Source organism: Castanea sativa, chromosome 6 (assembly GCF_040712315.1).
Source record: "Castanea sativa cultivar Marrone di Chiusa Pesio chromosome 6, ASM4071231v1".
Taxonomy (NCBI): domain Eukaryota; kingdom Viridiplantae; phylum Streptophyta; class Magnoliopsida; order Fagales; family Fagaceae; genus Castanea; species Castanea sativa.
The window spans coordinates 44,726,786-44,798,580 of NC_134018.1; the positions used below are offsets into that span (position 1 = coordinate 44,726,786).

Consider the following 71,795-nt stretch of genomic DNA (forward strand, 5'->3'; position numbering starts at 1 on the left):
ACCAGCAGTGTATAACTCTATCAAGCATAATATTTTTCAACCATCAGATCACTGTCAAGTTTCTCCACTAAGTGATGTGAACAAGTCAAACCTTGTGAATGATGAGCCAAAGCCTGTTTTAAGGACGACGGTTTCAATGCGAGATATGCTAAGCAGGAAGCAAGTTCTGCCTGAAGACTATGTAGCAGAAAATCAAATAGAGAACCACACTGAAAGACAGAAGGTAGCTTTGAGTCAAATGCTTCATGCACTGAGGGAGGACCTAGCATTTCCTTCTAAAGCAGAGAAAGATGGAAATGATCATAAACAGTTCATATCACAGAGGAAGAAATTTGGGCTCATCCATATATCATTCCCTTTGACGAGGCCAAGTAAGAAAAAAACTCAAGCTTTGAACACTATGTGACAAAGTAGATTGATAAATTATGAACATTCTCATTTACTAACAGTTCCTTGATTGATGCTCCAGATTGGTCATGTGTGGTGTTTGTTTAGCCTAGGAAAAAGAAAAAAAGATTGTGCTTGTTTGTTTTTATATCTTCCATTTTTTGTAAAGGTGCTCGGTAATTTAATGATCTGTATTTGAGTGTGGACTAGAGCTGGAGAAGGTGTATTGAGATGATGATGATGAAGCTTTTACTCTTTTGATGCGTGATATTGTGATGGTTGGTGAAACAGCGTTTCTTAGCAAAACTGGTGATATATATGTAAACTTGCATATATTACACGCTTGTAATATATAATCTCTGTTGTGCCTTACGTGAATCTGTAAAAGCATGTCTTCATGATAAAAGTATATTATGATTTTTTTCTATGTGGTTCCTAGTCACTTTTGAAATATCTCTATCCACATTCCACTTTATTTATATGTAATTTATTCTAGACAGGAGCGCCTTTTTAATTTGTGCTTAATAGGATTAACTTTATAAACAAAACAAAGGGAAGATACAAATCAAGAGGGCAGGATGATTCTGAACCTTCTCCTTCTTCTAGATTGAAAACCCAGAGAGGAAGAAAAGAGATGGTTAAAGGACCCTCTGCCTTTTCCATCCTTTTGACAAAGAGCCTTTAATTGACAGAATGTTATTCTTTTTTAAGTTTCATTGACAGCTAAATGATGAAACGTCAACCGTTTTAAGTTGTCACACTTAGAATAGAGTAAGTCTAGTGAGACAAAATTTTCACAAGATAAAATGCATTGGTGTGTAATATAGGTGATTTTCATGTGAAAATGATTTTGCACAATTCATAACTTACCACCTTAGCGAGTTGTGAAACAATTGCTTTTTTTTTTTTTTAGTATTTGAAAAAAAGAAAAAAAAAATAGAGAGGTTCCTATGTTTGTTCAATATCCTTTCTCAACTAACCAATTTGTTGCAAGTCTTTACTTTTATGCAGATAGAGTCTGAGCTTGGAGCAGACTTTTGCACAAAAAGATTCTTGGGTCTTTATTAGCACTAGAGTGCCCTCACAAACAATTAACATGCCAGCTATGATTAATCCAAACCAGAAAGGGAAAGAAAATTATGATTATTGATCAATAGGCTGTAGACACCAATGGGATGCTTCATGCTTCAGGCTTTACATACAAGAACAAGAGGGTGACTAGATTTCACCTAATTAACATCATAAATTCACTATTTGACATCATCCTCCATATCATAGTTATTATTGTTATATATTAGTGTTAATATTTACACTTTTAAATACTAGTAGAATGGAAGCCATGGTACTACCGAGGAAGTTTCACGCACATTTACACTTAAATTAGGCTAGAGTAAAATTCTATCTTGTATAAAAAAAAATAAATAAAAGAATGGAAGCCATGGTAAAGTGCACTACAATGCTATATCCACTTACCACTTTAGTAGGATTAATTAGTATATGAGTTAATTTATGATTAGGAAAGTGGATTTAAAACTTTTTTTTTTATATAGATAAACTTGAATCTGTGTTAACTTCATGATGATTACCTAAAGATCAATTCCCTTTTATCTTTAGGGTAAGACTCTAAGCTACCTTAGAAAGTATCTTAGGATACCATTGCATGGAGTGCTCTTCTCTCATTTGGTGGCTCCACGTGCCCATGGAACCAACTTATTTATAAGAGGGAATGCTCTTGGAAACAGTCTCTTAAGATAATCTTTTGCTAATTGAGGGGTTAGAACTTAGAAGTTAGAATACTCTTTCTAGAGTCTATTTGAACTTACATCTTTAAAATATTCATCTAGTTGAAACTAAAAACTTTTTGTTAAAAGTACTATAAATAAAGCTAAAAGGTAGTTAAAATAGTATAATGAGATCCATGAATAATCTCAAAAAGTACAATGAGACCTATGAATAATAGAAAAATAAGCTGAATAGTAGTAAAAATAAGCTAAAGATCTGTTTGGGATTCACTTATATTGCTAAAACAAAAAACTTTTTGCTGAAAGTACTGTAAATAAAGTTAAGAGTTAGCTGAAATAGTATAGTACCAAAAAATGCAGTAGGACTCATGAATAATAATAATAAAAAAGCTAAATAGTAAAATAAATAGACAAAAATAATTTTTGTCAAAAGGACACTAATAAATAGTTAAAAAAAACTAACTTTTTAAGCTAATTTCCAATTGCAATCTCAGCAAAAAAATTTGATGTACAAAAATATTAATTTTCCTTGAAAATTTTAGTAAACACTCATGATCCCATGCTTGTGAATCTGAACAATTAATATCCTTCCTAGTTCCTACTACAGTCTTCAAATACCACCTTTAACCTCTATGATTATAGCTTAAAATAAGGGTTATAGAAGTGTTATCATATAGAATTTTTTAGTCCCCAATGTTATGTGGAATCTAATCTGTACCTCAACCTCCTTACATTATTTCTCCGTTTGGCACAAACCCAAGTTAGCATCAATCCGAATCACTACTTTGAATCCCAAAAACACCCTTAATTACAAAGAGAAAGTACCAATAATCAAGGGTGTTTTAGACATTTCGGATGATCCACATCTCATGGTCTCACAGCCCAAGCAATACGACGCAACTATCAAATACACAGTACAGACTAGTACACACACTGATCTAGGAAGGGATGTCTTTCTCCTACTGTTGACGTGTTTGCTAGTGCACTTTTAAGCCAGAAATTTTTCGACACGTGTCCCGCATTTTCCAAATTTTCTTTTGCGTGTCAACGCTTGGTTGGTTCAGAATTTTTTTATATTAAATCTGATCAATGTGCGCCATTAGCTTTTGCCTAATTTTGGGATTTACCGCGGAAAAATAAATAAAACATTTCCCGCGCAAAAAACTGCTTAGCCTTGTGATAACATGCGCCGGGTGCCCAAATTAGTTTTGTAATTTGCAAGGGTTAAAATAAGAGATTTAAGATTTAATCTCCGCCTGCACTGAAAATCAATTAGTGTCTTAATCATGATAAAGAGTTAAGAATGAACTTCATAAATTAAAACTCTCTAAAAAAAGTTTTGTAATTTTTCAAAGAGTATGGCTTGGGTCTTACAGAGTAATGACTTGTTAAGATGTGGATGCATAGTTCATTTTAGGTGTTAAAGTCATTTACATGAATCTCAATTATTCAAATATGTTACTTATTTAAGTTGATGTGAAATTTACTTATACCTTTAGATAAGAAATCATTAAAATGTAAACATAAAGAACGATAAAATCATGTATTTTTACCCATAAACAAACATTTTTTTTATAATAATTATTACTGGCTTATATAATTTATAGTTTATTTCTCTTATGCTTTCTAGTTGAAAGTTCTAAGTTATTCCCATTGAGCAAGTTAGATTTAGCTCATCTTATCATCCCAACAAGGCTACGCCTAGTACTCTGCCTATCAAATTGAAATTTTTTGAAAACATCCTTCCTTAAAACAATCAACATAAATGAGTTTGGAGCCAAAAATTTATATGCACAAAACTTAGATACTCTTATGTGACTAATTGATCAACTCACTTCCTTATGTATAATTATTAACTTCAAGATAGAATAATAAAATTTCAACCAACAAAAAGTAAAGAAAATTGTAATTACTCATTTTATATTGGAAATGGTTTTGCTCTGTACAAGACTTGTATATAGCAATTGTCACTTAATGATTTATGTGTCAACAAATAGAAAGCAATATGTATCCAAGGGTCATGTACAACAATGCACATGATTAGGTAGATACTTAGGTTTTTTTTTTTTTTTTTTGTTACTATATAACCCATTATGCAGCAATTACTGCATACAAATCATGATTTTTTAGTAGAGTTATAGTGTGCATTTATGTTAGAATTTCTTTCTCTTTCTTGTGTGTGTGATTGTTTCTAGAAAAAAGTATGCAGCAAAATTTTTCCTTCTATATTTGGCAACAATATATATATTTTAAAGAAGCGTGCAAGATACTAATAGACTAGTGGTAAGATATTTATGGCAGGCTTAAAATTGGGCGCAAGTTAGCAAGACCGAATTAAAAAAAAAAAAAAAATTTGGAAAAAGAAGAAGAGAGAGGTTAAATGGGAGCCCCATTGAAAAAGAAAAGAAAAAAAAAAAGAAGCTAAAAGGTTGAAGCTAGAAGCTGTAGTGGCATAAAGCAGAAATTTAAACTCAAATGGTGTATCCAACAGCTAGAACTCGGAAAAGGGTTCACGCAGTTCTCCGTGCCCCTGATGGAAGCGCCTTTCAGAAATGGTAATCCGATTACACCATGCACATGCACACACACACACACACAAACGTGCATACACATACAATGTTTCTTTTGTGTTATTGGGTTTCCTTTAGTTTTTGTTACTATGTTTTAAGATGAATTTGTGGCAGTGAAAGTTGTGGAGTTTCGATAGCAATCGCTTTGGCTGACATGCACGAGTGTGAAACTGAGAAGGAGTTGGCGGTGAAGAGGTTTAGAGGTGTATGTGGGAGGCAAAGCGTTGTGACGGAGTCGCAGTCACAGTCACACACCATTGGGGAGCAACCCAGGTCGCCTTTTCGGCTTTTCATGTAAATTCTCTTCTTTGATTTGCTCCTAATGTAGTTTCATTATTTGTATTCCAGGGTAGATTTTATTTTTATAGAGGTGCAACGAATTAATTTTATAACTTCAAAAGGAAATACCTTGGGGATTTTGGATTTAAACAGTACTAAATTAAACGCCATAGTTTCAAAAGTAGTAAATCAAATCATGAGGCTTTACCACCACACACACTTAGTGCGACTTGGAGTGTGGGGGTAAGGGCTGGTTTCAAGTCTTCAGAAGGGAAACTCTAACACTTAGATTATTCTAGAATAGAATTCTATCTTGTATAAAAAAAAAAAAAAAATCATGAGACTTTAAAAAGTAACGAATTAAATCCCGAGTTTAAAAAGTATTTTGAAGTGTCCATTATAGGTTGATATTTTAGGTAGAGTTGTGTTTATGCCATGTGGAATGTGTTTGAATGTTGAAGAACACCTTTCGGTTGCTGGGCAATTAGGATAAAAGAAAGAAAAATATTTGGAGTTTGATGCTTTAAATGGCATTTATTTTACAAGTTGGAAATGCAGATTGCAGCTCATCAAAATCAAATAATTGCATTGTGAATTGTTTGGAATTTCTGTGAAAGATTGGAGTGTATTTGTTTTGGGAGTAGATTATGAATTTTTTTCTGGTGGGTTTGACAGGGAAAACTTTCTGAAGACCTGCAAGGGTAGAAATTTGATTAGCATTGATCAAGCTGGGTTTGACATTTGGAAGAACATGTCCAAGGAGGTGAAGTTCTTTAAGTTTCTGACGTAGACTAATCTAATTGCTATATATTCATTTTTTGGATGAATAATTTAATCATACGTGTGTTTCAGGAGAGGGAACCGTACATCATTGAAGCTAAAAGGGTCAACTCTTCTTACATGAAAGCTTTGCTTGGAGAAGTTAACAATATGCAAGAGGTAATTCAGTAATAATGGACCTCAATGTTGGGAATTGATAAACTCCATGCTTGTTGGATGGAAATAGTTTATTCGAATTGTACAACCAGTTCAGAACTTCAGATTCAAGGCTTATAAGTCTAGTTCAAGTTTTACGTGACTTGGGTCCTAGTATAAAACTTGAGAATAGAGCTACAAATGTATATTGGGCATGGCATTGCTTTTTTTTTATCATTCTTTCTAGGCATTTTTCTCTCTTTCTTAATTTTTATTGCTGTTGGGATGTTATGTGTTATTTGTAATAAGCAATGTTCTTTGGTGCATTGGTTTTCGTAGGGACTGTGTTTAGTTTATTACTTCAGTATGTTTAAGCAGGAGATTATGATACATTTGTTCGATTTTACTCAAACTTTTCTTGATGGCCAGAACTAGAAGGTGATACCCAGTTATGTATGATGATACTGTTCATGAATAGCTAAGAGATGTGCTTCGGAAAACCCTGACCTGTCAAGCTTCATTCTCACAATGTTGTGTTATTCATAATATCTTAAACATCATTTTAATACATGATTCTCTAGTTTCAACAATTACAAATCAGTAATTACATAATAGCCTCTTTTTCTATATTGAGCCTAATTCCTCCTATTTCCTATGCCCTAATCTAGTAATTTTTGTATCCCCTATTATCTTCAATAAGAAAAGACTGGCTTCTTTCTTCCAATATGAGGCTTCCAGGGTCTGAATGATGACAGATTGATTGCAGGTCAATGATGAGGCAGATTCAGCAATGGTTGGGAAGTTTGATCAGGTTTGTCTACTTCAAAACGTTAAGAGTTAGATTGTTTTCTTTATCTCTGTAATTTCTTTATATTAGTTTGCACAATTGTGCATATTTATTATTTGAGACTATCACAATTGATGCAGGAGCATAAAGACAAATATATTTCAATTAGTAGTCTATATAAACGCCCTTGTACTCTTACAGAGATAAATTTACAACGTGTAAAATTTCATTTAGAATATTTCCAATGCATTGTCTTGACTCTGGCCAGCCTAGGTGCAGAATCCTAGGTTTATTTTATTGTTCTGTTCTTGCTGATTTTTTTCTATGTCAACAGTTCTATGAAGGCTATGAAGACTATGAGAACTGTTATAGCTCTGAAAGTTTTCCATCTTGGGAAACTGAGATCTTTGACCCCTACGGTGGTACTTCTCTTTCTCTCTTTTTCTGCATTATGGTCTTTACCTCTATCTACTAATATTGCTACCTTCTTTCTTCTGCAGTGCCCTACTAATTTCCTGAACTTCATGAAGCAAATGGTGGAATCATGGGTCATTGAGAAATCTGACTTAAGTTCAAGTTTGCACGTGAAGGTCCCCTTGTCAAAACTTTGGGTTAAGGGGGCCAATCAATTGGCAATGGTGAAAATATAGATGCTAACAGAATTTTTACCATTACCTATGTTCTCAAGGCAAGTCATTTGGCTATTGTATAGTTCACTAGGGGTTTTGGATTCTAACCAGTATGTAGATATTTTCCTTAGTAGTGTTTGGAAGGTTTCGTATCTAGGTATTTTTGCTCTAATTATATTACTTGAGATAGTGACGGAGCTTGATACCTCATAGAAAGCATTTTGTCCAGGTTTATGTTTTGAAATGTTCCCTTAGATGCAAGGTGATGCATTGAAGCTATTCTGTTTTGAACTCGTAATTCCTTTTAATTGAAGTGCTTGTCCCACACGATTAGATTATGGAAAGCATGGCTTCTTGGATCCTGCTATGCCATGCACAGCTTGTGGAGTATGGAGTAGTAAGATATTGGACAATAAAGGGTTGTGCTAGAATGAACCGAACATGTAACCTTTTTCAAAGACTTTCTTTTCTTTTGCATTTTAAGAGATTCTTTAAGAGTTTGAGATACAATCATGGAAATTTCTGTACATCAAATACCATCGATTCACAAAACCAAGAGAAATCCCAACTCCCTAGTTTATTGGTCATTGGTGTCATCAGGTCCGGTAAGGCAGGTGGCTCAACAGGTTGAGAAGATAAGGGAACAAATGATGTGATCGGTCAAGGCTCATAAGGATCATCAGCATAACCTTGAAAGATCCGAAAAACTTGTGACATCGTTGACTTTTAATATTCCAATCGATTGGTCAGCCTGTTAATCTTTGACTCCAAATGTTCCAATCGATTGGTGAGCCTGATAATCTCTGACTCATAATGTTCTAATTGATTGGTCAACCTGTTAATCTTCGACTCGTAATGTTCCAATCGATTGGTCAGTCTGTTAATCTTCGACTCATAATGTTCCAATTGATTGGTCAGTCTGCTGTTCTCCATCATCAATGGTTGTAAACTTGTAATTGATCTAGCAGTCTCTCCTCAATCTGTTGAGGTGTGCACCCTTGAGTGAGCAGGTCATGCGGCCTGCTGATTTCCCGCTCTCTTACCTAGCAACCTGGACCTTGGGGTTGAAATGAAGTCATCATCATCATCCTTGTCCCCCTTAGCCACCACCACATTCAACCAAGGCTGCACAGGTTGGGGAACAAGAAGCGGATTGGATGAGAAGTTTGAAATAGGTATAGGCACTTCCCCACACACAGGGTGACTCCCATCTCCAAAGCCAAAAACCTATACAAAGGTAAAAAGTTCAATCACAAGTAAATATAAACCAAATATCAGGAAAGGAACACTCCAAAGCATAATTTGTAGAGCCATAATCTAATAAGGCATCCACTGAATTAGTTGAAGTATTGTTAAATCTCAAGACACTATACAAAGTAGTGGCATGGTATGTTAAATCCAATTCCTCATTCACATTTTTTGTAGGTCTCCCCAAGGGTCTTAAAACTACGATGCTAATGACACGTTTTCCTTTGTCTTCGACAACATATTGATAATTAGATTCCTCTGGATGTGGGGACATGCCAGACAATACAAAACAAAAGAATCCATTCCCTAAGTGAAGCAAGCTTGACGAGGACATCACCTGTGGAGGAAAATTACAAGTAGCATCCATATCCATACTCATCTCGTTTGCGTAATTTGCAGCCATCTTGCTCTCCCTCTCCATTCTTTTCTCTCTCTTTTCTTTTTCTTTGTCTTCTCCTCCCTGATTCTCAGCTAATGGGAATTTTAATGCACACACGTGGGTCATCCTCCCGTCAGAACATCCATAAAGAAAACTGTCTACATAGTCAATCCTGCCAGAGAAAAGAGGATGAGGAAAAGGGAAGGGATGGAGGGTTAAGTATTTAATCCATTGATGTGTATCTGTTGGGGGATTTCACCAAGTCAAGGAGTAATAATGAAAGAACAAGATGAACACATCAAGCAAATAGAAATTAGTGATTGACTTGGAGTCATAATTGAATGTTATCCTTAGACAATATTTGTCCCTGATGATGCCGAAAAAATCACCAGTGAATTGCAAGCACTCCTCAAACCAAAGCAATACCTGCGAAAAGAAAATAGAGAACCTAAAAGAGAGCACCGGTGTGGTGCCGGCCAAAAACCCTCCGAATGTCAAGTTAGAATCTTGTTTCTTCAACCCTAGAATGCCAGAGTTAAGAATATTGTGCGTACCTTAGAATCTAGGGTTTTTGGGGTATTTATATTGGGTAGAATTGCCTTTCCCTTTGGGATACAACTTCCTTATCAAGTTCCTTTCCATATAGGAGTTTTCTCAATCGTGTGCCGCAAGAAGTCCAAGTATACACGCTTGCGTGAAGATAAAGCAAAATTCGATTTAAACATATCAAATGACTGGCAAACTGGGATCTGCAATTAATTCATCTATGACGGATACTCAGCAAAATCGAACCGCCATATTCGCATCGTCTACGGTGTTGATCCGTCTACATATTATCCGTCCCTTCAAGTTCAACGGAAAGACTCGTCTCCTATTTTTATCCCCTTCAGTTGCCCCCTTCAGTCCTTGGATCCGTCTTTGAAATCTGACGGATTCGTGGACTGACTCAAAGCAATGTATTGAGATAGGACGATCTTCATGTACCATGACGGATTGACACGTGGACTGCATTTCTGGCGTAGGACACGTGGTCTTTATGGATTGGCTGTTCCCCCAAAACAAGGCGTCGCTTCGTATTCCGTGCCCTTCATTCTATAAAAGCCAGCCATTTCTCCCTTCATTTTCTCTTCCTATCAAAAATTTGTGAGCAAAACGCAATCGTCATAGCTATCGTGTCTTCTTGTCGTTCAGCAGATCTATCCGTCGTTCCTCGTTAGAAGCCATCTCGATCCGGTATGTACTCCAAACCTTTCTCCGTCTTTCTTTTTATTTCATTATTTTACATATATGCGCTTTCTTTAGATCCGTTGGTGTCTTAGGTTATACCGTCATAAATGTAGGTAATGTCTAGTGCGTCAAGTAACCAGTCGTTTGTCCGCGAGGGGGCGGGCTACGATGAAAGGTTCCCGTCAGGTCCAAGAGATCCTGACACTTCAAGTGAAGAGAGGAATCCGTCCAGTACCTCTTCTTCCCTTGATGGTGGTCTGGAGACGGAGAGTTCAGAGTCGTCCAGTAGTAGCTTAGACGGTGTGGATCCCCCCGTCCAATCAGTGATTGGCCCAGATGGCCTTAGAGAGTTCGTCATGCTGCCTCTTTGGACAGTAAATGACTTTAGGTCATCTATGACCGAATCTCATCTCAACACTGTTAGGACCAAGTATCAAATACCAGATAACATCCGTCTACGTCTTCCCGAAAAATGTTACTATAGAGGGGTAGACGGTGTTGGGATCTACGAGCAAGCCTTAAAGGCGGGGCTCAGATTTCCCTTAAGTTCTCTCCACCGTCGTCTTCTTCAGTACCTTGGCCTGTCTGTCACCCAAATCTCCCCAAACGCCTGGAGGGTGTTTATTGGGGTAGAAGTTTTATATGGGGCAATGTCTGACGGTGCCCGAAGGTTGATGGTGGAAGAATTCTTCCACTGTTATCGTCCAGCAGAGATCGTCAAGTTAAAGGGGATGTATAGCTTTGCTGCAAGAAGCCCATTATTGAGGCTCGTCAGTGATACTCCAGACTCAAATAGAGATTGGAAGAGTCGTTACTTCTTTTTGGAAGGGGCGAATGGATGTGTCGTCCAGGGGATAGAACTTACATGCCCGTCGACACTACATGGGGCATAATGCCTCCGTCGGGTATGCATTCCTTTTGTTTCCGTCCAGTTGATCTTTGAAAGTTTGTTTATTCTTTAAAATCTAACCGTCTTTTGTTGCAGCTCGGGACCGTCCACAAGTTGACTTAGAGTAATGGAGTTTTTTGGAGAAAATTTTTAACAAGACGAAACTGCAAGAGAGGACTTGGGCTCAACTCGTCACCCTTGATACTCTACATTGGTATTGTGACGGACCCGAACCTTCATCCACCGCCCGTCAATACGATAACAGGGTCCGAAAACATATGTTCGTCGAAACTCTATCCGTCTTCCTTAAGTGTGTGTATATATATATATATATATATATATATTTACCCTTGCCTTTCTCATCCGTCTTTGATTTACAAAGATGGACGCCGCCAAGAGGAGAGCCTTCATTAAACAACAGGCCGCAAAGAAAAAACAGGAGGTGGGTCAATCAAAGGGGACGGTCCCACCTGTACCGTCAAAGCGAACTCAAGAAAAAACGGACCATCCTCCAAAGAAGCAAAAGACCACGCCTGAACCCGTCGTGGCATTGGAGGCAGGGAAATCGCCCGTCAAGCATGGAAAGGGCAAAGGCTTGATGAAGGGTCCAGTACCCACCGGGGAGAAACCACCCGTTCTCTTTCGGGAGGATTCAAGTTACGCCCTTGAGAAGCTATCGTCTATCCTGACGGCCGATGACTACGAAGACCTCGGCAATCATGCGACAGAGGCGATGGGAGAGACGGGCCTCTTCACCATTGCACAGGTAATTTTAAATCCATCTTCTGGTTCCGTCAAGTTCTTTTTATCCGTCATTAAGATGGCGTTTGTATTCCTAGGCAATGCTGATGATGAAAGGGTTATTTGGCCGTTGTCTCAATCACGAAACGACCATGGACCGTCTGAGGAAGAAGAACAAGACGATGGAGGATGAGCTTCACGACCTGAAGACCCATAAGATCAATATGGACAGAAAGCTCAAATGCTCGAAGCAGGTCAAGGGTGAAGTTGAAAAGGAGAATGAGCAATTGCGCTAGATTTTGAAGGACAAGGAGAAGGAGCTGACGGACACAAAAGCAAAACTCCAGGATGCAAAAGAGATAGTCGTCCAGGAGTATCGCGACTCCGACCTTCTTCTGGCGGAGCTTGGGAGCTCCTTTGCTGACGGATTCGACGACGCCATCCGTCAGGTTAAGTCGTCGTATCCCGATCTGGACGTATCCCATATCTCGATTGAAGCTCAAGGGCAAACACTTGCACAGTCCGTCCGTTCAGAAAGCACAGACGAAGTGTTTGCCGTCACTGCTCCAACCGACGGGGGTGAAGCTCTTCCTCCAAGTCAACCAAACGACGGCCAGATGATTGAGAACCCTTCTCCAAAGAATTAGTTTTTTTATTATTATTTTTTTTTAAAGAATTCTTACAGTTTTAAGCAAACTTGTTGAACCGTCGTTTGTACTCGTACAATTTAACTCGTTTAATCTTTATTTGCCTATTGACTTGCTCATTATCCGTCGCACATTATATGCATATTTATCTTAGTTAAACAACCCGTCTGCTGTGAAGAATTGTATATGTCTGTCCTTTCTTTGGACTTTACTTTCAGATGTATTTTTCGAGACCCGTCCACTTTGTGGACTTTAAAGTTTTCATTGTTTGAGACGGTCCGTCCACATTGTGGACTTGTGGGATTCATCCTTTGGATGATCCGTCCACTTTTGTGGACTGGTAGGGTTTCATCTTTTTGTGATCCGTCCAATTTATGGACTTGTAGGGTTTCATCTGAACCGTCCACTTTTAGGACTCGTAGAATTTTCATCCGTTGGATGAACCATCCACTTTTTGGACTCGTAGAATTTTCATCCGTTGGATGATTCGTCCACTTTGTGGACTAGTAGGATTTTTATCCGTTCACTTTGTGGACTTGGAGAATTTTCATCCTTTGGATGATCCGTCCACTTTGTGGACTAGTAGAATTTTTTCATCCTTTGGATGATCCGTCCACTTTGGACTTGTATGTTTTCATCCCTTTGGGATGGTCCGTCCACTTTGTGGATCAGTAGAATTTTCATCCTTTGGATGATCCGTCTACTTTGTGGACTTGTAGGTTTTAATCCCTTTGGGATGGTCTGTCCACTTTGTGGATCAGTAGAATTTTCATCCTTTGGATGATCCGTCCACTTTGTGGACTTGTAGGTTTTCATCCCTCTGGGGTGGTCCGTCCACTTTGGGGATTAATAGAATTTTCATCCTTTGGATGATCCGTCCACTTTGTGGACTTGTAGGTTTTCATCCCTTTGGGATGGTCCGTCCACTTTGGGGATTAGTAGAATTTTTAACACCATGCATATAAAAATTCCTCTCACTATATCAGTTCAACAGACGAAATTGTTTATGGAAAAAACTTGGGTTCTAGTAAGTAAAAACTATGAATGTTTAAAATTAAACTGAAAATAAGGTGGTAGATATTGTCTTATGACTGCCGCACTATTGGTAGTACTTCCTTAGGTGCTCCGTGTTCCAGGGATGGCCCAACTTTCTTCTGTCTAACGTCTCCAAGTAGTACGTTCCTTTCCTATGCCATGAGATAATTCTGTATGGGCCTTCCCAGTTAGGACCCAGCTTTCCATGGGATGCATCCTTCGTCGCGCCAAGCACTTTTCGTAATACCAGATCTCCCACCTTGAAGTCCCGGTGCCGGACCTTGGAGTTGTAGTGTTTTGCCATCATGTCCTGGTACCGCGCTAGTCTCTATGCCGCTGCTGCCCTGACCTCATCCACAAGGTCAAGCTCTAGACGCAACGCTTCATTATTCTTGCTCTCGTCATAGCTTTCCACGCGGTAGCTCGTTAGTCCCACTTCTGCTGGTATGAGAGCCTCAGTACCATACGCTAATCGAAACGGTGTCTCTCCTGTTGGCGTTCTTACTGTTGTTCGGTACGCCCACAGAACACTTGGTAGTACGTCCGGCCATATACCCTTTGCTCCCTCGAGCCGGGTCTTGATAATCTTTAACAAGGACCGGTTCATGACCTCAACTTGTCCTTTGGCCTGTGGGTGGGCGGGTGACGAGTAGTGATTTTTGATTCCTAGCTGAGAACAGAAGTCCCGGAATGCATCATTGTCGAATTGCTTCCCGTTGTTTGAAACGAGCACTCTTGGAATCCCATATCGGCAAATTATACTTCTCCATACAAAGCTGCGAATGTTTTTCTCCGTGATGGTAGCAAGAGCTTCTGCTTCCACCCACTTGGTGAAGTAGTCAATACCAACCACTAAGAACTTCAGTTGTCTTGCTGCTATTGGAAATGGACCCATGATGTCCAATCCCCATTGTGCGAACGGCCACGGAGCCGTCATAGGTGTGAGCTCCTCCGTTGGCCGTCTAATGAGATTGCCAAACCGTTGACACTTATCGCAGGCTCTAACGTACACATGGGCATCATTTTGCATTGTCGGCCAGTAATATCCTGTTCGGAGTAGCTTGTGCACCAGAGACCTTGATCCCGAGTGGTTTCCACAAATTCCTTCATGAACTTCCTTCATCACGTAGTTAGCTTCCTCACGGCCAAGGCATCTTAGATATGGTCGGGAGAATCCTCTTTTGTAGAGTACGTCTTTAATCACGATGAATCGGGCAGCCTTAACCTTCAATTTCCTTGCATCTTCTTTGCTATCTGGCAGCTTGCCGTTCTTGAGGTACGTCACGATTGGAGCCGTCCAGTCGTCTTTGGTGCCTACTTCCTGCATTTGAACGTTATTTAATAGCGATGAATGTTGGACGAAGGACAATACCTGTTCTGGGGTGATCATAGGTTCAGCTGAAGCAGCCTTTACGAGTCGGTCCGCCTCTTGGTTCTCTTCTCTTGGGATCTGAGCTATTGTGAATTGGAGGTCACTCATTCGACCTTTCACTTCTCCGAGGTACCTTCTCATTCGTTCATTCCTACAATCATAGCCCCCATTAACTTGACTGGCTACGATTTGAGAATCGGAGTAGATTACCACCTTCCTGGCCCCAGCCGCTATCGCAAGCTCCAACCCTGCCACCAGGGCCTCATATTCTGCTTCGTTATTTATAGTGGGGAACTCCAGACGGATCATGCACTCAATCTTATCTCCTTCCGGGGTGTGGAGTACGACCCCGATTCCTCCCGCATGCTTATTGGAGGATTCATCTGTGTGAATTCTCCATGTGGGCGTCTTTTCTGCCCCCTGCTCCTTAGGTGTGGTAATTTCCGCGATGAAGTCTGCCAGTACTTGTCCTTTCACAGCCGTTCGTGGCTGGTATTGGATATCGTACTCACTCAGCTCGATAGCCCATAAAGCCATCCGTCCAGCAGTTTCAGGATTGTTCATTGCTCTCCGCAACGGCTGATCTGTCAGGACTTTTATGGTATGTGCTTGAAAATAGGGCTTGAGTTTTCGAGCTGCAGTTACAAGAGCGAAAGCGAGTTTCTCCATCCGTGGGTATCTCTCCTCTGCGCCTCTTAGCGCCCGGCTGATGAAGTACACTGGCTTTTGTATCTTCCCTTCCTCTCTGATGAGAGCTGCACTTAACGCTGCTGATGAGACGGCAAGGTACAAGAACAATTCCTCCCCCGGCATGGACGGGCTAAGTAATGGTGGGGCAGAGAGATATGTCTTCAACTCTTCAAATGCCCTTTGGCATTTGTCCGTCCACTCGAAAGATCTCCTTAGCGTTCTGAAGAAAGGGAGACACTTGTCCGTTGCTCTCGATACGAACCTATTTAAGGCTACTATCTTCCCTGTCAGGCTTTGCACTTCCTTCACCGTCCTCGGAGGAGATAGCTCCATAATCGCTTTCACTTTCTCTAGGTTGACTTCAATGCCCCGCTAGGACACCATGAATCCTAAGAATTTTCCAGCAGTAACTCCGAATGCGCATTTGCTTGGATTCAGCTTCATTTTATACGTCCGAAGAGTGTCGAATGTCTCCTGGAGGTCCCTCAGATGATCGGACACCTTTGCGCTTTTCACCAACATATCATCTACGTAGACCTGGACATTTCTGCCAATTTGGTGCGCGAACATTTTGTTCATTAATCGTTGATACGTGGCTCCCGCGTTCTTGAGCCCGAACGATATCACCTTGTAGCAAAAAAGCCCCTGGCTTGTCACAAATGATGTTTTCTCTTGATCAGCTTTATCCAATTTAATTTGATTATACCCCGAGAAGGCGTCCATGAAGCTCAACAATTCATGTCTCGCGGTGGAGTCTACTAAGGTGTCAATGCGCGGGAGTGGGTAACTGTCTTTAGGGCATGCTCTGTTCAGATCTGTGAAGTCAACACACATTCTCCACTTCCCGTTTGATTTCTTAACCATTACCACGTTGGCCAGCCAATCAGGGTAATACACCTCCCTTATGAAGTTTGCTTCTCATAACTTCTGTACTTCCTCTGCCACGGCTCGATCCCGTTCGGGGGCGAACACACGCTTCTTTTGTCAAACTGGAGGGAAAGAAGGTGATACGTTCAACTTGTGAACTATGATTGTTGGATCTATTCCCGACATGTCGTCATAGCTCCATGCAAACACGTCTTGGTTCTCTTTGAGGAATAACAGGAGCGCATGTCGGACCGTTTGGTCGACTGAGGTTCCAATCCGGGTGGTCCGGTCGGGCCTTGAATCATCCAGTCGTACCTCCTCCAATTCCTCCACGGGTTCTGCTACTGTTCTTTGTTCCTCGATGTTCATTGCCTGTACATGGTCATCCATCTCCATCATGGCCACGTAACATTCCCGTTCAGCCACCTGATTTCCGTGCAGTTCTCCAACTCCGTGTTTAGTGGGAAACTTGATCATCAGATGGTAGGTAGAAGTGACGGCCTTCCATGCGTTGAGAGTGGGTCGTCCGAGTATGGCATTATACGTTGAGGAGCAATCAACCACTAGAAAGGGAACATTTTTGGTTATTTGCTGCGGGTAGTCTCCTACTGTCACCGCCAATGTGACGGATCCTAAAGGATGGACCCGGGTTCCTCCAAAGCCAACGAGGGGCGTGCATGCCGGGATCAGGCGCTCTTTAGCAATCCCCATCTGCTGGAACGCGGGGTAGTAAAGGATGTCTGCTGAGCTCCCGTTGTCCACTAGAACTCGGTGGACGTTGAAGTCTCCTACCTGTATACTAACCATAAGCGCGTCGTCATGGGGGTGGAGAAGGCGTCGGGCCTCTTCTTTAGAAAACTCGATACTGGAGCCGTTCCGTCGTGTTCTTTCTAGTGAAGAGCCTGTCGACTGGACACTTTGTACCGTCCGTAAATAGGTCTTTCTGGCCTTTTTAGACGACCTCGTTGAAGTACTGCCCCCTATTATCATCCGTATGTCTCCTACCGGTGGTCTGGGACGTTCGTTTTCCCGTCTAGGATTCTGCTCCTGGGGTTGATCCGTTCTCTCCTTCCTCACGAACCTCTGCAACCTTCCTTGCCTAATAAGGGCTTCGATCTGTTGCTTCAGGTCATAACAGTCCGTCGTATCATGGCCATGGTCACGATGAAAACGGCAGTATCTATCTCTTGGCCTCTTGTTCGGATCTCCCTTCAACTTGCCCGGGAACGTCAAGGTTCCTTCATCTTTGATTTGCATTAACACCTGGTCAATTGGGGCTGTGAGGGGGCTGAAACTTGTAAACCTCCCCGAAGGTGGTTTGGATCTCCGGTCTTCTCGTCGATCTCTGGTTCTTGCCATTTTTCGTCCATTATCTGGTTTCGTATCTTCCTGTCTTTCCCTTTTTCTTGGCTTATAGTCGTCATCCTCCGCGTTCATATACTTCGTCGCCCTGTAATATACATCGGACATAGTCTTTGGGTCATTCTTGCATAGAGAGAACAAGAACTTACCCTCTCGTAGCCCGTTCGTGAATGTTGCCACAAGTATCTTGTCATCTGCCTTGTCTATCGAGAGGGATTCCTTGTTAAAGCGGGCTATATAAGACCTTAATGTCTCGTCTTCTCGTTGCTTAATACTCAGTATACATGCAATAGACCTCTTGTGTCGATGACTTCCAATAAAGTGTGATACGAACTGTGCGCCTAGTTCCTTAAAAGTGCCGATGGAATTAGGCGTCAGCCTACTGTACCAATCCCTCGCAGGCCCTTTCAAGGTGGTGAGAAAATCCCTGCACATGATTTCATCCGGTACACCCTGAAGATGCATTAGGGTTCTGAAAGACTCCAGGTGATCCAACGGGTCTTTGGATCCGTCGTAGTTTTCCACATGGGGCATGCGAAACTTTGGAGGAACGGGGCATGAATTCACCAACGCTGTGAAAGGCGAATCCGTTCTATGGACTAGGTCATCCAAGTTGCTGGATACCCGCCCTCTAAGGGCGTTCATCATCACATCCATGCGTTCCCTCATCTCCTGCATTTCGGCGGCTATGTGAGTCGGCAAAGTGTCTGAGACAGATGGTCGATTGGTTTCTTGTCGCTCGGGTCTAGTTGGAGCGTTGCTGCCCTCAGGTCTTTCTGCGTTCCTTCCTTCCGGACTCGCGCCCTCCTGGTCTTCCTCTGGTGCACTTGGGTGTGCGGTCCTTTGTCGCAATTGTTCTTCCAAATCATGATTCTGCTTGGTGAGGCGCTCAACCGCCGCCGCAAGCGTTTGGACCTGCCTCTCTAGAGCTGTGGCGTGCGGTTCGTCGCCTTGGTTGTTGTTTGTTGCCATCGACCGAGTGAGTACCATGCAACTCTTTGTCTCAAGAATAGAGCGAGGCTGAAGTAATCGAAAGATTTTCTATCCCCACAGACGGCGCCAACTGATGATGCCGAAAAAATCACCAGTGAATTGCAAGCACTCCTCAAACCAAAGCTATACCTGCGAAAAGAAAATAGAGAACCTAAAAGAGAGCATCGGTGTGGTGCCGGCCAAAAACCCTCCGAAGGTCAAGTTAGAATCTTGTTTCTTCAACCCTAAAATGCCAGAGTTAAGAATATTGTGCGTACCTTAGAATCTAGGGTTTCTGGGGTATTTATATTGGGTAGAATTGCCTTTCCCTTTGGGATACAACTTCCTTATCAAGTTCCTTTCCATATAGGAGTTTTCTCAATCGTGTGCCACAAGAAGTCCAAGTATACACGCTTGCGTGAAGATAAAGCAAAAGTCGATTTAAACATATCAAATGACTGGCAAACTGGGATCTGCAATTAATTCATATATGACGGATACTCAGCAAAATCGAACCGCCGTATTCGCATCGTCTACGGTGTCGATCCGTCTACATATTATCCGTCCCTTCAAGTTCAACGAAAAGACCCGTCTCCTATTTTTATCCCCTTCAGTCCCCATACGCAAGTTGCTAAAAGGTTTGTACAAACTTGTCCCCAAGATACAATCAAGTTTATTAGGTTTTACAAATAGTAATTTTGGAGAATATCCAAAAGATTTCTTGTGTTTCTTTTAAATTTACTATCTATATTTCAAGTGAACATAAATCTCTATTTATACCCATAGGGTTATAACCCTTCAAAAGGTACATGTGAAGAGTTAAAATGTTTCATAAAACCGTTCACAAGGCTTGAAACCTTTTCAAACGTTCAGAACAGTTATCAGAAAATTCTGCAGAAATTCAGTTTTCACAAGTCTCGATCAATCGAGAGGAATCGAGCATTGACACTTTTGATCAATCGAACAAAAATCGAGTACCAATCGAAACAGGCAGAAACTCTAGGATAATTTCCTTCACCATTTCAATCGATTGAATATACTGAATTTCGAATTTTCACTTTATTCATTTAACAAATGAATAACTCTCCAACCTTATGTTATTATTACAACCTATCCATGTATATACCTATATATATAACAGTATTGACATCAAAATAGTAGAGATTGCATTTTTCTCTGCCTTGACTGCAGGCTACAAGGAGAACCTTCCTTCCCACAATAGCATGCCCCTCCCATATGGTCTCCTTATGGAAGTCCCTAATGTTGGAGGCAGCACTGGGACATGGCAATGTAGTCCACTCATTAATCATACATCTCAAACAATTCATGAGCTTTTATGCATTTTGTGCTTCCAAAGCTTAAGATTGAGCTAGTGCTTCCAAAAAATGGATTTGCCACTGAAGAAGTAAAATTTGGAACCTAATTGAAGGCAACACATGGCAGAAGGGTACTTTCCCTTTCTAAGTTTGAGGATTGGATTTGAGGTACTGCTCGGAAGAGGGTTGGATTCTTTATTGCTTCGAGTTGGGTGGGTTTGGTTGGGGGAGGAGGGAGATGATTTGGTACAGCAATCTCAAACAAAGAATATTGGAATTTTCCATAGTTGTGCATGTGATCTAAATATACGTACAGTTTTGCTGTTGCTGTTGTTGTTGAAGCCATTGTCATGACACAATGGTTGGTTCTAAAGATGAAGAACAACCTAGGGTTTTGATTCAATTTGAACTTTGAAGACGCGATTACATTTTATAAGTTACGGAAAGGCATTTTGTATAATCGATTGGACTTGTTTATATTTAGAGAAAGTATACAATGTTTTAGTATTACCAACTCAGCATCCATTTTGGTGTTTCCTACCCAATGAATGTTCTTGGACATTTGCAACGCAGTCCACTTATCATCTACGGGATCATACAGCTCAATCAATTCATGGGCTTTTATGTATTTTAAGCTTCCATTGCATATGATTGAGTAAGTGCTTTTAATAATGTAAATCTTCTTATCCCACCACAAACCCCAAAGGGGTAGCTTTTCCAATGTTCATGGATCCAACCCTTGTTAGCTTCTTATCATTATTGGTGGTGTCAAAAACATGGACATCTCAGTGTGTATTGTTTTGGTTTTCAAATGATGTTCTTTTTATTAACTTTGTGAATTCATATATGTGTGTGAAACTAATATTGTAGTATTTCAGAATGTTAGGCCTAACAATTTTAGTAAGAAGTTACTAAAATCTAATATTGTAGTATTTATTCTATGTAATTAGAAAGATTAAATATGTTTATTTTGTTATATTCGTTATTTTAAATATAACGAAATTTCAATATCATTTTTCTAAGATTTATATGATAAAAAATTGAAGTTTTTGTTATGCGAGAAAAGATTGATTTGAAACATGCAAGGACGAACCCATGGGGGGGCTAAGGGGGCCCAGGCCCCCGTAGCCCAAAGAAAAAAAAAGATTTTTTTAATGATTATATATATATATATATTTATTTATTTATTTATTTCTAGAGTTGTGTCTCATTATTTAAAAAACTTAGAATCAACTAGTAATTGGTAACTACCCAACTAGTTGTGCCTTGCTTTTAATTTGCCTAACCCAACTAGTGACTACCCAACTCAAAAAACTTAACAAAAACAAAATTTTAAAATACAAAATAAAAAATAAAAAATCTCAGTCAGCCCAATAATAGAGTACTAGCATTAAGTGTTCTAAATAGTAAATATTTAGTATTTAGAACCCCAAATACCAAAAATACTATTGTATGAGACATTTCAAATGCTATATTAAAGTAGAAAAAGCAAGTTTTGGTTTGTGAAAAAAAAAATATTTTTTTGCAACAGTTGATGCTCTTAAGAAATAATATTATTTTGTATTTTTTTGCCTTTGTTGGTAAATGATTGCATTTTAATGTATTAAGAAGCAATGATTTTTTGTATTGATCTTAGTTGATAGTTTGTTAGTACTATATGGATACCTTTTTGAGTTTTTTTTCTTCTTATATTTCGGCCCCCTTAACTTGAAATTCTAGGTTCGCCCCTCGAAACATGGTATTGTTGCTCACATTTATTTATTTTTGCAACAATGTCTTACAAAAAGGGAAAAAAAAAATAAATAGTAACACACAATCAAAAATGTAAAAAAAAAAAAATGTAAAGATATTTGCATTTTTAGTAGGCATGAAACATGCTTATTTATATTAGCCACCATATCATGCAATTTTTAATTTGTAAACACATACACATAGGGCTGTCCAGATTCATCCGATTACTCGATCCACCTGAAGAATCGACCGGATCTGACCCGAAACCGGCCGACCCGACTACTTCGGCGGGTTGGCGGTGAGTCTTCACCACCAGAAATCGATTCCGGCGGGTCGGTTTTCCTCCCTTAAAATCTGAAAAACCCAAACAGACCGGAAGATTTCCAGATTCTGGCCAAAATTTCTAGATCCTGGCCAAAATTTCCAGATTTCGGCCAAAATTTTCCAAAATCCGGCGAAAAAACCTAGATTCCGGCACTATTTCCCTTAGATCTAGTGAGATTTTGATCAGATCTGGTGAAATCTCATCGAACCCGGTGAGATTTTCGTCGGATTTGGCGAAATCTCATAGAATCCGATGAGATTTTTGCCATATCAGTGTTTTTTCCACTGTTTTCTTGCCATCTTGAATCTGACCGACCCGCCTGCCACTCGTTGATGGTCTAAACTGCTCGACCCGATTACTCCGACGGGTCGACGGTGGGTGCCTTTTTTTCCCACTTGATTTCGGCCGGTCGGTTCCGAGTTGGGCACAAACTTGACCCGGACCGACTCGTGGACAACCTTACAAACACATATACTATGATCAAATCACTATATACTATTCATAGTGTCTTTCTATTTTGTCTATAAAATAACTAAAGATTATAATTTCTTATAAGAAATTTTATTGAAATATTTTTTTATACATTGGTAGTTGAGATATGGGATTTGAAGCTTGGATGTCTTTATTGAAAACATTATGAGATGCCAACCAACTAAGATACAAGATTTCTTATCAAAATTTATTGAAATATTGGAGAAAACTAATAATAAGTTGCACTGCACATTGTGCATGAACTTAACTAGTATGGTTAATAGCAATGCATATCAATAAACTCTCGAGTACATTCATATGTAACTGTTCTATGTTCTGATAAGCCAACAAGATCTACGCCTTCCACCCTGAAACATTTTGGAATGAGTGACCGTTCACAGAGGAATCTCTTTTTTTGTGTTCTATGTTCAATTGTTCATAATCTTGCTAGAGGAAAACATATATTCTTTGCTAAGTGCTACTTCTTATTTGGTTTTGGAGGTTTCAAAGCAACCTTTATTGCATCATCAAAAACAGTTCTCACATTTTAAGCAAGAAAGAGTTTTTTTTTTTTGAGAAACAAGCAAGAAAGTGTTAGATCTAAACATTTGTCTAGAATTCGGATCGTTGACGTTATGTTAAATTTACAATAAGCTGTAATAGGGAAGAGAAATATTATTAGCTTGATTCATATATGATTTTAAAAACTTACCTATGCGGCTCACTGTTTTCATTGTATGTATTTTGGATCATGTTTATCAACTAAATTGCAATAAAAGGCCAAAAAAGAAAACAGTTTTTCAATTAGGCGATCTAAGATATTAATTCATGGGTATTAATCAGTGGTGGAGTCATGATTTGGCTTCAGAGGGGGCAAAATTTATATACACTATGCATGTACATTGAAACACATACACATATTACATATATGTTGGGTAGTTGTAAAGGGTTTTTTTTGGGCATAAATAAGCCATTTTCTGTTTTTTTTATAGTAAAAATTCCATTTATAAATGAAAATATTTTTAGTAATATAGTATAAACACCAAATACAACTAATGTAATTTTGTGTTATTTTATAATATCTTAAAATTTTGGTTTATTATACAAAATTTTATGGAGTAGAATAATTATTACATAAAGAATTTCTTTTAGTAAGGACCCACATGGTGAAGTGGAGAATTTACACCAAGTCCCTGGCTATTATATGCATGCCAGGCCAGCCTCCAACCAAATGTACGTGGCAGTTATTTGCTCTTTAAAACTTAAGAGATGCACCTTTTTCTATCCAAAAAAAAGAGAGAAAGAGATGCAACTTTGAGATTAATATATTGTCAAACCAAATACAAACTTTCTCCTTACTAAAATTTAAAAGCCACCCTACTATTTTTTTGGCGGACCAAGGGCAACTGCCCCCTCTTGACCCCTGGCTCCGCCCCTGGTATTAATTGATACTCATGAATAGATTAACATTAATACCCCTGAGTTTAGATCTTTTTCCAATGATTGATTCTTCCCATTGGTTCCTTTACGAAGCTCTGCTGCCATCCATGCTATTGTTTAATGAGAATAAATCAATATTACAAACAAATTCATGTTACCAATAAATGTTGCGACTAGGTGCCAATTTCTCATAATGAATTAGTCAAACTTTAAATCCTAGTTCTTACTTGGTCAAAATACATTTGTCACGACTAGCTTTAGAAATTGTTTTCTTTAGTCCATCAGGGAAACAACCACAACATTAGGCTCCAAAATAGAATGTATATACTCGAAAAACTTAGAGCATTCGCATCAAAGGTGCTATAAAGTTTAATCTTTAGTACCTTAAAAAGCTACTATATCTATTTTAACACGTTACTTTATAATATATCTTATATCAAATTTTCTATTTTTACATATAACCTATTAAATAATATAAACAGCAGGACATATTAATAAAAATATTTATTAAAAAAAAAAAGGAGAGGTATGGAGGAGAGAAAGAAAAAAAAAAGTTGTTATAGTGAACTCTTAGTTGAATGTTAAAATTTTTTTTTATTTAAATATAATATTTTTGATCTAGCATGATTTTAATAGTTTGAGATACTAAAGTATAGCTGTTGCTGAAGGGCTTATAACTGAATTGACACATCTCCTTGCACAAAGTACTTGGAATCTATGAAGAAATAATTCGAGTTGTGGGATTAGCAGCATGTTGTAATTATTTAAAAAAAAAAAAAACTCAAGTGCTTAAAATTTGACTAGTCACTAGTCATCAGTGTGTAAAAATCCTTCCTCTTCATATGTAGGGATGTGAAATGTCTCTCACGTGACATAAGAAATTTCTAATCACTAGTCATTGGTGTATAAGAAATTTCTCTCACGTGACATATTTAGGGATATGATGACATAATGTGTCATGAATCATGGGATTATACCAAGAGAGATTCGGAGATTCGAAAAAAAAAAGAAAAAAAAAAGAAAAAAAAAAAAAGAAAAAGAAGAAGAAGAAAAAACAGAGATCACGTGCCATCCACATGAGTCATACACGTGGAGCCTACCAATGAAATATAAAAAGCAAAAATTGGATTTTGAACTACAAATGAATCCCCAGAAATAGCTTCTTCTACCAGCTTCGTTACTCTCCTAAATGGGCAGTGCCACTTGCAGCAATTTCAGAAGCTCTTCTCTACTTCCATGGAGACCCTCTTCTCAGATTTCACACTCTCTCTACCCTTCAAAGCTCAGATTACCGGTTTGTCTCTATTGGTTTCCTTTCCTTTTTGTTTTTAGTACCGTTTAATTCCATTACCGATTGCTTATGTTTCACAGAAATTAAATCGTATGAACCTGGATAAGCATAATCTGGTGGTCAATAACGGTTGTGGGTTCAATGGAAATGGCCCCCTTAATTGGTTTCCAATCACACCCAACAAGCTTTTCATGCAAGAGGTACTGGTATCTCATTCCCCTTTTAATATATTTATGTATTGGTGGTTATTTTTCTTGTCTATCTGCTTGTTTTTGTCAGAGATTTAAAAAAGTTCAAATTTTTATTTCTGGGTTTGCCTTAATTTGCAATTTTAATCGAAGATATCTTGGTGAACCCAGTTATGTTTGAGAGTAGAGCTTTCTGGGTTGTGGCTTTTATTATTCATGTTTGGGGTAGTGATTTTGAAGAATTGGATATTTGTGCTGACATTTGGTTGTTTACTAGCTTTTCATTCCCCTGTAAATATCTTTCTTCATTGGCGGTTCTAATTATTGTCTTATCTGCTTGTTTTTCTTTCTTTCTTTATTGTTTTTGTCAGAGCCTTAAGAAATTTTAAAATTTTAATTTCTGGGGTTTCCTTACTTCACAATTTTCATGGAATATATGTTGGTGAGCAAAGTTATGTTTATGAGAGTAGAGCTTCTGGGTTGTGGCTTTATTTGCCAATTTTCATGTTTGGGGTTGTAATTTTGATAAATTAGATATTTGTCTTGACATTTGGTTGTGTTTCAGGCAATTGGAGCTGAATATGGAGAAGGTTTTGAGACTTTTAGACCAGATGGGCCTTTAAAGGTTGATGTGGTAAGGAATTTGGCTTATCTTATATGTGTGCTTCTGAGATTTTTCTCATATATCTGTTGAATTCTTTTGCCTTGTTATGCTTGTTTGAGCATGGAGCAGATAGAGCATTGTGTACATCTCACGGTTGTTAATTCTTATTGCAAATAGGATTTTTTGAACGACAGATTGCAAGAAGGTTTTCTTAAACGAATACGCTATGCGATGAAGCCGGATGAACAATATGGTCTTATTTTCTCCTGGGATAATGTGGTGGTAAATTTTCAAACCTTGGCAGTGTGTTTCATGGACTCATTTGATGATTCCCAATGGATTTGTTAGTGGATATATATGGTAGTATGGGAATTATTGTGATATTCAGATGGTGTAAAACAAGTTAATGATGCAAATCTTGAATATATGCCAGTGCTTGACTGCTTTTAAGAAGGTCCAACATCATTATTTGTGTCCTAGAATGATGAGAGTACCGTTACAACTCACAAATAGCCCTCATGCAAGAATAATCAAACAAGTAGAAAATAGGATTCTAAGTGAGCTTCACGAATAAACATAATATTTGCAACAGTCTACAAGGAACCTTGAGCCATAAAATGCTGACACCCCCTCCCCCCCTTTTTGTTGTTACTCTCAATGCATAGAAGCACACGTATTTCCAAAACTCAGTAGATGTATAATGTGTTTCAGGCAGACACTCGAGCTTTAAAGTTGAATGCTTGGAAGCAGCTTGCCTATGAAGAGGGTATGTGATAATCTCTTTTATATGGATTTTTTCTTTTCCTTATTTTTTTTGGTGGTGGGGGTTTGAGGACAGTGAATATCTTCTATTGCTTATAATTCAGCTGATCTGCATAATCGGTGTGAAGAGAAATAACAGTTATTAGTTAAGTTGAATATCTTGTTGAGTTGAATCAAAGATGAATGGGTATTAGTAGACGCATAAGAACAGTTCATTTGCAGACATTTGCTTTTTTAACTCGATCAGATTGAAACCAAGATTTTCTGGCACTATGATCATATATTTGGTTATTTTGATTTCGGTTGCAGGAAAGGAAATTCCTGTAGATGGTGATGTGCAAAGACTGATGCTTCATGCAGGTGCTGATCATGTACTGCATAAGGTTTGGGAATCTATAGTCATTTTAGGATTTTGAACTTATTATGCATATCTATAATATTATGACATAGAGTGTTATCTCAAGAATGCATCTTCAATTATATTAGAAAAAAGTTAGTTTTTTCAGAGATGAAGGCTGTAATTTCTTTTTAGCTGTCAGTTCCTTATTTGTTATATGTAAGATCTCTGACAAGTTTCCAAAACCTTTCAGTTTTTACTCTGCGATGAAGCAGAAAGTGAACTGGAGAGACTGAAGATTAGGTTTTCACAGTTATATTATGAGAATCTTCTCACAGTGAGCACTTGCTTTAATTTATTCTCTGTCTTATGTTTGTGTCTCTGGTACAACAATTTATATTGCCTCTCAGTCATTTTTTTATTATATTTATTTGTTTATTTTTAAGCTTGAACAACCCATGGAAGGGCTCAAAGAATGGCTGGATGCAGTATATACAGCTCGCATTCCTTGTGCTATTGTTTCAAGTCTTGATCGCAGAAACATGGTAGAGGCCCTTGAGCGAATGGAGCTCAAGAAGTATTTCCAGGTTGGTGATCTTTTTTAAAGATTCTTTCTTTCTTTTTTTCCTGCGGAGGAAAAAGGAAAATATTTTAGATTACACGTAATGGTGACTCCCTTTAGAGTTGCTGGAGTGAATGGTTGACCATCACGTATCCTCAGCTAATTGTCATCTTTCTGGAGTTGCAGGCAATTGTAACTGAAGAAGATGGTATGGAATCAATAGCTCACAGGTTTCTTTCTGCAGCTGTGAAGGTATAGTCTCTAAGAAATGTTTAGGATCGCTGTATTGTGAACCCTTTTGAGATCAGAGTTAATATTTTTGTCTTAATAGTTTCTGTTTTTGTTTGTACATTTTCACTTGCTTTTGAAATATCTAGTCTGGAATCATTTTACTAGGATGAGGATCCCTTAGAGTTCAATAGGTAACTCCACTGTAAAGTCCTTAAAATCTTGATCATTCATTGATCAATAAGTGATTTAGATTTTACCATGCTATTAACATTTGAAAAAACATTCATTTTCATTGTTTTGGGATCTATTTGAGTTATTGATGATATGGTGAAATCTAAAACACAATTTTCAAAGAATGGTCAAATTTTTTAGAACTATATGGCAGAGTTAACCTAGGAAATCTAGAGGATTTCAATCCATTTTATCACCTACTTTTATACTGTAGAAGATAATAATAATATAATGGAACTTTGATATTCTTAAATTCAAAATTTGAAAAACTCTCACATTTTTGTCATAGCTGGAAGTTATTGCAAGTAATAAAGGTTGGTTGCATAGCACATGAACAGATTTTTGTTTTTGACTTGCACGCATTCCTTGCAGCTGGATCGGAAACCATCCAAGTGTGTGGTGTTTGAGGATGACCCTAGAGGCATAACTGCTGCTCACAACTGTACAATGATGGCTATAGCACTAATTGGTGCTCACCCAGCGTATGTATTTACAATTCTATGTTGGGAGTATTCAGATGTCTCATAAATTTGGCAAAATTCTGTTGGTTATCCATTGGATTGGATGTATACACAAACATGTACATGATTTTTTCAATAGATACAAAAATACCTAGAAGTTTGATCTGATTGCAATCATTTATAGCATTTTGAAGGAGTCTATATCCATGAAATGAATTGTTATATAGTTCTTCCTCTAATCAGTTATAATTATAATTTAATAAAATTTTTCTGTGTATGCATGTGCAATGAATCCTTGATCTTAAATGTGTTCCCACAAATCTTGCAAGAAACAAAAATCACTTTCCATTCCATAGAGTATAGCTTGAAAAATATATCAAAACCATGTCTCCAGAGATTGATTTGACATTGGAAAATGCAGGTACGATCTGGGGCAGGCTGATCTTGCAGTTGCTGGCTTTAATGAGCTTTCGGTGATCAACCTGCGAAGATTATTTGCTAATAACGGTTCTACGTTCATGGACATGCAAAAACAGATTGTAGAGAAATCTCCACCAAAAAGGAAGCTCACAATAGATACCATTTTTTGATTCACTCTCCACACTTCCTTCTCTAAATTTCTCCTTGTAATTAAGCAGCTGATCATTATCATCCTTTTGTTTTTTTGGTCTCCTGTGAATTTTTTTTGATACAAGTCTAAATAAATTAGATTTTATTCAATTCTTATTTGATTTAGATCAAATTTTGCTGTTGTGGTTCCCCATTCAGATTTTGACCCCTATAATTTAGGTTTTGGCACAATTTCAAGTGTCTTTACTTATTAGAATATTGAAACTTTATGCCTTATTATTGTAGTGACAGCAAATGTGTGAATTGTCTAATGTTCTGTGATGTTAGAATCTTAAGCTATTACCACCGCACACCCTTGGTGCGATGGTCACTCTACAAGTATAAGTGCTTGTAGGGTGTGGGGGGCAAGGACCGGGGTTCAAGTCTTCAGGAGGGAGCTCCACACACATATACACTTAGATTAGGCTAGAGTAGAATTTTATCTTGTATAAAAAAAAAAAAAAAAAAAAAAAAATCTTAAGCCATTCTAGTCATTTAAACGTTTGTTACAGTGAGATGTGAAATTTATAGTGAGGTTTGCTTCTTGTGGTTCAACATAAGAGGTAAGAGTTGAAAGGTGTTTTATCTGTTGCAAGAGTTGGAAGGTGTTTTATCTGTTGCAGGATGGAAATCTTTCAGTGGATTAGGTGGGGACCCTAGGAGATTTATGGCCCGGGCCTACGTATGAAAGGGAGACTATGCAAAGTTTTACCTTCTAAACATGGAGAAATTATAATTTCTCCTAAACATGGCCTTTTTTATAATAAAAAAAATTCTTTTTTTATTGGGGGAGGGGGGTTGATAAACGTGATTCGAATTTAGGTTTTCTTATTTTACATTAATAGAGATTTTACCAATTAAATTACAAAAATATGGTGTATTCCAACTTGATTTTATAAGAAAGTTTGCAATTTATCTCTATCACTTTAATTTTGTATTATTATTAAATTATTCTTGAACCAATTGAAAAGTGAACATTAGAAAGTTATCTGCCCCTATAAAAAAAAAAAAAAAAAAAAAAAAAAAAAAAAAAAAAAAAACCAATCACTCTATTGGGGAAAAAAATGATGGTGTAGTGTAAAATTATCACTTGTATCATTTTTATGGTAGACCAATCACAACTGCATCTTCTAAAAGAAATAACAACTTATCCGCAAGGTAATTAATTACCATCTACCGATTAGACCTATATCATTTTTATGGTAGACCAATTACAATTGCATCTTCTAACAAAAATAACAACTTGCTCCTAAGGTAAGTACTATTTACCAATTGGGTTAAGCGTGTATTTAGTGCATTAGACACGGTAGGATATAGGTAGGCAACATATGCCTGTTCTTATCCAGACTTATTCGGAGGGGAAAAAAAAATATAAGCAAGGTGGGTCCCACCTGAATATCAATGCCCACAAAAATGAAAAATCCTGGAACTTTTTTTGACTACAAGGATGAGAATAGAGATAGAGAGATACTGTAATGTATCCGCCCTTATCTTAATACCTGTCCTACATCTCCTATTGTATTACTATTTTTCTGTCATATTCCAAGCCGCTCACATCTAGTTCTTATTACTTACCGCTACCAAGACAAGCAAAAACAGTCTCTAATGCTTTCTCAGATATGTTGAACTTTTGAATTCAACATTGCCAACACAATGTCTTGCATCTATAGCTGTAGCTCCACAACTTCTTTCTCTGCTCCATTTGTTTCACCCAGAAGCTCCAGATTCGCTCTCTACTCATCAAATTCAAGGCCCCGAATCCATTGTGCCCTTGGAGGTAATTCATATATTTTCTTTTGATAATTTTGTTATATTTCGTTTTGGGTTAGTTTTTAGTGTTGAATTGTGGGTAAAGTTTTGATCTTTGTGAGATTTTCCTTGTTTTGGTTCCTGGGTTTTGTTGACTGAGTGGTTATTCTGCTATTTGGGTTGGTGGGGTGTTAGATTTCGTCACGGTTTCTGGGGAAGCAAACGGTGGGGAATGCTTGAGTTGACTTGGTTTTATGTGGACTATGCTCAATCAGATTACTAGTTTTGCAATTCTTTGAGGAAATTAGAGTGTACTATTCTCAACTGGTAACCATATAAAGAGTACTATGCTCAATGTGATATATGCTAAAAATTTGTGATGTTGTGAATGTTAAAGACATGTTAGCACAAAAAAGCTTATGAGTTTTTCATTTATGAATAGTACTTACAAGGTGTAAGTACTATTTTTTGAATAATTTGACAGTTATGCTCCATGTGGCTGCTCATGGGAATGAATTTGGACTATTCATGCTTGTGGATCCCTTATAATGGACAATCTGTGTACTTTGTTAAGGAAATGAAAAAACTTATGGTCCATATGGATTAAAGGGGGAGGGAGGGGAGTAGAGTAGAGTAGATACGCCCAAAATTAGCCTATTTTTAGTCAACTCTTCTCTACTCTATTCTACTTCCCTCCACTCCCCCTCAATCCAAACAGGCCCTTAGGTATAGTTACTTATGCGCTATTCCTTAGTATCCCAATTGTATTCAACCATGAGATTGCATTGGCCAATGAACTACATGGTTGAGTTTAATTGTCATTAGGGAAAGAGAAATTTTTTTGTCTTGCCTTGGTCAATACAACTAGGTGTTTGAATTTAATCGAGGAACCTAAGGTACAATAACTAAGGCCCTGTATCTAAGTTTTACCTTTAGGGAAATATATTGTCTTATGTCCTAAGAGTTTTTGTCCCTTAACAACCACCTCCTTTTTTTTCTTTTTTTTTGGGTATATATACTTGTAATTTTGATATAACCCAACTGTCTTTGATTTATATTTATTGGTTCAATTCATAAAAACAGTAACTTTATAATTTTATTGGTAGTTTACACATGGACCCAGTAGGTTTTGAACTCATGATCTCTTCCTTTATCCACTCCCACAGAAGTGTCATTTGATTTGAGTTACAACTCATTGGGATATGCTTCTAGTCCATGAGTATTTCTAATTGAAGAAAATTCTATGCAGGGACTGTGGCGGAACCAAAAATTACCACTGCTGCTGAACCATTGTTGCTTAATGCTGTTCGTGGGGAAGATGTTGAAAGACCCCCAGTTTGGCTCATGAGGCAAGCAGGGAGGTACATGAAGGCAGGTTTAAACAGAGATCTTTGGATAACAGTTCTTATGTTCATGGCCCATTTTTTAGAGAATTTATTTAGATGCCTTTTCTATAAAACTCACCTATCCCAAAAAAAAATCATGCCTTTTCTTGGATTTGTATAGCACCAAACCTGCAAATTCAGAATGTCTGAGTTTCTTATACTCTGTGTTTTTTACTTGTTGGACCCTCATTTTATTTCTAAAATGAAGGACCAGAAGTGGTCTTCTCTTTTGCCTCAGGATGAGGATCATATTGCTACTTTGGAATACTTATTCGTTTTTTAGGTGGTCCAACTACTTCATTAGTCACTGTCCTATATTTCCTTAGAATTGTTTTGTTTACTTTACATCCCATTCATCTGTTATTTGTTCATTCTGGTAGGATCTATTCCTTGTGTTGTAAGCTATATTTCTACATAAATTTGGGTTTTAATAGTCTTTTAAGTAAAGTTACCCAGAGAAAGTTGACTGCTATGTCTGATCTGTAGATTACTCAAATTCACAATGTCTGCTTTACCAGATCGGCTGTATTTTGAAATTTCCATAATTTCTTTGTAGTATCTGTTTCTTTTATATCTTTCACTGCTGAGAGAAGGTTAATCCTGCATTCCCTATAGCACTGCAATGCATTTATGACTTTAGTTCCCCCTACATAACTTGGACCTCATTTATTGACAATTTCTTGTGATAGAGCTACCAAATTATCTGTGAGAAGTATCCTTCATTTCGTGAAAGATCAGAAAATGTTGATCTAGTTGTGGAGATTTCACTACAACCATGGAAAGTTTTTAAGCCTGATGGGGTAAGATTCCTTTCTGGAAATCATTCCAACATTTCTTTCTATCTAAGCAATTTCATGTTATACTTCTTTTTTCTCTTTGATTTAGTTGGTTCTTATCTCTTATTAGAGTTCTTTCACACTGATTGTGATAGGTCATTTTATTCTCGGACATTCTTACCCCTCTATCTGGGATGAATATACCTTTTGACATTGTGAAAGGTAAGGGCCCTGTCATATTTAATCCTCTAGGCACAGCTGCTGATGTTGAACAAGTGAGAGAATTCGTTCCTGAAGATTCAGTTCCATATGTTGGGGAAGCATTGACAATCTTGCGGAAAGAGGTACAGTTTGTTTCCATTTATTTTTCACATGTATTTTATTAATTCATTCTAGTATTTTACAATTAATGCCTCCAAGTTCAGTAATGTACCAGTAACATAAGGTGAGGTATTCTTCATGTACTTCATTCAAAAGAAAGGGCATTCTTTCTTCTGTGTTATACCATAAATGGATCATTACCGGTTAATCTAACAGGTGTGGGTTTGATATTTTCTGGAGAAAATAATTAAAGACCTCTCATGTGGTACCCTGGGAAATGGAATTACAAATTAGTGTATGAATCCTCTTGCATGTAACAATATTTAATAAGCATTGTCTGTTGTTGTTTGTCTATTCTGAGTTGGACTCCATAAACGGAGATGGTGAACAGTCACACCATTTCAATTTACATGCTAAAGTATGACTGTTTCTAAAGATCTGTTCTATGAACTTAAAACTTTTAATGCTAAAGTATTACTGGTTCTAAATAACTGTTCTATGAACTTAAAAACTTTTTGTTATCCCATTTGTCACTGTATTAATGTTCTTATGCCTTTTTTTTATGTTGTTTCATAGCCAATATGAAATTTTTTTGTGTAATATTCATCCATATCTTTGTGTTCCCAGGTAGATAATAAAGCAGCAGTTCTAGGTTTTGTTGGGGCTCCATTTACCCTGGCATCATATGTGGTTGAGGGCGGTTCATCAAAGCACTTCGCAAAAATAAAGAGATTAGCTTTCTCACAACCCAAGGTAGTTTTGTTCCTTTTTTTTTCCAGCTTTCTGGGACCTGGAAAGGTCCACAATAATGACATACTAGCTGGGACGATACTTGCAATATTTTTCAGTGGGATGCTATTTTGGTTTGGGATTGATTGTCAAGTGGGGTTTAGTTTCTAGTAAGTCATGCAGCCATAACGATTGTAATAGTCATATTGTTAGTTTAGGTGCTCTAGGTGCTCGAAAGACATCATAGCTAGGCCTGAGTCTTGGGTACTAGTTATTCTTTTTTTAGCATAGACAGGTATACAGAATTGGTCTGTGACTAATATGTCTTCTAGAATTTACCAGATCTCTTCTAATGGCTGTACTAAGATTTGACACTTACGATCTAGAGCTAATTTACTTAACAAAAAGAGAAGAGGGGGGAAAAGAAAAGGCACCCATCAAATTTTAAGACTATTTAATTATGTAGATACAAGCCATTTTCTCACTTGAAATTTAGGCATTTTGCAGATAGCCATTTCAGGTAGGCTTCCAAATACACATTTCAAAATATCGAACCATGTGTTATTCATTATCCAAACCTTTTGCACTATATTGTCGTTCTTGATAATAGGCTTGTTATTGTGACTGCGATTATAACTAATTAATTGTGGCCACCTCTCATATGTGAGGCAACTACAGGTGCAGTTCCATTTTGGGAGAGGCAGGTTAAACCTATGTGAAAAAATCCGTCCGGTATATGTGGATCATATAGGAAACAATATATTTGATAAAAGAAAATATATAAGATTATCTATATGTTAAGAATCCATTATTTCTGTATTGAGGAGGCAGTTCTACTTTTTGATCTTTTCTCACTGATGTTAAGCTTTTATTTGATCTCTGATTATTTCTACAGGTCCTTCATGCATTACTTCAGAAATTTGCGACATCAATGGCAAAATACATTCAGTTCCAAGCTGACAGTGGAGCTCAAGCTGTTCAGATTTTTGACTCATGGGCCACTGAGCTTAGCCCAGTAGATTTTGAAGAGTTCAGTTTGCCTTACTTGAAGCAGATTGTGGACACTGTAAAACAAACCCATCCTGATCTCCCCCTAATCCTGTATGCAAGTGGATCCGGGGGCTTGCTTGAGAGGCTAGCTTTAACTGGTGTTGATGTAGTTAGCTTGGATTGGACTGTTGATATGGCTGAAGGCAGGAGGCGATTGGGACCAAATATAGCGGTTCAGGGTAATGTGGATCCTGGTGTTCTTTTTGGTTCAAAGGATTTTATCACCAACCGTATCAACGATACTGTAAGGAAAGCAGGGAGAGGGAAACATATTTTGAACCTTGGTCATGGTATTGTTGTAGGTACACCTGAAGAGAATGTTGCGCATTTCTTTGAGGTTGCTAAAGGACTCAGATACTAAAATCATATCTGGGGTAGATTAATAGTTTTCTGCATGTTGGAGTTTTTGTAACATTAGTTTCCTTTCCAGCTCCTGATCATTCATTTGAATATTAGTGCCCAAATAGTGGAGAAAATATTTGAAAATGATTATTTTAGCAGGTATAATTCCTTGTTACCAAGTTAGGGCTTGGATAACCTTGAGATAAAACCGGATGGTTGAATTAAGTTGGTGAGCTTAAGGTACACGATTGAGTTTAATTTACCGTTTAATTGGAGAATCTATGATACAACACTTATAATTTATGCTATGTTTGGAAGTTTTGAGAGAGGAGAGTAAAGGGAGGGAGAGTAGTGGAGAAGAGAGTAGAGGGGAATGGTTATCTTTCATCTTTTTTGGATGTTTTTAAAATTAAGTAAGGGGAAAGAGAATAATTAGTCTTTTCATTTGTAATTTTATTAATATAGTAAGGGCAAATTTGGTAATTCATTTGGTTAAGCATTTTTATGCTTCACTTTCTTTTCAAATCTCTCTAATTTGAGGGAATTAAAAATGAAGGGTTGGAAGTAGTTTAAACTCCTTCAAAGCCCTCTTCCTCCTTTCTTAAAAAAAATTCAAACAAGATAATTTAATTACTCTTCTTTTCTTTACTTTACTTCCCCTTCTTTTTCCAACATCCAAACATAACATTAAGGAATTGTACTTAAGTTATGTACTATATTAAGTATGAGTGCTTGTGGGTTTTAGGAGGTAGGATTAGGGTTCAAGTTTTTATGAGGAAATTTTACACACATATATATTTAGATTAAGCTAGAGTTGTATAAAAAAATTGAAAAAAAAAGTTATACTATATATTAATACTTAGTAATAAAAATTCTAGACCGTTCATCGTATTCTACTCACATTCACATGCACGATTGGTCTAAACCTTTGTTACAAGGATTGTAGGGACAAAAAAGAATTGTAGATGACAATGGAATGCCTAATGCATTATGTCATCAATGTCAATACTGGTAGAAGGCTATCATTGTGACAGTTTTAATGGCCGACATTGATAGGCTTAGACACCAGGAAAATTTACAAGTTGTAGGAATTATGGTTTACAAGGTTGATCTAGTGTCTAAGTTAAGAAGTACTTTGTGTCAACCTTACTGTTCTTTTTACTGTTGCGTTTGTAATTTTCAAATTCCCTCACATTGACATAATGCTCTACGGCTGCTACGTGATGTTATGCTTTATGTCAGATTTTTTATCAATTTATAAGGTGCAGTGTCAGTGGAAAAGTTTTATTTATCATTTCAATAATATTTTTAATTACCTCATCAATTCTTACCAATTTTAATTAACTGGACTTTACCATAATTCAGTCATGAGTACCTTGCGATGTTTGTTAACATTTACCATTTAATTAATAAGATTGGCTGTTGTTGGAACGATCATTTAATCAATCAACCCGACTAACGCTGTCCAGTCTAAAATTTCAAACAGATTGGTTGAGATTAGACTGTGTTGGGTTTTGAATTTGCATTTTTTTTCCAAATTGTTGAAAGTTCTCACTCACACCCTGACCCGCAACTCGTTTGCATTCCAGTTGACTTAATTTGCAATGTGAACTAAGTATGAAAGTACCAACTCATTTCAGAAAGAAAGAAAAAAAAAAGCATAATTTTATTTCGAAGGCCACTGTTTCTAACATCATTCCGTTAGCAATTTCTTTTGCTTTGTTTTCACTTCCACGCAACAATCTTTGAACCTTTGCTCTTGGGGTCAGAAAATTACCAACTAGCCACCAAGCCAACAAAAAAAAGGCAATTACTCACACAACTCGTTACTGTACATAGGAAAGTCAACCTTGGCTATCGCATGCCTTTCTTTCTCTCCTTTTCTTTGGGGGGAGACAGAGTCGGTCAAACCATAAAACAAGCAAGAAAATAAATGAACAATGTTGTACAAGCAAACAAAATACACACTTCGTCTCTTTTAATAACTCACTTAGTATTATTCTACACGTCTTGTAAAGTCAGCATAGGAATTATCTTTCCCTTCAAGGTTTATTTTTAGTTTTTGAGAATATCTTCTTTGTTTTATTTTCTTGACTATGTTTCAAGGACTAATTCAAGAAGCTGTAGTCAATGATGAGCCCACATGCCTATATAATGTTAAAAATACCCAGAGAATATCAAAAAATTGTTCTTCACTTGTCTTATTCAAGACAAAGAGGACAAAGAGAAAAAAAAGTAGAAGAAGATAATCATCTTGAAATGTCTCTAAGCCAGAAGAGGGTGTTCCCACTTACTAATAAAGCATCAATTGAGTTGAGTTGAGGCCCCCAATTTGCAATTTGCAATTTGAGACATGACATCCCTAACATAATATCCAGTGTACCTCATCATTTTCAATTTGTGTTCACTGCTTACTATTCCAATAAAATTTGGCAGCACACACAGATTTAATGGGCAGCCCATCAAGGATTCCCACTTGGCATAGAGGAAATTGAACTGGACCTTGCTTTGTGGAACCCCATTTGGAGTGGGGCCTGCTTCTTCTTTGTGATTTGTTAAGAGCAACACATTAGAACTACTTTGGATTTGGATAGCTAGGCCTAGCTACCTGATACCTAAATGCTGTATTATCCATTTGATGCCTTTACAGCTCTCTTAATTAGATTCTTAGTTCAGAAACAATTGGTACCTACAAATTCTTATCAACAAGTACTGTGACAAAATAAAATTGTTATCCTTCTTTTTTTTTTTTTTTTATAATTTCATTTATTGAAATGACCTGTTAAAAATCAAGATTGTTGTATAATAATTAAAAATAACCTGAGTAATAGGCATATTTGTTACTGGTAAGCAGTTTATATTTCAAAATTTTTAAAAAAGTTGTGAAACAATTTGTGTTCATTAGATTACTCAATTATTTTTTTAGCATTATATTAAGCTAAAATTTCTTTTTGGGCATTCAGTGTAATATTTTTTTAGTGTGCATTTAGATGAGCTTATATTTATTAGTTTATTAGATAAAAGTACAGTTGTGTTTCTTGAAAAAAATTAATGCTTTAAAAAGTCGTACATGTATATTTTCTTTTAGAATGAAAATAAGCTCAAGTAAACATGTATCCTTTTGCTAACTATAATTTTTTTTTTTTTTGAGAAGAAGGCCATCAAGGCCTGTTATTCAGCAACTTGAAAAATCAGACAATTAAAATTTATAAAGATCTGGAGAAACAGACTTCATCCAAATCATCAAAGGAGAAAAAAAATCATGCTCTCTTAGCTAGAGCATCAATTAAAATATTACCTTACCTAAATGCATGAGAGAAAGAAAAGCTCTATAAAAAGCTAGCAAAAGACAATATGTTTCTAATTAAGTGACTAAAGGAAAAGTGAAGTAGATTTTTGATTCAAAGCATGTAACTCTGAAAAACTCGATTATCTCAAAAGTTTAATCTATTAAAAATAATAAATTTAATTATTTAACCATAATTTTAATAAGCATTTACAAACCCTCCATTTGAAGAACCTTTGACCCCCTCTCAACCTCTTTCTCTACCACCAATGCCAATTTTTCTTTGTGACTTACAGAACCCTTGTCAGTCACTAACACAAATGCATATTAGGTTTAGAAGCACTCCAAGGTACCTTTAGCAAAGATAAGAAAGAGGACTGAAAAGTGAAGTAAACGTCACATGATGCCTGTTAAGCATTTGTGAAAAGTGGGGAAGGGTTACTAATATATTTAGTGTCCGTTTGTTATGATTAATTTTGTCAACTTATTTTACTATTTAACTTATTTTTGCTATTATTCAAATAAAAAACAGTTAAAACTTACCAACTTAACTAAAATGAAAAATTTTATGTATTTTTTTTTTGATAGATGTTGTAAATTTTTTTGTATCTATGGCTATTTAATTTCTCTCTGTTGTGCCCGTGTGTGTGTATATATATATATATATATATATTTTTTTTTTTTTGATGCCTAGACAAGAGAGAATCTATTTGATGCTAGAGCAGCTAGACAACAAATGAGATAGAGAAATTGGGAAAATGAGAGACAGTTTGAAGGAACATGTACTTTCACCTCAAATCACGCTCCACTAACTAAAAGATAGAGTTTTGTCCTTCTATGTGCTATCAAACGTTACATGGATAATTCATAACAGCAAAAAGATCCCTCCCTACTTGTGAACCATTCAAATCTCATTAATATGCAATGCAATTGTTTGTCGGTCCTAGATTTTCAGTTTTTATTATTACTATTTTTTCTAGGAAAATATTAACAAATGTCTTAAGGGCAATTGTTAGTAAATTATTTTTGAAAATTTTTTATGGAAAAAGAGAAAAAAACAATTAATGTTTTGATAATTTTTTCAATTTTTCATAAAAATTAATTTAAATTTTTTTCTGTTGTGGTTTATTAATAATTATCCTAAAAACATACATTAATATAACCCTTCCTTCTAACCTCGTCATCATTAGAAGATGCCCTTTCTTTTTTTTTTTGTCTAAAGTTGGTTGGGATTCAGTGAAACCCTTAGGATTAAAGGAATAAAATAATATGTCTCCAAATTTAAGGACCCACTTAATAATGCATTAAAGTGGTCAATTAAAGGAGTCATTCTGATAATCAAGTTTTTATAATTTTATCGTGCAAATGAACATCCTAAGTGTCAGTACTAGATGAAATTATTATATGTACAAGTGGGCAAAAATGTGGTCCAATTAATTTTATGTCATTTTTTATGATTCCCAACTTCTTCATATCTATCTCTCAAAAAAAAAAAAAAAAATTTCTTCATATCTCGATCACTATCACTTTCCTTCTAGATTGCAAAAGCCACTTAGAAAAAAAAAATTGTGAAAGCCATTTAGAAGAAAAATTAGTCACAAATATAAATTTAATTGAAAAGTTTAAATTGTTATATATATATATATATATATATATTAGCTAGTGTTATTGCCAACCTGTTTAGCTACAAAAAAAATAATGACTACTTTATATGCTGAATCTACCAAGATTCATTCCTTTGTGCCGGTCATGATCAAAGAAAGGAAAATATCATATCATTCATTCTATAATCCCACACGGAGTGGACAAATGATGGAGTCCAGCTGAAGAAGCAAGTGGTACCTGAAATCCTTTTTTATTTTAAAACTTTACGACGTATGCTTTTGGTAATTGATTTTTATAATTGGTTTTTGGTGTAAGTAAGGATTGAATCTCAAATTTCTTATTCAACTATCAGAGAGTTTACCGATTGAGCTAATTGGAACCAACATTACTTTTATTATTTATTAGCAACATGTAGTATGATTGGGTAATTGAAAATTATAAACCACATGATTTTTGCATTTGCAATAGAAGATGCATTTTTATTTTGATTTGTTTTTCCTTTATTTAAGAAAACAAACTAATATTAAGGAGAATCAACAAGCACCCACAAGTGTCTTAATTTAACTTGTAGCCCATCATAAAAGGCTGAGTTCGAATGTGATAGGTTAACTCATAAAGTTGGCAACATGTGGCATGATTTGCTAAATGAAAGTTGGAAGTCACTTGATTGTTGAATTTTAAATAGAAGATGCATTTTGATTTTGATTTTTTGAGAAGACAGACTAATATTAAAAAGAATCATCAATTACATACAGGTGTCTTAATTTAACTTGTAGCCACAAAAAAAAGAAAAAAGAAAAAACCTTGTAGCAATCATAAAAGGCTAAGTTAAAATGCTATATTGGTGACGCCATGCATAAAAATAAGGTAAATTTTGGGTATTATTTAGGTCAATTAGTATAAAAAGAATTAATTAAATAAGGATTTGAACCTAATGATTCATGGAAAATCCTTCCTTTTTCCTTAACCTTAACCCTAACTTACCAATATGATTAACAACAGTATATCAAAGTAAATATCAATGGTTTCTCAAAAAAAAAAAAAAAAAAAAATCAATGAATCTCTTTATTCAAGGAGGCAATGATAAATTTTATTTTTCCTTAACTTTAACAATAAGTTATTAATATGATTAAGGACAGAATTTAGATACAAAATTAGTTGTAGCCTAAGGTTACAACTTAAATAATAAAATATATATTACTACATATTTTAAAAATTTAACTGTTAAATTGTATGTTCTTTACGCTTATAATACATGTAGGGTTAATGGGCCCAGGAGTATGTATTGGGCCAAAGGCCCAATCCGATGACACTAAATGGTCCGGAGATGTGGGAATATCGGTTCAAGAAGCAGTGTTGATGGATAAAGAAGCGAAGGTTAATCAAGGTCATCTCGGAAGGTTTGCCGAGGAGGAGTCCGTCCTCGGCTGTTTAAAGCCGAGATAGGAAAAGGTTGCCCGATGTCCAAACGCAATGTTCTAGGAGATTCTATAAGTAAGGATATGTATGGAGGGTGTACCAGATAGGAAGAAGGGCTACGAAATATCTAGGATAAAGCTGCTACCACCGCATTAAATGCTCTGCAGCTAAACCTTTGGTCGCATTAATGGGGAAGTGATGCTTGAGCATCAGGTTTCAGCCTTACAGCTACCTTCAAAGATTTCAGGGGTGGGCTGATGGGACAAATATCCAAACCAGTAATCTGATTGATACGTGGAGGATGGAGAAAGGAAGAAAGATGATATAAAAGGAAGAGAAGGCTTTCAGGAGAGGGGGAGGGAGATTGGAGAAAGAAAACATTGTAGACATTAAGATCAATATTTGTAACCTGTCTTTAAGGAAGAGAAATATAAGATCCAACCTCCTCGGCTTGAGTCCGAGGACAATTCTTGTTATATAAACTATCCCATCTGTGTGATATTGCTATCTAGCCCATTATCTTTGTCATTCAAAATCACTAGAAGCTAGATTTCAAGTTCACTCTCTAAAAATTCATTATATTGGGCTTTTTGGGCCTATTTCAATCTTAGCTTTTGGGTTTGGGTGCAAATTATGTCCTTACAATTGGCGCCGTTTGTGAAAAATCTTGTGTTTTAGGAAGTTTAACATTATGGTAGGCTCAGGTCCACTCCATGCAGAGTCCATGAGGTTCGAGCGTCAGGATCATTTCCTGCATCTTGAACGGGAAAGAGATCAGGAGGGCAGTATGCATACAACCCACACTAGTAGGAGTCATTCATGAGGGGGAAGTAGAGTTTCTCGCGAGGAAAATGCTAAGGCCATGCAGCTGGAGATTGACTGTCTGAAGAGGAAGTTGCGCCATGAAAGGCGAAGGCGAACTCCCTCCTTTTGTGACCCTTCTTCTGAGGACACCAAGGATAGCAGTTACAGGCTGAGGTCAAGAACTCTCCCTAGTGAGTCTTTCTCCTATGAGGAGGACAACCTTCATGGTCTTAAAGGTAGGAATTCATTCGACAGAGGCTTAGGAAATGATGCTACGAGTAAAGTGTTGCACCAAATTTCTAAGTCACCATTCACACGTAGGGTGGAAAGAGGGAAACTTTCTCGGTGGTTCATCCAGCCAACATTCACCATATACAATGGCCGAATAGAACTCGTGGAGAATGTGAGCATTTTAATCAGAGGATGGCAGTGCACTCCAAGAATGAGACTTTAATATGCAAGGTCTTCCTATCCAGCCTAGGACTTGTGGCGATGAGGTGGTTTAATGGCTTGAGGGTAGGTTCTATTGATTCCTTTATGGAACTCACCCAAGCGTTTGGGTCTTGCTTCATTACATGTAGTAGAGTTCCTCGGCCCCTGGATTTGTTACTGTCCATGGCCATGCGAGAAAGGGAAACCCTAAAAACGTACTCTGACAGATACTGGGAGATGTTCAATGAGATCGATGGAGATTTTGATGATGTAGCAATAAGGACTTTCAAGGTTGGCCTACCTGCCGAGCATTACTTAAGGAAATCTTTGACCAAGATGCATATAAGGAGTGTACGCCAGCTTATGGACCGCATTGATGAGTATAAATGGGTCGAGGACGATCAGCAGCAAGGTAAGGGAAAGACGAAGGTTATCCCTCAAGAGAGGAGGGATTTCAAGTCGGACAAGTACAATTACAACAGACCCCGTAGAGATTTTTCCGAGCAATCCGGTCTTACCGCTCCTCAGGTGGTTAACACTGTATTTTGAGAATCGGTGCATCAGCTGTTGGAGAAATTCCAGAATGAGCCATATTTCAAATGATCCAACAAGATGGCAGGGGACCCCATGAGGCGTAATGAAAATCTTCAGTGTCAATATCATCGAGAAAGGGGCCATACCACTGAGGATTGTAGAACCCTGTGGAATCATTTGGAGTAGTTAGTTAGGGAGGGGAGGTTAAAGCAATTTTTGTATCGGCCGAATGGGCAGGGAGACCATTCAGGCTCGATAAATCAGGGAAATACTTCTTCAAGGCCTCCTTTGGGTACGATCAACGTCATCTTCGCTACTCCTGGGAGGACTGGTTCTCGTCCTTCCAGGGTGATGTCCGTGGCACGAACTCTCGCCGAAAACTCTAATTCTGAGCCAAAGAGGGCCAGGGGAATATCCAACCAGCATTGAGTTTCTTAGAAGAAGACAAGATTAGGACTATGCAACCACATGATGATGCTTTGGTAGTTACGTTGAGGATTGGGGGTATGATGTGAAGAGGGTAATGGTAGACTAGGGTAGTGGTGTAGAGATCATGTACCCGGACTTATACAAGAGGCTAAACTTTAAGCTTGAGGATTTGACGGCTTATGATTCACAATTAATAAGCTTTGATCGGAAGGCGGTTGTACCAAAGGGCCAAATCAGATTACCTGTGCAATTAGGCTCAGAGGTGGTAGGAGTGGATTTCATTGTGGTAGATGCCTATTCTCCCTATACAGCTATTGTAGCAAAACCCTGGCTTCATGCCCTAGGTGTTGTTTCCTCAACTCTACATTTGAAGGTAAAATTTCCATTTGGAGACCAGATTGAGGAACTGGTTGGGAGTCAATCCGTAGCTAGATAGTGTATGGCGGTTGTAATTTTGCATTAGCCTGAGGTTGAGTCCTCGGCCTATGCTGAAGGAAGCTTATAGCAATCAATGACTTTGGCCACGCCTACAGTGACAGCGGTAGAAGAACCTGCGTGCTAGGAATTGGAGGAAGTTATTATAGATGACAACCTTGAAAAATTCTTTCGGGTGGGAGCTCAGTTGCCTCTTCAGGAAAGAGAGGAGTTGATAAAGTTCTTAAAGAGGAACATTGATGTATTCGCATGGAATGCTTATGAAGCCCCCAAGGTAGATCCAAGTTTCATTTGTCATCATCTAAACGTCAGTTTGGCTGCGGTTTGAGGAAACAACCTCCTCGGCATTCATCCAAGGAGCATTCTGAAGCTGTCAAAGAAGAGGTAATCAAGCTCAAAAAGGCTGGAGCTATTAAGGAAGTTTTTTTATTATCCTGAATGGTTGGCTCATACAGTGGTAGTGAAAAAGAAGAATGGGAAGTGGAGAGTATGTGTGGACTTTACGGATTTGAACAGGGCTTGTCCTAAAGATTCTTTCCCAATGCCTCGTATAGATCAACTGGTGGATGCCACTGTTGGGCATCATCAGATGAGTTTCTTGGATGCTTTTGAAGGTTATCACCAGATACCTTTGGCTTTGGATGATCATGAGAAGACAACCTTTATCACTTCAACAGGGAATTATCATACAAGGTAATGCCCTTTGGTTTGAAGAATGCATGGTCTACTTATCAAAGGATGATGACTAAGATGTTTGAGTCACAATTGGCAAAAACTATTGAAGTGTATGTGGATGACATGGTGGTGAAAAGTAAAATGACATCCATGCATGTGAAAGACCTAAATAACACCTTTAAGACGTTGAGGAAATATAAGTTACGCCTTAATGCAAGTGTTCTTTTGGTGTGAGATCAAGTAAATTTCTAGGTTACATGGTAACTCATCGTGGAATTGAAGTTAATCCTATGCAGGTCAGGGAAATTAATAACTTACAGCCACCTCAGAATCCTAAAGAGGTTCAGAAATTGATAGGGATGACTGCTGCCCTAAACCGGTTTATTTCTCGGTTCGCAGACAGGTGTAGGCCTTTTTTCCAGTTGTTGAATAAGTGGAAGGGATTTGAATGGACCGAGGAGTGCGATTCAGCCTTTCAGCATCTTAAGAAATATCTTTCTCGACCACCTATTATGTCTCGGCACGAGGGGGATAAAGTTCTATTTACTTACATTGCTGTGGCTAACCATGCCGTTAGTCTGGTTCTGATACATGTTGATAATGGTGTATAGAAGCCAATTTATTATGTGTGCAAGTCCCTACATGAGGCCGAGGTGCATTATTTACCGTTGAAGAAAGCTATCCTAGCAGTGGTATATGCTACGCGTAAGCTTCCCTATTACTTCCAATCTCATACAGTTGTTGTTTTAACTCAATTTCCTCTTAGGTCTATACTTCGAAGTTTTGACTACACGGGAAGGATTGCCAAATGGGGTACTATTTTGGGGGCTTTTGACATTAAGTATATGCCTCGCACCTCTGTGAAGGGCCAAGTCCTTGCTGATTTGATGGAAGAATTTGCTGAGTCTTCGCTAGAAGAGAATGCTAAGAGGCTGGACATGGATGAAAAATCAGTTGGCATGATTTCACTCAAGGAACCTCTGTTATGGAAAGTGTACATTGACGGAGCAGTAGACCAAAGAGGATCTAGAGTGGGGCTAGTTTTGGTGTCTCCTGAAGGAATTACTTTTGAGAAGTCCTTAAGATTGGGATTCTCGGCCACCAACAATGGGGTTGAGTATGAAGCTTTACTGGTAGGAATGGCTATGGTTCGGAAGATGGGTGGAAAAACAGTGCAGATGTTCTCAGATTCACGATTGGTGGTAGGCCAGGTGGAAGGAGAATTAGAGGTTAGAGATCCGAGAATGCAAGAATATCTGACCCAGGTGAGATATTTACAGTCAAAGTTTGAATCCTTTGCTTTGGTACAGATTATCAGGAGTAGGAATACCTATGCAAACTCCTTGGCCACCCTCGAGATGTCCTCGGCTCAAGGCCTACCTCGGGTCATCCTTATTGAGGATCTATGTAAACCTACTGGGACGAACGGTGACAACATCCGAATTCATCAAATCAGGGTCAGACCTAGTTGGATGGATCCTATAGTGTCATTCCTTAAGGATGATACCCTGCTTGAAGAGAAGTCTGAGGCAGATAAATTACGTAGAAAAGCACCCCGGTTCTGGCTATCCGAGGACCAAAAGTTATATAAACGCTATTTTTCTGGACCATATCTGCTATGTATATATCCTGAAGCAATGGAACTGCTTCTAGAAGAGCTGCACAAAGGGGTTTGTGGAAGTCACATGGGAGGAAGGTCTTTATCTCATAGAGCTCTTACACAAGGGTATTGGTGGCTAAACATGCAGAGAGAAGCACAAGATTATGCGAAGAAGTGTGACCAGTGTCAGAGGTTTGCTCCCAACATCCATTAACCAGGGGGTGTCCTTAATCCTCTGTCCAGCCCTTGGCCTTTTGCTTAGTGGGGCTTGAATATTGTAAGGCCTTTCCCAAAGGCAGCAGGGAATAAGAGATGATTGCTCGTTGGTATAGATTATTTTATTAAATGGGTTGAAGCTGAGCTACTGTCAAATATCAGGGATTTGGATGCGAAAAGATTTGTTTGGAAAAACATTATCACCAGGTTTGGAATTCCTCATGCTCTTATTTCAGATAACGACCTGCAATTTGATAGTAAGACCTTCAGAAGATATTGTCGTGATCTAGACATTACAAATAGATATTCTACCCTCGCTTATCCACAGGGGAATGGACAAGTGGAGGTTGTCAACAAGGTCATAGTCAATGGGCTCAAGAAAAGATTCGATGATGCGAAGGGAAGATGGGTGGAAGAACTGTCGCATGTTTTGTGGACGTATCGAACTACACCTCAGAGGTCCACAAGAGAAACACCATTCTTTATGACTTATAGAGTCGAGGCTGTAATCCTTCTAGAAACTGGGTTTTCAACATTGAGGACGAGCTCTTTCACTTCAAGCAATAATGATAGCTTATTAGAAAAAAGCCTAGATTTAGTTGAAGAACGACGAGAAAATGCCATGGTTCAGCTAACTTATTATCAGCACAAACTCAAATAGAGGTATGATTCCAATGTAAAGTTAAGGCCACTTGCACTTGGTGATTTGGTATTAAGGAAGGTTTTGGGCACTGTGAAAAACCCAGTATGATGAAAATTGAGACCTAACTGGGAAAGACTGTATCGCATTACTTCGATAGCTAGGATAGGGGCATATTATCTTGAGGACTTAGATGAAAAAGTTGTACCGCGTCCCTGGAATGTAAATAACCTACGAAGGTATTATTATTAATGAAAGACATTTTTGCCATATTATTACTGATGAAATTGTGTGTTACGTTGGTTATCATTTTTCTACATATCAAACTGAACCTTGGCTATGCCTGGCTCCTCGGACCACATACCTTAAATAAATTGATATTTTACTAAGTGTTGAACAGAATCTTAGTTACGTCTGGTCCTCGGATCATCTACTTTGGGAAAATTAACACTTCAGTTCATTTTTCTAAGTATTAAACTGAACCTTGGCTATGTCTGGCTCCTCGGACCACATACCTTGGATAAATTGATATTTTACTAAGTGTTGAATAGAACCTTAGTTACGTCTGGTCCTCAGATCATCTACTTAGGGAAAATTAACACTTAAGTTCATTTTTCTAAGTATCAAACTAAACCTTGGCTATGCCTGGCTCCTCAGACTACATACCTTGGATAAATTGATAATTTACTAAGTGTTGAATATAACTTTAGTTACGTCTGGTCCTCGGACCATCTACTTTGGGAAAATTAACACTTTAGTTCATTTTTCTAAGTATCAAACTGAACCTTGGCTATGCCTAACTCCTCGGACCACATACCATGGACAAATTGATATCTTACTAAGTGTTGAACAGAACCTTAGTTACGTCTAGTCCTCGAACCATCTACTTTGAGAAAATTAACACTTCAGTTCATTTTCCTAAGTATCAAACTGAACCTTGGCTATGCCTGGATCCTCTAACCACATACCTTGGATAAATTGATATTTTACTAAGTGTTGAACATAACCTTAGTTACGTCTGGTACTCGGACCATTTACTTCGAAAAATTAACATTTCAGTTCATTTTTCTAAATATCAAACTAAACCCTCTAGTTCCTCAGATCATCCATTTTTAAATCAACTAACATCTAAGGTTGAATTTAGCAATGTTTAGCCATTCTGGTCGCATATCCTGGGAACTCCTAAAAAAGTGATGAACAGATGGGAGTTCATGAGCATCACTTAAAGCATTTGTAAGTATATCAAACATATTTGTTGCTTGGTCCATGTCTAAGTATTTCTTTAAGATCATTAAGTTGTGTTGGAAATGATGTGAATGGTTGTTCGATTGTGATATATAGACTTTGCAATTATAAAGGTGTTTTGCTGGATTGGGTGGACTAATTAACTTTTGATTCATTAGAAAAGAATTATCACTTATGCAAATGACGAAGCTAGGCATATATCATTGTCTTATTAATTAGGCAGTAAGTAAAGTAGAAGTTATACAAAGAAAAGATACAAGTGTCATACACATAGAACAAAAAACTTGGCATTTCCATTAATTTAAAATCTTTTGAAAAGACAATTCACTTACAGAATATTCAACTACATTATAAAAAAAAATGTTAAGGATAACAGAAAGGAGAGACAAGGGTCAATCATGGCTTCATTTTTATTACAAGATTGCCTTTAGGATTCTTTGGAGGCTGGATAGGAGCCGTGTGGTCAGAAGCCGACCCTTTACCCTTTGGATCCTCCTTGGGAATGATAGGAAGGGTTGCCAGGACAATTTTCATTGTCTCGGTAGCTTCCTTATCCTTGGTAGAATCCTTAAGGGAAGTGGCCTCAAATTGTTTAACTTCCTCGGACTGAGATCCAATGGAAGGAAGGATTTCAACTGAGCCATCCTTTTCAGCATCTGCTCCCTAGGGGGCAACGTTAGCCTTGGAGACAGATGGAACAGAAGCCAGGATGGCTGGGGGGTAGTAAACATTTTTTGTCCTCCAAAAGGCAGAAGAAGCATCAACCTCGGCCTGGGTTAGTGCTTCATTCCACACTTGGAGGCAGTAATGTCTACATACCTTCTAGACCTGAAATCTGAGGTTTTACTCGGTCTCAGCCACCCTAACCTCGTATCCATCTTGCTTAGCTCGGTCCCTTGCTTTCTCGGCTTCCTCTTTGGCTTTTTCAGCTTCCTCCTTGGCTTTGTTGGCCTTCTCCTTTGCCTTTTTGGACTCCCTCAAACTCTTTTGAAGGTCCCCTATAAGCTTCTTTGCTGCAGTATAATCCTCATCGGCTTGGCGAAGCTATAGCCATTGGGTCTTGGCCTGTCTCTCAGCTACTTTTAAAGCTGCCTCGACGCTCATTTTATCACTCTCTGCCTTGTTCAGCTGAGCAGTGACCTCTTGAAGCTTCTTTTCTGCCAATTCAAAGGTCTTCTGGGCATTGTTGCGCCTGGCCTCCTCATCTTTCAATGCTCTGTGTGAGCTGATAACTATCTCCTCAACCTTGTGAGCAGATTGGACGGCCTGTCCACAACAATAAAAAGGAACAAAGGGGCATAGTCAATTCAGATAAACTAAGTATAAATAAAAAGTGAGTAAAGGTTGAAGAAAAGTTAGATGGGAATCTTACCTCGCGAGCTTCTTTTTCAATGTCATGAAGACATCTTGCTTCCTCATTTGCCTCAGCTCGACCATATCTTCAGGAAGCAAAAGAGCCTGCTCTAAAGCGTCAGCCACGCATGCAGCTGTTCCTGGGTCAGAACCTCTTATGGATGCATTGGCAGTGACCTCATAATCGTCTATGATCATCGCTGGGGCCCAGATTGGGGCGGATGTAGGGGCCTGAACCTCAGCCCTTTTTTCCAGATTCGTATGGGTTGTTCGAGCCTGCTTGGCTCCCTTTTGAGGCTCTACGTCTCGGGAAGGAGGCTCTTTCCCCCCTCAACCACTTCTTTGCCCTTAGGCTGATCCCTCTTTATTTTATGATCAGCCTGGTTAACGTGTTGGGGTTGAATGGGTGGAGGAGGAGGGAGTTTAGGCTGAGTAAACTTCTCTGGCCCTTTATCCTTAGTTTGAAGAAGTTTGGTCTGAGCAGTCTTTCTAGGTTTTTGACTCCTCACCTGGCTCTGCCTGGTCTTGCGTTGTATTCCCATTGTATTAGGGCTGATAGTTTCTTCTTGTGGATGACTTGTTGGTTTCGAAGATGAAGTGTCGAGGTCAACAGCTGGGCTTTCTAGAGAAGTGGGTTGGTTGAAAACTTCAAATTCGTCCCCGGAATCTGAAGCTTTAACAATTTCTTCCTCTTCCTTTATGTTGGGTTGAGAGGAGGTCGCTTCACCGGCTGTGTGTTGGGATGGAAGAGCTATTGTGGGAATACCTTCAGGAATGGGTTGAGAGGTGAGGGTAACTTGGGGAATGTGGCCGCCCTTAGAAAGAAGAAAACCCTCGGCGGCAACACTTATCTGGTGCAAGCGTGGGTCTTTTGCTCTAATCACGCACTTCGGTGCCTGGAAAGATTTGGAGATGGGATTGTAGCCGAGGATCAAATGCGCTGCTCGGAGTTGGTTATCGGTGTGTACAAATACTTCTGCCTTCAATATTTCGTCCAATTTTCTTGGTTGACAATGCCGAAGTGACGAATAGCAGCGCGTTTGTCTGCAAAATAACTAAGAAAAACAAGATTAAATCAAGAAAATATTTCTATATAGACTCAAATTAAAGAAACAGAAGGCAGGGTGATTATAAGTAGTTTATCTAAACCCATAGCCTCACCTAGTTCCCCTTCCCTTGTCGGACAGGGGAGGTCATCATGCCAATCCCCTGATATGATGAGAAAGTCTTTTTTCAGACCTTTGTTAGATTCAGGAAGGCATTGGATTAGTCTAACCTCGGGATATCTAGATCTTAAGTAATATCCCTGCCCCTTTAGGTGGTGAAGACTGTAAATCCAGTTAACGTCATGATGGGTGAGTTCCAAACCCATCTTTTCATTGAATGCATCTACAGAACCTAAAATCCTAAACATATTTGGGGCGCATTGAGTAGGAGCTAATCTAAAGGCTCTAAGGTAATCCCTAGTGACCGTCCCTATCGGGATTTTCATCCCCCCCTTTTTGAAAGCGATCATCGGGATTACTACTTTTCCCTCTCGCCTTGTCTCATGCCATTCCCCTTCCTTGCAGTACTTAACGGATACCACCGGTGGAATCCTATACAAAGCCTTAAACTATTCTATTTTTTCCTCAGAATCTACTAAGGAGGCAAATCTACCCATTTTTACGAGGGGGTTGAAGGTATAGAGAAGTAAGGAAAAGGCAAAGTGAGCCAAGGAGAAAGGAATACAGAAAAGAGAAAAGTAAGCGAGAAGATATTGAGTGAAGAAGTTTATGAAGACTTATTCTAAGAAGAAAAGACCACCTCGGATTAGTTCTTGATAATTGTGAGGGCACGTGTAGACTAGGAGAGTTTGCAAGTTCGTTGTATGAATGTTGAAGTGACAAGGCAATTTAATTTGCTGATATTTATATCAAAGAGGGCTTACAAGCGAGAAAATTCCCGCCTATGTTCCTGTGCAATCCTCAACTGTTGGATCTGCATTGCATCGTAGAACGTGAGGGACAAAAAGCTGTAGAAATTTAATGAGGGAGTGCCTCGTATGTCAAAACGTCATGAACGTGCAATGGGCAATTCAAGGGACACTTTCACTATCAAAGATGATGTATGACAAATACAAGATAATAGTGACAGATATCGAGATCCTCTTTTCCTCTCGAGATGGCGGAAATGAGAATCTCGAAGGGCTATTGTAGGGTCAATGGGCCTAGGAGTATGTATTGGGCCAAAGGCCCAATCTGAGGACACTAAATGGTCCAGGGATGTGGGAATATTGGTTCAAGAAGCAGTGTTGATGGATAAAGAAGCGAAGGCTGATCAAGGTCATCTCGGAAGGTTTGCCGAGGAGGAGTCCGTCCTCGGCTATTTAAAGCCGAGATAGGAAATGGTTGCCTGATGTCCAAACGCAATGTTCTAGGAGATCTTATAAGTAAGGATATGCATGGAGGGTGTACCGGATAGGAAGAATGGCTATGAAATATCCAGGATAAAGCTGCTACCACCGCATTAAATGCTTTGCAGCTAAACCTCTGGCCGCATTAGTGGGGAAGTGATGCCTAAGCATTAGGTTTCAGCCTTACAGCTACCTCCAAAGACTTCATGGGTAGGTTGACGGGACAAGTATGCAAACTAGTAATCTGATCCATATGTAGAGGATGAAGAAAGGAAGAAAGATGACATAAAAGGAAGCAAAGGCTTTCAGGAGAGGGGGAGGGAGATTGGAGAAAGAAAACACTATAGACATTAAGATCAATATTTGTAATCTTTAAGGAAGAGAAATATAAGATCCAACCTCCTCTGCTTGAGTCCGAGGACAATTCTTGTTATATAAACTATCTCATCTGTGTGGTATTGCGATCTAGCCCATTATCTTTGTCATTCAAAATCACTAGAGCCTAGATTTCAAGCCCACTTTTTACAAATTCATTGTATTGAGTTTTTTGGGCCTATCCCAATCTTAGCTTTTGGGTCTGGGTGCAAATTGTATCCTTACAAGACACATGTTAAATTTTGTGTCAATTGGATATTATTTACTTTATGATCTATAAGTTTATATTTTATGCATAATTTTAAACAACACAAACTTACAATTTAAACAAATTATTGATGACATAACTATTGATCTTTAATTTTCTAGAAATTTTGTAAGCACGAATGATATAAGTAAAATGTGTAACCAACGGTGAATTTGTCAAAATTCACCTTCAATAAAAAGATATTAAGTAAAGTTGTAATCTTAAGTTACAACCAATTTTATAATTAAATTTTTTCTTATGATTAACAACAATATATCAAAGTAAATATCAATGAATCTCTTTATTCCAAGAAGCAATGATAAATTTCCTTTTTCCTTAACTTTAATTATAACTTACTAATATGATTAACAACAATATATCAAAGTAAATATCAACAAATCTCTTTATTCCAAGAGGCAAAGATAAATTGATAAAAATGAAAATAAAAAAAGAGAAGAGGGAATTATAATCTCTCTGTCAATGTGATTTACACCAACATCAAAGGGTTTAGAAGAAGGATTAGGAATTAGATTGTGTCATACCATGTAGCTTATATATAATTATTATAGGTTTATTATTTATAGGTAAGTCCAGTTAGCTCAACTTAACTGGTAAAATTTCTAATGGTTGGTATATTGATTTGATGATAAAAAGTTATTATAAAAAACAGATGACATAGATTGAAACTCTCTAAAAAATATTTATTAGTTTAATATTTATAAACAACTAAAAGAAAAAGTTTGGTTGAAACTCTTTTTTTTTTTTTTTTAAGTTTTATTATTTATAGACAGTTTAAAAGAAAACCGTACCGTAGTACCACTATCTCTATTTTGAAACTTTCTAAAAAATAAAATAAAAAGGTTAATTATTTATAGACAATTTAAAAGAAAACCGTTTTTTTTTTTAAATTATTATAAGAAAACCGTATTATCACTATCACTATTTCCTCGGTCATTTCCCAAGTTTTTCTTTTAAAAAAGAATGTGTTAGATAAATAAGGAGTAGTGAGTAATGACAGCTTGGGTTACTGATTTAACAATCAGAAATGAGTTTACAGAGAAAAAGGCAGAATATACTGTCAGATTTGCAGATCCCATCAAGGTTGAATAGGAGATACACTTTGACCCTTACCTCCTTCACTAAATTAGGAGAAAGTTTTGGCACAATTAAAACTTTGCAACATTTTCCCAGTAACTTTATTTTGTACTGTGAGCATATGAAGGATTCAAATATTATTTTATGTTATTAAAATTTATGATGGACTTACCTCTTTAACTTTTTTTTCTTAGAAACAACTTACATCCTAACATGTAGAGTCTTCAATGAATAAGAGATTTAAAATTCAATTTTTATCTACACAAAAAACCGATTAGTATCTTAGATTAATAATAAAAGAACGCAACCATCATCAAGAGCGGACCTTCATAAGTTGAAACTATATCTCAAAAAAAAATTCTAACTTACTGTAAACATGTTATGAAAATTTATTATTATTGTAAAAGAACTCATAAATCTATAAGGTGGCGTTTGGTACGGGGTAATGTTTTAGGATTTCCAGGAATGTTTAAAGATTCTCGTGTTTGGTTGCAAATTACGCTAGGGAATCAGATGTCAGGGGAATCCTTAAACCCTCCTCAGTAGGAATGTGGATTCCCTTTAAAACAGGTGGGAATCCAGATTCCCAAACTTAAAAGAAATTGTATTTTTTATAAATTGACAATTTAAACATTTTTTCCTTATCATTTAAGCAATTAAGATAAACTATAAAACAAATTATCAATATCTTCTCTCTTGTCTTTATCTTTTCCCGCCAAAACAACATAAACAGGATAAATAACTCTGCTAATAGTTATTTTTGTATTATTCTTGTTATTTTGAAATGTTAGATCACAATTTTAATGAATGTGTTGCTAATTGATAGTTTATATAATGTTTTTTATCTATCTATATAGAGTAAGATATTTTTTTTAAAGGACTAATTAATAGTTTATATATATTTTTTCATTATTTATTTAAATGAAGATTTTTTTTTAATGGGCTTGGTACTTCACATTCAAATTTAAGGACAAAATGAGAAAAACAAATAATTCATTTAAGATTCTTGGGAATACACCAAACATTATCATCTCACATTCTTGGGAATCTCCCAATGAAACCAAACATAGGAATAGCTACATTCCTAGGAATCACATTCCTAGGAATCTAGATGCCAAGAGTAATGTGGATTCCCCGAACCAAACGCCACATAAAGTTCTTTTTTCTTAAATATGGATTTAAATAATAATTAAATTACTTACAAGATTCACCGTTAAGCATGAATGTATGTAGGATAAGATTTTTTTTTTTTTTTTTTTGATATAGGATAGAATTATACTCTAGCCTAATTTAAGTGTATATATGTGTGAAACTCTCTCTTAGAGACTTGAACCTCGGCCTTTGCCCCTTACACCCTACAAGCACTTATACTTGTGGGGTGACCATCCCTCCTGGAGCTTACTATATTTCATACTTAGGATAAGATTCTTAAGCATATGGTATCTTGGGAAGATATATATATATATATATATATATATATATATATATATATATATATATATATATATATATATATATATATTATAAGGGGCCGTTGGATCCAAGCCATATGTGATGTGTGAATGAATGAATTACGGCATGAAATGAAACAACTCAAACTGAAACAAGCCGTTTTTCCTTGCAATTTGGGTCAAGATGTTATATATATAATAAAGAAAATATTTACAAAAATAAATTAAAAAAAAAAAGACTCATGGGAAATGTTTCCAGTATGAAATATAGTAAAAAAAGGTATTGAGTATTTAAAAAGGAAGTCAACTCTGCATATCCAGACAGGCAATGGCAAATGCAATTGCAATGCTGTTTCTTATTTGACTTTATTTATGCCCCGTCATATTTAGTTGAGACTCGAGAGAGTTTTTTTTTTTTTTTTTGAGACTTGAGAGTTGGAATTGGAACCCGCAAGCAAGCCATCATGCTTTGCTCTACAATCTACATGTCCTCACCTTCACTTGCTAGTTTTTGGAATCAAGTACTTACGTTAACAAAAGGTAGTTTTTTGGAATCAAGTTGCATCTTTTGAAATTATTGAGAATCAGAGCCAGCGTTAACAATCATGTCAATTTTTATATCAATTGAATATTATTTACCATTTGATCCATAAACTCATATTTTATGCATTATTTTAAATTAAAAAAACTTGAATTTAAAAAATTGATTGATGACATAGTTATTAATCTTTGATTATTTTAAAATTTTGCAAGCATGAAGAATATAAGAAGATAATGTAATCTAACGGTAGATTTATCAAAATTTGCATCCAATTAAAAATATTGAGTAGTGTAACATTGTTTAGAGTTACACCAGGTGTAGCTTGAACCTAACTCATATATATATAAAATTTTATAATTTTTGTTTTGATCCCATAAAATAAAAATTTGAATATCTTGAATCCTTGACTCTAAATTTTTCTTAAATCTAAGTCAAACTAAAATAAATTTGAATATGATCCCCTTAACAATCTATTCTTGCAAGTAAAGTTATAATTAATTAAAATTTTTGATCGAATCTGCGATTGAAGTGGTTCGATTTAAATGTGTTTTTAATTTTTTATTTGTTAAGTGGGAATTGTAGCATGCGCCATTCAGTCAATCAGTTGTTAGTAAATGTTAATACAACAAGGGATGATTCTTAAAAAAAATTAGACAAGGGGCGTGTGGCAGGGGAGTAATTGAGTGAATTGTGGCATGTGTCATTCAGTCAATTAGTTGTTAGTAAATGTTAATACAACAAGGGATGATTCTTAAAAAAAATTAGACAAGGGGCGTGTGGCAGGGGAGTAATTGAGTGAAGAAAAAAACAAATGTTAACATAACAAATGTTACAATTAATTTATACCTTTGATTGAATCTGCGAGTGGAGCGGCTGAATTTGAATATGTTTTTAATTTGTTATTTGTTAAATGAGATTTGGGACATGAGTCAATCTGGTAATCTGTAGTTAATATTAACACTAAAAGACAGTTAGACAATGAATTATTCTAAATAAAAAAAGTTAGACAAGGCGGTGGAATAAGGGAGTGATTGAGTAAAGATAAAAATAAATTTTAACACAACAAAAATTTTCTTAATAGAATTACAAAGATTAATAGTTGTTAAAGTTAAATTGAATTGTTAAATAAAAGAATTGTACAAAGTAAAGACATAAACTAATTGATAAAAATATTCTAAGCAATGAATCATAATTAAAGTTCACTTAACAACAATAATTAATATGTTTATTGTGCTTTTATATGTGAGTGAAGTCTTCTCTTAGAGATTTGAACCCTGATCCTTGCTTCTTCATAAAAACTTGTACTTATTAAGTGACTATTAAACTAAGGATGCGCAATAATATTGTATTTAGAAATAATAGATTATTTTCAAGATTTAATCTTAGCAATCATAATTAGTATGTTCATTATATGAAGAAACAATATACCAAATGAATTTATAGTTTATCTTTTATTATCTTCTTAGCACTATAAAAAAATTTGGAATAAAACTTTGTAGACTACAAAAATTCATCTTCTAGCTACTCAGGATTGTTGAGAATCCTAAAATGATTCCTAAGTAATTCCTATGTCTAATCAAGGCCCCCATGTTTTTTTATTAAAAAAAAATCTTGTAATATACATACATATCCCAAAATTTTGTGGAAAATATTTAAATTGATATCTTTTGGCCCCCCTCGATCTCCTAATCTCCCTCCGGTACTATAAATTCAAGTAGAAATACTAACTTATCTCAATTTTTTTTGAAGTTTCATTTTTAGATGGATTACAACTATATTAGTGATAAATTAATGAGATATTCAGATAAACACATAATTATTTCAATTATTATCTCAAAAAATAAACTTAAAAGAAAACAAGTATCTCAAATAAAAAGTTTATAAATTTAACTATATAAAAAAAAACAATTACCCCTGATGCCTATTGATGAGTGCGACTCTTTTCTTAGTATTTCTCTATATTTTCTCTTCCTCTTTTTCTTTCTATTTTCCAATCCATGTTTTATTTAGTTATTTATTTTTCTTCTTCCAGTTTTTCTCTATCCTCTTTCTCTGTTCGATTTGCTTTTTTACTTCTCCTCTTTACGTTGTGTTGTTTCTTAAGTTTTTTTTTTTTGCTATGTCCTAAACCCTTGTACTCCTTACTTCACTTCCAAAAAGGTAAACACTTGTATGATTAAAAAACCATACGCTTTGCCAAGTTAATTAATATTAGCCATTACCTTTTTTCTTTAGTTCCCATTATTTTTTTTTCAAAAAAAAAAAAAATCTTCCCATTTATTTCACTCTTCTTATTCTATTTCTTATTTTACTTTAAATTTATATATAATATATATATATATATATATATATATATATATATATATATTCTATATAAAATTTTGTTTGGGAATCTATATGACACATAAATATAATAAATTATTCTTAATTTGATAATTGTATATAATATATCATATAATTAAAATAACATTATGTTTGATTGGTTATTTGATTATATTTTTTATGCATTCAATGATAGTTTGTCTGATTTTCTGCAATATTGAACCTACTAATAATTTTTTAATCTTAATTATTATACTTAATAAGTTTTTGATAATTGGATAATTTTTTAAATCTGAATTATTATACTTAATTTGTTTTTGATAATTGGATAGTTACAATAGGGAAACGAGGAGTTGAACATTTGATAGAAGTACCTGAAAATGCCAACCAACTGTTTACAAAGATCTTGACAATTTTGCTTAATTAATAGATTGTAATTCATTTTCTAAAATTTCAAAATCTAGGTCTATGAGCAAGTTAAAAACTATTGAATTATAAAATATTAGTATTAAACTTTTGTTACACATTTAATTATGTTTATTAAGACATTCTACTTTAGTATGGACATGGTAAATAGTATATACGTAGAAAAAATTTATTTATTTATTTTTTCTTCGGCTTGCAAGGATAAATTTCTGGTTTCGTGATTGTGTCTAATATCTTTTGACTAAATTTTTTATTTTATTTTATGGGAAGTAAATTTTTTTTTTTTTTATCTATGATATTGTTATCATTTTGCAGATATAAACAATGTTTAAACTTGTTCTATGATAATTATTTCAATATCAAACTACATCCCAAAGTTAAAGCTTGTACGTGTTGGATATATAAGGTTAAAAAAGGTGCTAGGTTACAACAAATTTCATAATTCTCAATTTATGTAGCTATCACCTCACACATGCGTATGTGAATGCAATTTTTTTTTCTTTGTTATACGGTTATACCTATCAAAATAATGCACATAAACTTAAAAAGAAGAAAAATAAAGAGATTTAATCAAACATATGCTTGAAAATTGGAACCAGCAAATGAATCCCGGGAAGAATTATATCCATATTTCTAAAAGAAAATTCATAAAACAGCGCACATGTAATTGAAGAGTTTTGGACTTTGAGACTTTGCCACTTTGATGAATATTATTATAAGGTTTTTCAACTACCAGCAACAGTTGTCATGCCTCATACACACCTCTGTTTTGATCAAGAGTCTTAATAAAGACCTCAAGCTGGAACAGTAATCTACAACTCATTGTTCACACACACAAATATAGTTTACGAAAAAGAAAAAAGAAAAAAGAAACCTTTCATAAATAGAATCATAACCTATTTAGAATCCTCAAGATTCTATGTATTTCTCTCTTGCATCTCCAAAAATAAAAGATACTCTGTCTCTTTCTCTCCTATTTCCATATACTTCTTAAACTCTATATAATATAACACCCCAAAAACGAAACACACCCACCCTATCAAAGTTCAGAGTTTTTTTCCCATTCCTTTCATTTGGGACTCAAAGTATCGACATGGATGAGTCTCAAACTCAGAGTCAGAGGCAGAAGCCCCTGACACGCCTAAACACCTATGTGGAAAAAAGCTGGGTGGGCAAGCGGTTCAAGATAGCCGAGAGAAACACCACTTTCACCACGGAGCTCCGAGCCGGAACTGCCACGTTTCTCACCATGGCTTACATCCTCGCCGTCAACGCTTCCATACTCACCGATTCCGGTGGGACTTGTTCGGTCTCCGACTGTATCCCACTCTGCTCTGACCAATCCATACCCGTATCCAGCTGTACCGGGTCGAACCTCCGGGTCGTCCAACCCGACGAGTCATGCAAATTCGACCCTGTTAATCCGGGTTACACGGCCTGCCTCGAACGCATACGCAAGGACCTGATCGTTGCCACCGTGGCTTCTTCTCTAATTGGGTGTGTGATAATGGGTGCCTTTGCGAACCTTCCTTTAGCTTTGGCTCCGGGTATGGGTACCAACGCTTATTTCGCTTACACAGTCGTCGGGTTTCACGGGTCGGGTAGTGTATCCTATAAAAGCGCTTTAGCCGCTGTGTTCATCGAAGGGTTAATCTTTCTAGCCATTTCGGCAGTTGGGTTACGTGCAAAACTCGCTAAACTCGTCCCGAAACCAGTCCGAATCAGCTCCTCCGCCGGTATCGGGCTCTTCTTAGCATTTATCGGGTTGCAAAACAACGAAGGAATCGGACTTATCGGGTACAGTTCTTCAACACTAGTCACTCTCGGAGCTTGTCCAGCTTCCTCCCGCGCCTCACTAGCACCTGTCATAACCGCCGCTAACGGAACCGTTAGTTTGTTACCGGGCGGTACCGTATCGGGCGGTATTTACTGTCTCCGAAACACAATGGAAAGCCCGACATTTTGGCTCGGAATCGTCGGCTTCGTCATCATAGCTTATTGTTTGGTGAAAGACATTAAGGGTGCGATGATTTACGGTATAGTTTTCGTAACGGCGGTTTCGTGGTTCCGAAACACACAGGTGACCGAGTTTCCCGATACGGACGCCGGTAATTCGGCGTACGAGTATTTCAAAAAGGTAGTTGACGTGCATGCGATAAAAAACACAGCAGGAGCTCTGAGTTTTTCAAGTATAGGAAAAGGGTATTTTTGGCAAGCTATGATTACGTTTTTATACGTGGACATCCTCGACACGACCGGTACGTTGTATTCGATGGCCCGATTTGCCGGATTCGTGGACCGAAACGGAGATTTCGAGGGACAATATTTCGCTTTCATGTCGGATGCCACGTCAATAGTTGTGGGGTCGCTGTTGGGGACTTCACCAGTGACGGCGTTTATTGAATCGTCAACCGGGATAAGGGAAGGTGGGCGAACGGGTTTGACGGCGCTGACGGTGGCTGGGTATTTCTTCTTGGCGTTTTTCTTCACGCCGTTACTGGCGTCAATTCCAGCGTGGGCGGTGGGTCCGCCGTTGATATTGGTGGGCGTTTTGATGATGAAATCAGTGGTGGAGATTAATTGGAACGATATGAGGGAAGCGATCCCAGCGTTTGTGACTATGATTTTAATGCCTTTGACTTATTCAATAGCGTATGGGCTTATTGGTGGGATTGGTACCTACATCGTGTTGAACCTATGGGATTGGGGTGTGCTGCTTTTGGTGAAGCTTGGAATAGTGAAAGGTACTGTAAAGGCTGAAGTCAACGGGACACGTGATCATGGTACAGAAGAAGACCCTAGTGTAAAGGCACTTGGTGTTTAAGGTTTTATTTAGAGTTAAAAGAATTGTGCCTTTTTTTTTTTTTAATTGGTGTGGGATTAGGAATTTGTGGAAAAAAATGGTTTCCATGGTGGGATTGTAAAAAAATATATAAATTTGCTTTCAGATCCCCTCTTTTTCTTTAATTTTTCCACATTAAGTAGGTGAGAAATTAGAATCTGATTCTAGATCTCTTTTCTCTCTGATGTATAATAGAATCTGCAATTTGATTTCTATAATTGATTAATTTTGGTATTTTTTTAATGTAATTTTTATTATTTTAGATCTAGGGTTATTATTTCCTTGTTTTTAAGTATATTTAATGCTTTTACAATCCAATTGGAGTCATATTATGGTTAGGAATCAATTAGGATATGTTTTAGTAACATATGTTTTATTGTCTATTAAATTTTACGAACCTTTAATTAGGCTTTTGAGGTGGACTCCAGCTTATATATTCTAGGAATAAACGAGTTATGTTTTTTGTGGCTTAAACACCCATATCACGTTTTCTTTAAAAGAAAAAAGAAAAAAAAAAAGATACCTTTTTAATTGGTAATATACTTTTTTAATTAGAAAGATTAGAAGATATCAATTGACTTAAGTTCATTGGACTTATTTCTCCTCTTTTGCAACCACCAAAAGGGTATCTTTCTGCATTGTGTTCAATCCAATTAACATGTTTTAATTATTACTTTTAAAGCCACAACATGTCTAAAATCTGATTAGCAATGGTCAAAAGAAAGTTTCTGGTTGGCATGTCTATAAAAAAAAAAAAAAAAAAGGAATTGTGAACGCGTTATAGTTTTTGATAACGAAATTGAGTCAAATGGACGGTGGTGGATTTTCATTTTTCAAGTAATACAGTAATATAAGTATGAAAACTTGTTCTATGATTACGTCCTGTATTTTACTTCATTGGACATGGTAGTATTAAATTCTTAATTTTTTGGTTACATTAAAACGCGAAGATAGTATTTTAATTTCTTAGAGTCTATATCGGTGCTCTAGTCGCTCTCTCTCTCTCCAAAAATAAATGGGGGTCTCAAAATAATGGTAAGCAGTGTAGGGCAGGCAGTGAATCAATCAATATTGCATTTTATTGCTTCCTGCTTTTTTAGGTACTCTGTCCCTGAGGAATATGGTCCACCCTGTGAGTTATGACTCATTTGAACTTTGAAGATTGAGTATCTCCACACAAAAAGAAAGGGTCTCTCTAAGTCTATATAATTATTTTATTTCATTTTTTGGGGAATAAATTTTGGTCCAACTTGTGTTTGTCTGACCAGATTTAAATTTAACAAGTTCTTTAATCTATACTTTCTCTTATTTTATAATAGAAGCATGTTAGTAATAAGAGTTAAAAATACAAACCTATAAACTATACATTCTTTTCCCATGTGATAAGACCATATGCTATAAACTATACTGAATTGACTAGATAACAATACTTGCCACTTTGTTGAGACAACTGGGACAGAACCAAGTTAAAGATTCCGTATGAGAAGTAATTCTCAAGGCTGAAATATGAGTGTGGATTGAGAAGACTTTTAACTTGATTTGGCCCCCTATTAGAGGCAGCCACTACTCATTTGTGCTCAAAGATCATGTCAATTATCAAAGTGGGCAGTGTTTAGTGGGGAATTAAGAATTTAAGATTAGCCAAAACTGATCAAAATACTTATCCGTGGCACTAATTAGTGGCGGAAAATGGGATTAACTAAGTCAATCAAGGAGTCATTCTCACTTTTAAAAGAAGAAGAAGAAAAGGGAATCCTTAATTTTGGCGTACAAATTGAAACATCTTATCACGTACTAATGTAGGTACACATGTTGATTCTAGTAGCAACGAGGCTTTGCAAGCAGAGTGAATTCCAAGAGCTCATATTTGCAACGTACACCTTGCAAACATAATGGATTATTATTCTGTTTGCTAGATGATATAGCATAATTAAGGTGAAAAACAGAACAAATTCTTGCCTGAGTGTTGATATGATATGACGTAGAACATGGTGCATTTTTTTTGGCCACAATAAAGTACATGTGTCACCTTAAAAGCCCTTTTTTTTTTGGGAGCTTTTTCATACACCAAAGAAACTCTATTTTTTTTATTTAATTATAATTATTATTATAAATTGCTGGATGAATAGAATTTAAACTGTTAAATGATAATCTAGAACATGTATTCATGTCCTAATGTGATGGGACTTGCTGTCTAAGAGTTGTGCTAATCCGCAAAGATACTCTACCAGTATTTCTTCTCTTCTTTAGTAGAAATTAATGCATACAAGAATTTTCCTGACACAAATTTATCATCTCAAGTTTCTTTGGGACACCTTAGCATGGTTGGCTTTGTTGGATTTTTGAAATATCTTATAGCAGAAAGTAAAATAGTCGGCCAAAGATTGAGACACTATTTTTTTTCGATTAAAAAAAAAAAAAACCTCAACTCATACCCCAAGCCCTCCCAATTTATATATACCTAAATAATATCTAAAAGTTGAAGCCTAACATTTATTATTACTTCACTCTTGTTAAGTTACATCAGCATAGCATTTCAGTCAATGTCGATCCACTTTGGTACACTTCAGTCCAGTTTAGTCCATTTTAATCCACTTTGGTGCACTTCAGTCCAATTCAGTCCCTTTGGTTTATTTCATTCCATTTTGGTCCACTTCGGTCCATTTAAGTCCACTTTGGTCTAATTAGGTCCATTTCGATCCACTTTAATCTATTCAATACACTTCAGTACTTACTTAAATTTTGAAAAGACAACTTTGGGTTGATAGTATCTGTTAATAAATCCAAATTTATTAAAAAATATATATCTCAAACTCATGATTTATATAATTGCATAAGGAATACCCGGCCCACTTGTACACATTTTTTGGGGTTCAATAGTTGATTTGCATCATGGGTTTTAAAATGGGTTCAACCTAAAGAAGAAGAAAATACAAGATTGGGCGCAAACTCAATGTCCTGTGCTTATCAACTGCAAGGGTTGGCCCAAGAAAACCCTCACATAAAGAACAAGTAAAAGTGTAAAACCTTAACCTTAACAAGCTTGGCACTCAGCTGACTGTTATTGTGATTTCAAGTTTCAACCTTGTTAGATATGAAGTTTGTAGTACATCATCATTATTCACAAAAGATGAATGAAAATCTGCATTTGAGATTCCCAAATTCTTTACTAGCCCAATTACACTTTATATGGGCAGCAGGGATGAGAATCACTGCTCCGTAAAATATCAAAAGCCAAGAGGACTGCTCGGTGCTAGACAATGTCACTGAAAATATGAGACAATGCCACTGAAAATATGAAATATACTTCAGGGTAACATTAATAGCAATGATTATTGATGATTTAAAAAAAAAATGGCAATCATGCTTTGTTATTGGTTGGAAACTTGATTTATATAAAGGATCCAAGAGTCTAAAGAAAGTTTCATTGTAACTAGAGGCGTAGCCAGAAATTTTTGCTTAGGAGCTAAGATAAAACAATCATATTGATTTGCAATTCAAGAAAAATTCAAAATATGACATTTGTACATACATTCATGTCTTGGCGCATTAGTTTAGAAAAAATAAATAAATTCAAAATAAGTCTTAACTATATACGTATCATATATATATATATATATATATATATATATATATATATATATATATATATATATATATATATATATATATATATATATATATATATATCATAAGATTACTGCTAGAATTCTTTTACTAGTGTAATTCATATTAGCACTCAAAATACTAACAAGCTAATCAATGAATTGAGATCGTAAGGAAGAATTAATGAAGAGAAATTGAAGAGAGCACTCGGTAATGACAATGAGTAGAGTCGTTTGGGTGGCTATAAAGTGCAAGGGATATTGTAATAGTTTTGGGAAATTGCAAAATTTATGCACAGTATCTAAAGTGTAATACATTAGATTTCTCAATTAACTTCAAACACATATTACCATGACAAATAAAATACAAACAATATTATCATTTTTAAGGACAACTAAATTCAATACATAGTTTAATTGGGAAATATAATGTACTACACCTTAGTTTTATGACTTTATAAACGTAAGGGGTAAAATTGTAGTAAAGGACATGGACATGGACATTAGGACATGGGATATGGTCTTAGCCTCTTAGCCAAAAAAATAATAATTAAATAAATAAATAATGGATCTGCCAGTGCTGTGTTTTTAATGGAGAATGGAAAAACCAAAATGAATGAATCTTTGTGGCTGAAAAGTGGGGATTTGAGATGAGGGAAGGGAGTTCTTATGGCTATCGTGTAGGGGGGAGGGCCAAGTTTTTTATCTTGTGGGGGCCAGCTTTGAAATTAAAGGAATTGAGAACTAGTTTTCCCTACAATTAAAGAGGATTTAAAAAGTTTTGGAGGGGCCATGGCCCTCCAATGCATTACTTAAATAAGTTCAACAATTAAGTTCAACAATTAAACAAGCTAATTATTAAATAAATTTATGATCAATAAATACCAAATAATCAATATATATATATAAAAGTAGAGACCTCATGCAGGAAAGCATGAGGTCTTGCCATGTGGTGCTTTCCATGATAGCCATCTTTTTTTTTTTTTTTTTGGTTCAACTTACAACTCATCTATTACTTATTACCCCTCATCACTCCTCTCTTGTGTCTCAATTGACTAAAATAATTTTTAAACTTTCAAGTATACTGTACACCATTAATTGTTTAATAAAGAAAAAAAATACCATTAATTAAACTCTTCTACATCTCACCCTTCAATTGCCCACCTGTTGCAATTATCTAAGTTATATAGCTCTTCTATATCTAACCCTTTAGTTGCCCACCTCTTTCAATTATCTAAGTTATATATTATTACACTTCCTTCTAGCCATGATTCCCCTTTTACAATCACTTCTCCTTTTCTTTTAATGTTTCTCTTTTCTTTTCTTTTTTTTATTCTTTCTAAAATCTTTAGCTACACGTTTTTTAGAAATCAAGTTTTTATAAATCAAATTCTTGATGTATTGTAGGACAGATTGTGCTTGAAATGAGTAAATCCTATGGCAAAATCGTGGTTCTGCATTCTGGAATTTGTAAAGTTCAAACATGGCGAGTAAGAGTTTGAAATTTTATTCTTTTTCTCCTTTTGAAATTTTATTCTAAAAAAGTATTCTCATTCTTGGCTAAGTAAGAGGAAACACAAATACTTTGCTTTAACTATTATAAACTAAATTAATTTTTGTTGTTCTCAATCTAAAATTAGAGTTTGCAACAGAGGGTTAGGTTTTAAATGTGTTGTTATCAATTCAATATTAGAGTTTGCAATTTCCATGTGTTGGGTGTTTTGTTGGAATTATTACAGACAAATAAGATTAAGTGGTTTACGAAATCCCATGACAAGGGCAATGGCAAAGAATCCAATCGTATCCAATTGCTCTCTCTCCACACCTTTGCAAATACCACAAACATTTTATCATAATTGGAATGTCCCTTTGAGGTCAATTTTATTTTTCCCATTATTTTTATTGGGATGTTATTTTTAATTTCAGTAATTAATTGGGTTTATCTTTATTTTTTGGGGGCAATAATCATCATATGCAAATGTTAAAATCTAGAGCATCTTATCACAACTATTAGTATACGTCCTTTTCTTACTTTCCAACTTCCATTCATGTAATTGAAACTATATGGGGCTAAATAATGACTATTCTCGATTAAAATCTCATTTCAACTGCTGCTATGCATTTGCCAACTATTGGTGCTACAGTGCTCAAAAGCCCAATGGGCAATTTTTGGTTTAACTATATATTATTGCTAGATATCAACACAACACAAATTTCATCTTTTGTGCACATTTAAATTTAGTCTTCTTTCTTTTTTGAATTTAACTTGCTCTTTATTAATGTTCATTCTTTGTTGTTAATTAATGAAATGCTTTTGATTCCATAAAACATTTGGATATTAATGTTTACATTCTTGATCAATTTTGAGTGTTATTTGGATGTAGTTAAGCATCAATGTAGTAGACCTCATGTTAGTTTATTTGTTGCTTAATGTACTTTGTGCAAGAAGTTGAATTAAAAGGTTTGAGTTTACATGTGCATGAGATGAACTTTATGCAATCTTCAGTAGGAAGGGGACCATTCACACTATGACAAAATAACACATTAAAGAAAGTAAATTCCATTCATGTTTTCTAGCTATAAGAAACTTTTCTTTTTTTATCTAATAATAATTTATGGTTCTAAGGTATGCAAATGCTTATATCTGGCAGTTTGCTTTGTAAATTTACGAAGTTTTCTACATATGATGAGGAATTTCGTATTTGAAAGCTTTAAAGGGGAAACCGGATATAAATGTTCATGGAATTACTTTTTAACCATTGTCGTTTGTGATTTTCAAACGACTGCATATTGCAAATTGTCGTGTTGATATTAGTTTGGGATACTTACAAAAAATAACAAAGAATGTTGCCAAATCTAAATTTGCCAGATTTGGCACTAACTAAACTCAATAGAATTTTTAATTTTAATATTGAGCTTTAATAGGATTTGATTATGGTTAGGAACTAGGGTTTGGTTTGAATTTAGTTTTACTATTAAACTTTGTAAATTAATCATGACTAACAATAATTGTATAATGAACACAAGGGGTTAAAAGATAGATATATATATATATATATATATATATATGTTTTTTTTTTGCAAAATGCATCGCGCATCGCGCGGGATATCGGCTAGTTAAGACTAAAATTAGAATAAATAGTTTAATTAACATATAAAGGAGGGCCGTTAAATATTAAAATGGGAAAAATAATTATATCATGTCAGTCATGCAAAATCTCATTCTCCGATTCCTACCAAACAAGAAATATATATGATTTCAAATTGAAGGCAATTCTAAATCCATCAATGAAGCTCTACAAAATCCTTCTTAGGCTTTAAATTTTTTGGCTTCTTTTTTTTGGACTTCTATCAAATTAGCTCTTAGTTTCCTCATTCTCAGGGCTGGCGCAATCTAATTCGAGGCCTAAGGCAAAATATATTAGCTCTTAGTTTCCTCATTCTCAGGACCGGCGCAATCTAATTTGAGGCCTAAGGCAAAATATATATGTGAGGCCTTTTTATATAAATATTAATTAAATAAAATTATATAATATAAATCAAATTGAGGTTAATTTGATGTATTAAATACATAATTTAATGAATAATACTAACTAAAACTAAGGTTTATTTCATATAGAGAATTGAATATCATAGTTGAAAAATTAATTTAACAAGAAGAATTTTTTTTAAAAAAGAAAATTAATTTATCTTAGATATATAACGATACATTTATAGTTAATTACATTTATAATCTATGATATTAATTGATGTGTGGTTTTGTAGTAGATTAGTTTACAAATATTAAAGTTTCAAACTATTAGAGAGGATTAATCATCATTGATGATCTAACACATTTGCAATTTTTTTTAAAGCCTTGTTAGAAATAAAAAAGGAAAATGTTAAAAGTACTACAAAATGTTCACAATATAATGTGACAATAATAGTTGTGGGGTGTAAAAGAACCCAAGTGAGCATTTGGGCCTTTTGGGCTGTAGCAAGAAGGGCTGATCTGCTCTTGATCTAAGAATTTGTTAGTACTACGAATTGGCCCATACGCCGAGGGTCCGAGGATACAGCCGAGGGTGAGTTTCTCCTCGGACAGATCCAAGAGAACTTAGAGATTCACTACGAAGGGCAAGACAGAATTCTGGAAGGACTGTTGGTTAATAGGGGGAAACCCTGAGCCTTCGAGGTACACCGGTGTTAGAAAAATACCAAAAGTAAAGGCTGCCACCTCTACATTAAAGACTCTGCACCTACCTCCCTGGCCGCATTAATGGGGAAGTGACTCCTAAACAGTAGAACTGAAACTTCTGGTCACTATTCAAAGGCACTAAGAAAAGAAATATCTAGGGGGAGGAGGTTTGAGAAACACGTGGGAAAAGTATCAGGAAAAGAAGTATTTAAGGGGGATGAATGCCAAAGAAAAGGGGGGCCAAGAAACAAAGAAAGAAATTAAGAATTGTAATCTTTGAGAAAGAAAGAGAAATAATACAGAGAGGGTCCTCGGCTTACGTCCAAGGAGCTCTATTTGCAATTATCGTTTATTATTTACAAGTGTCTGTAACTTTTAGCCTGTTATCAAGTTCTCAGTACTTCTAACCTAGGTTTCAAGCTCACACTCTACAAATTTCATTATTTAAGGCTCATTGGGCCTGAGCCCGTAGTTGTCTTTGGGTCCAGGTGCAATTGTGCACTTACAATAGTGAAGGATGAGCTTCAATAATGTAATTCATGAATATTTAAAATACTTTTTTGTAATTGGTAACATAGCAGTTTGTAAATCTATAATAAAATTTGTGATATCCTTAACATCACTAATAGTAAAAAGTGCACAACAATTTGAAAAAATTCATATTTTTTTTTATAAAATTTTGGGCATTTTATAATGAGATGGGGCCTTTTTTGTAAAATGGTAAATATTTATTTGGCGGCGGCCCCGCGGGGGGCTTCGGCCTAGGCCTTGGGCCGGCCCTGCTCATTCTGTTGGGAGTTTGTTCTTGAGCATGCTGTGCACAGCTTTATTTGGTACAGGAGAATGATCTTGTCAAAACCAGTTGCTCTGGCACCGGACAAAGCTTCTCAAATGGCCAATAGTCTTGTAGTCGTTCTTTCCGTAGGCCTAAAACTTCTGCTTCACCAGTCTAAAGCTTGTTTAATAAAAGTATCACAACATTTTAGTGGTACAAAAGAATTCTCAGCAACTCATTTCACAACTACTTATTTAATCACGTGAGATATAAATCTCATGTACCTCAGAACTTCTATATCTATATATATATATATATATATATATATATATATATATATATATATATATATATATGCCAGCTACAATTCATTTGGGCTGTCAAAAGTACAGTAAACAATGCAGTGTCGTCTCTATGGTATTCTTTGTGTGGATGATGAAATGTTTTTCTACTTAACACAATTGAATTAGTCATTCGCTTGGCTTAAGTTTCCAACCATATTGATATTTTCTATACAATGTTTATGCTTTCTGGTTTCCATGCCAAAAGAAATTCTTGACATCTTAACAACAATAAATCGCAAGAGTACAAACCATAGTGCAGGTATAGGGGCAAATTTCATAGTTGTACTCAAAGCTAGAGCTTTACAAGTATACTTTACCATCCTCTCTGTGGAAGGACTAGAATTTAGCTTCAATTGTGTATGTACAATTTAAATATCTAAGCAGCAAATAAAACTGAGCTGCCAAGATGGCTTTAGGGGTTTAGCAGTTGCGGAAGCTTTCCAATTTAGTGACATTTGGCCATCTGACCCTGCTATTATTGAGCAACTTTTATGTTTTTTGGTTCAGTATTATAATTTTTGGGAATTAGCAACCTTGTTATCTGGGAGTGGACAACTTAATAGTAGGATACACTGAGATTGAAACACCAATAGCCTAGTCCAATTTGTTAAATTACTTAACAAATGTAGCATAAAGAATGCCCTTTTTTCTTTTTAAATCCCCTTCTATCTCAGTAAAAGGACCTTTTATTTATGGCTCAAAGTGTACTGTAACATTCAATCATCTGCCGTAGAACTGTAGATATTAAAATTTATAAGCTTAGATCGTACTTTGTCTTTTGTCTCTGTCAGGAATGGCAAACATTATGCAAATGGGTCGAACTCATAACCTTTGTGATTATTAGAGCAACAACTTGAGTTGAATGAATACCAATATCA

The 71,795-nt window shown here is 36.4% G+C and overlaps 5 protein-coding genes across 8 annotated transcripts in view; all 5 read left to right on the forward strand.

Annotated features, from left to right (window-relative positions):
- The window catches only part of LOC142641245 (WEB family protein At2g40480), a 3,707-nt gene extending 2,895 nt beyond the window's left edge, over positions 1 to 812 (forward strand). The window contains exon 2 of the mRNA XM_075815644.1: positions 1 to 812. This exon is cut by the window's left edge and continues 1,106 nt beyond it. Within this exon, the coding sequence (XP_075671759.1) occupies positions 1 to 406 (406 nt within the window). The 3' untranslated portion in view covers positions 407 to 812.
- A 3,744-nt stretch (positions 813 to 4,556) lies between these two features.
- Positions 4,557 to 7,724, forward strand: LOC142641393 (high mobility group B protein 7). Of its 4 annotated transcripts, none has more exons than XM_075815816.1 (7): positions 4,557 to 4,684; positions 4,814 to 4,993; positions 5,654 to 5,741; positions 5,831 to 5,917; positions 6,649 to 6,704; positions 7,015 to 7,099; positions 7,181 to 7,724. In XM_075815816.1, exons 1-7 carry the CDS (start codon positions 4,605 to 4,607, stop codon positions 7,328 to 7,330), a joined length of 726 nt encoding a protein of 241 aa, XP_075671931.1. In that variant the 5' UTR covers positions 4,557 to 4,604; the 3' UTR covers positions 7,331 to 7,724. The 4 variants fall into 4 exon arrangements, with proteins under 4 accessions (XP_075671931.1, XP_075671930.1, XP_075671932.1 ...); XM_075815815.1 differs by having other exon boundaries at positions 7,015 to 7,102; positions 7,181 to 7,718; XM_075815817.1 differs by having other exon boundaries at positions 6,660 to 6,704; positions 7,015 to 7,102; positions 7,181 to 7,323.
- Positions 7,725 to 25,158: 17,434 nt separating this feature from the next.
- On the forward strand, positions 25,159 to 29,408 carry LOC142639054 (5-amino-6-(5-phospho-D-ribitylamino)uracil phosphatase, chloroplastic). The gene is made up of 11 exons (XM_075813146.1): positions 25,159 to 25,315; positions 25,393 to 25,512; positions 26,066 to 26,134; positions 26,282 to 26,386; positions 26,816 to 26,870; positions 27,176 to 27,249; positions 27,457 to 27,540; positions 27,650 to 27,790; positions 27,952 to 28,017; positions 28,600 to 28,709; positions 29,110 to 29,408. Exons 1-11 carry the CDS (start codon positions 25,211 to 25,213, stop codon positions 29,276 to 29,278), a joined length of 1,098 nt encoding a protein of 365 aa, XP_075669261.1. The 5' UTR covers positions 25,159 to 25,210; the 3' UTR covers positions 29,279 to 29,408.
- Positions 29,409 to 30,734: 1,326 nt separating this feature from the next.
- Positions 30,735 to 35,793, forward strand: LOC142639053 (uroporphyrinogen decarboxylase). Its single transcript, XM_075813145.1, has 6 exons — positions 30,735 to 31,074; positions 32,296 to 32,417; positions 33,121 to 33,231; positions 33,363 to 33,551; positions 34,156 to 34,281; positions 35,153 to 35,793. The coding sequence occupies exons 1-6, from the start codon at positions 30,951 to 30,953 to the stop codon at positions 35,666 to 35,668; spliced, it is 1,188 nt and encodes a 395-aa protein (XP_075669260.1). The 5' UTR covers positions 30,735 to 30,950; the 3' UTR covers positions 35,669 to 35,793.
- Positions 35,794 to 60,087: 24,294 nt separating this feature from the next.
- Positions 60,088 to 62,242, forward strand: LOC142641744 (adenine/guanine permease AZG1). Its single transcript, XM_075816229.1, has one exon. It carries the CDS (start codon positions 60,268 to 60,270, stop codon positions 61,996 to 61,998), a length of 1,731 nt encoding a protein of 576 aa, XP_075672344.1. The 5' UTR covers positions 60,088 to 60,267; the 3' UTR covers positions 61,999 to 62,242.
- The last annotated feature ends 9,553 nt before the right edge of the window (positions 62,243 to 71,795 follow it).

Bases quoted from the DNA above. Each gene is read 5' to 3' on its own strand.
- LOC142641393 (XM_075815815.1), top strand. From the start codon at position 4,605: ATGGTGTATCCAACAGCTAGAACTCGGAAAAGGGTTCACGCAGTTCTC. The intron at 4,685-4,813 runs GTAATCCGATTA...AATTTGTGGCAG, and splicing joins GGAAGCGCCTTTCAGAAATG to TGAAAGTTGTGGAGTTTCGA. The intron at 6,705-7,014 runs GTTTGTCTACTT...CTATGTCAACAG, and splicing joins TGGTTGGGAAGTTTGATCAG to TTCTATGAAGGCTATGAAGA.
- LOC142639054 (XM_075813146.1), top strand. From the start codon at position 25,211: ATGGGCAGTGCCACTTGCAGCAATTTCAGAAGCTCTTCTCTACTTCCA. The intron at 25,513-26,065 runs GTACTGGTATCT...GTTGTGTTTCAG, and splicing joins ACAAGCTTTTCATGCAAGAG to GCAATTGGAGCTGAATATGG. The intron at 28,018-28,599 runs GTATAGTCTCTA...CATTCCTTGCAG, and splicing joins TTCTTTCTGCAGCTGTGAAG to CTGGATCGGAAACCATCCAA.
- LOC142639053 (XM_075813145.1), top strand. From the start codon at position 30,951: ATGTCTTGCATCTATAGCTGTAGCTCCACAACTTCTTTCTCTGCTCCA. The intron at 32,418-33,120 runs GCAGGTTTAAAC...TTCTTGTGATAG, and splicing joins AAGCAGGGAGGTACATGAAG to AGCTACCAAATTATCTGTGA. The intron at 33,232-33,362 runs GTAAGATTCCTT...TGATTGTGATAG, and splicing joins AAGTTTTTAAGCCTGATGGG to GTCATTTTATTCTCGGACAT.
- LOC142641744 (XM_075816229.1), top strand. From the start codon at position 60,268: ATGGATGAGTCTCAAACTCAGAGTCAGAGGCAGAAGCCCCTGACACGC.